Raw genomic sequence first — 72,089 nt, forward strand, 5'->3', positions numbered from 1 at the left:
TAGAAATCTATTTGCATCTGTTTTATGGGTTGCATTTGTTTTTTATGTTGGGATTCCATCATGTTCCTCAGCTCCTCTCTAGATTTATTAATCATGTCTTGCACTAGGGGCACAATTTCTCCTGTTATCTGAGAAACTATTTCTGATTTCATTTTTTCCAGATCCTCTTTTGTTGCCAGTTCAGTGGGTTCAGGTTGTTGAGTATCAGAGTGTTCCATCTCATTTCCCTTTGGGGTTGCTGTAGGTGATCTGGAAGTCTAGTTTTGAGACTTATTTATGTGTTTTCTCATTTCGACTGGGGCGGGGGTGCTGTTGGCACCTGCACAGATTACCTCCTCTGAGCTGGGAGAGGTGGGACTGGGGCTGGGAGCAGCAGTAGTGATGGTGGCCCAAAAGCCCTTTCCTCTGGGCTGGGAGCAGCGGGAGTGATGGTGGCCAGGAAGCCCCTTCCTCTGGACCAGGAGAAGTAGGATGGCGGCTCATAAGCCCCTACCTCTGGGCTGGGAGCTGTGGGAGGGATGGTGGCCTGGAAGCCCCTTCCTCTGGGGCAGGAGCAGTGGGACAGAAGGTGGCCCAAAAGCCCTTTCCTCTGGGCTGGGAGCAGCAGGAGGGATGGTGGCCGGGAAGCCCCTTCCTCTGGACCAGAAGCAGTGGTGTCATGGCTCAGAAACCCCTACCTCTGGGCTGGGAATGGCAGGACTCAGTACCATGGTCTGGTGGTCCAGTGTCCTCTGAGTCTTTGTAGTGTGGAACCAGATGGCTGTACAGGTGAGCGGGGTTGGGGGGTGTCCAGTGGATTGTTGCCAGGGCATGGGCTGATTCGGCATGCTCCGCATGACTTGTGACCTTGGTAGGGCGTGTGCAGACCTGCCTGTCTGCAGCGAGCTGATTTGGCGTGTTCTTTTCCATGTATTCTCAATCTTTAGTAGGCTTTTCCAGGTTTCTTCACCCAAGCCTCAGTACAGTGAATGGCAAAAATAGAAGCTGGAACTTGTCCTGTGGATTATAAGAATTCTCACATTCTATCGATCAGAGCAAGTCTCTGGGTCAGATTCAAGGGGATGGAAAAATAAACTCCTGGATAGAGAAAAGAGCAAAGGCACATTGAAAAGCAGCATTCAGCTAAGGATAGGAGAAACTTGTGGCCACATAATCTCCTAGCTAGAAGAAAGATGACCCATAGTGTTGGACATTGAAATAGTATTTGATCTATTTTTGGAGATCATTATTTTGGGGGGCAAAGGAAGATCATCAACAAGATTTTTCTAGAAAAAATTAACCAAAGAGGCTGCCTTCTACCACCTAGCTGTCATCATCTAGTTTTCATAGTGGCACATGGTTTCCCGTCTACCTATAGCCACGTAACACTCCAAGATACCTGGGCCATCTCCTCTATTGTCATATATATATATGAAAAAAATCACATAATGCCTAAGAGTCTCCAGTTTCATTAATGTGGAATGGAATTTCCAACAGTGATTTCCATAGTGTAGGGCAACAATGGATATCTGAAGGTAGAACAGGTCTGGATATGTAGGTAGACAGCTTGAGGAAATGATTGGTAAGTAATAAGTACTTAATATCACTAGTGCTAATAGTACTAAATTTTAAGTAAAGTATATAGTCTCCTAAGAATAAAGTTATATTATATTGAATGTAGTGGTGCATACCTATAATCCCAGGAAGCTGAGGCAGGAGGATTGTGGATTGTGAGTTCAAGCCTGGCCTGAGCAACTCAGTGACTTAATGAGACCTTATCTCAAAATACAATTTTATTTTTTTCCCATTAAGTTTATTGGTACATTTTAGGTATAAAATACAGTTACATTCATCATTGGGATCTTGTACCTTTACATGATGTAACTTGGTTCTTATTTTTTTCTCCTTCCTCTACCCTCCCTTCACCCCCTCCACCCTTTCCTATTTGCACAGACTTTGTTTCTATTTTTTCTTTTCTCGTAATTTTTCTTTTCCCTTCTTTCCTTTGCCCTATCACTCCTATTTCCGCTACTACTTTAGGCCTTTTTGTCCTATTACACAATATCAATTATACATTTTAAAAAATTACAATATCAAAATTTAGAGGACATTGCTACATATTTTACAGAATTTAAAAGGATGTAGAAAGAATATTACAAAAATCTTTTTTGAAATGCATTTGACAACTTCTAACAAGTACCTTGGAAGACAAATTAATGAAACTAACTTTGAAGGAAATATAAAATTTGAATGGCACCTATTAAAGAAAGTATATTCCTAGCTTGAAAACCTACCTATATGACAACAACAGGCTCATATACATTTTAACTGATAAATTATATCAAACATTTAAAGCAGAAGAAAAAAGGAACACTTCTCCCCTCATTTTAGGAAATCAACATTGTGCTAATCTTAAAACTGGATAAAGATAACAGAAGAAAAAAGTATGAACATAGATAAAAATTTGTTTAACAAAACAAACTATTAGAAGTCAGATCTGGCAGGATGTAGAAAGTGATTTTATTATAGGGATGGCATTGTTGGCTCAGCATTGGAAGATCAATTCCCATAAGTCATCATTTTAACAGAGGAAAGGGAAAAGCCATATGGTCCTGTCAGTACTTGCAGAAAAAGTATTCAACAAAATTCTAAAGCTGTTCATGGTAAAAGCTATCAGGAGACTAAAAGTAGAACAGAAACTTCTCAACAGAAAAGCCATGTACTCCATACTTCCAGCAAAAATGCCTTATATGAATGGAAAAGATACAATGCTTTCTCCCTAAGGTGGGGAACAAGGGCAGATATGCCTACTCTTCATCTGACCATTAAACTTTGAAACATAGCCTGAAACCAAAATAGTCTGGCAATAAAAATAAACAATTAGCATAGCATTGGCAAGGTAGAAGTAAAATCTTTATATGTAGATGAAATGATCATCTACAAAGAAAATACTAAGACTGCACGAGCACAAGGACCTGAGTTCAATCCCCAGTACCGAAAAGAAAAAAAAAATACTAAGCAATCTCCAGGTGCCCCTAGAACTTGTATTTGAATTTAGCAGGATTGGAAAACACAAGGTATATATAAAAAATCAGGTCTATGTATACTTGCTATAAATGAAGAATTGGATACTGAAATTTAAAAGTTATGTAGGAGTACAAAGGACCTAGAAAAGTAAAAAGAAAAAACAAAAAAAAGTGTTGGAATATATTTATTACCTAATTTTAAGACTTCCTCTAAAGCTACAGTAATGAAGGCAGTGTTGGTGTAAGGAAAGACATATAGATCATTGGAATAAAACAGAGAATCTAGAAATAGAACCACACATATATGGTCCACTGAGTTTTGAAAGATTATTTAACATTAACATTTTATAGAACATAAACTCAATTCAAGAGCCAAGGAAAAGATAGTGTTTTCAGAAAATGGTACTAGAACACCTGGTATCTGTACATAAAAAATTAACTTCAACCCTTTATTTCCATACATAAAAGTAACTTGAAAGTATCTATGAACCTAAATATGAAAGACTAAAACTATAAAACTTTAAGAAGAAATTATAAGGGAAAATGTTCAATTTCAGGGTAGGCAAGAATTTAGAGTAGGCAAGAATGTTCTAGGATACAAACAACATGATGTATAAAAGAAAGAAATTGATAAGTGAGATTCCAAAATTTAGAACTTTAAAAGACATCATTGAGAAAATGAAAAGCAGTCCTTAAACATACCATATTTATAATACATATAACCTAAGACCAGAATATATAAAGAACTCTTACAACTCATTAATAGACAACCCAATTAAAAAGTAGACACAAGATGGTACATAGCCAGTACTGCACAAGGAAAGGTGTGCAACACTAGAATCAGAAAAATACTAATCAGTACAATAACAAGATCATATTATACACTCATTAGGGAGATAAAGTTAAAAGTTTTACAAGAACAAATGTCAGCTTAGATGTGAACCAGCTAGTTCTGTCTAATACTGCTAATGTGAATATCAAATGACAAAACCATTTTGGAAAACAATATAGAAATTTCCTGTATTACTGTTAAGAACCAACAGTTCTGTTCTTAAGTTTTTACTTATGAGGAATGAAAACACATATTCTCAATAGATTTGTATATACCAGTTGTCTATCACTTATCTGAAATTCATGAGACCAGAAGTGTTTCAAATTTTGGTTTGAAATGCACTTGATCTGCAAATAGGATAGTTACTCCTGTTTTTTTTTCGGGTTCTTGTTACATAGAGTATTGTTTTCCACCCTTTCACTTTCAGTCAATGAGTTTCTTTTTGAATTAAATGTGTTTCTTGTATGCAGAACATTGTTGGATCTTGCTTTTTGATCCATTCTGCCAGTCTATTTCATTTGACTGGTGAATTGAGGCCATTAACATTGATGGCTATAACTGATATGTATTGACTTATCATTGTCATGACTTTTTCTTTTTGTTGGATTCTCCCCCTTCGTGTTTAATGTCTAGTTGCACCTGACAAATTCATTCTTCTGGGCTTCCTGGGGCTGTGATCCTCATTGTCTTTTCCTAGGGTATTGCCTAAAATTGTTTGGAGTGCTGGTTTGGTATTCATGAATTTCTTAAGGTGCTCTTCACCATTAAAGTATCTTATTTCTCCATTAATTTTGAAAGATAGTTTTGCATGGTACATCCATCTGAGTTGAAGGCTGTTTTCCTTTAGGCCTTGAAATACATAACTTCAACCTCTTCTTGTCTTGAGGGTTTGTGTTGAGAATTCTGCTGTGGGGAAGCTCCCCTGCCACCATTCCATGCTCCTAGGGCAGAGAAGCTGAGGTGGTCCCAGCACCCAGAAGGGAGCTCCTCCACCACCATTCCATGATCCTTGGGCAGAGAAGGTGAGCCACGTGGGCACCAGAAGCACCCCCCCCCCACTGTGGAAATGAGAAGACACATAAACAAGACTCAAAAACAGACTTCCAGATCACCTACAGCAACCCCAAAGGGAAATGAGATGGAACACTCTGATACTCAACCACCTGGACTTCCTGAATTGGCAACAAAAGAGGATCTGGGAAAAATGAAATCAGAAATAATAACTTAGATAACAGCAAAGATTGTGCTCATAGTGCAAGACATGATTAATAAATCTAGAGAGGACACAGATTAAAAAAAAATAGAGGATCTGAGGAACTTGATAGAATCCCAACATAGGAAACAAATGGAATCCATAAAACAGATGCAAACAGATTTCCAGGAGATTAAAAATGCCATCAAAAGTCTGCACAGCAGAATGAACCAATGTGAGGATAGAATTTCACATATAGAAGATAAGATTGCCATTAGTGACCAGGAAAAGAAAAATTGCTTTAAAATTGTAAGGGAACATGAGAAATCAATCCAGCAGCTGCTAGATGATGCAAAGAAGAATAACATAAGACTGATTGGAGTCAATGAAGAAAGAGGAGAGAGTGCACATGACATAAAAAACATGTTCACAGAAGTAATGGCAGAAAACTTCCCAAGCAGGGGAAAAGAACTTGACATACAGATAAGTGAGGCATATAGGACTCCAAATAGCCTTGATCAAAACAAACTACACATAGGCATATAATAGTTAGGATTCCAAAAATCCAGCAGAACAACAAAATTCTCCAAGCAGTGAGAGAAAAGAAACAAATCACACACAAAGGAAAGCCCATCAGAATCACAGCAGACTTCTCAATGCAAACCCTCAAGGCAACAAGAGCTTGGAGTGATGTATTTCAAGCCCTAATGGAAAACAGCCTCCAACCCAGATTGTTGTATCCTGCAAAACTATCTTTCAAAATTGATGGAGAAATAAAATACTTTCATGATAAAGAGCACCTCAGGAACTTCATGAATACCAAACCAGCACTCCAAAAAATTGTAGAAAATATCCTAGGAAAAGACAATGAGGATCGCTACCCCAGGAAGCCCAGCAGAATGAATCCATTGGGCATGACAAATTAAACGCAAAGGGGGAGAATCCAACAAAAAGAAAAAGTCATGACAAGGCTTTTAAAACTTTTAACTTCATCTCCCTAATGAGTGTATAATTCAATCTTGTTATTGTACTGATTAGTATTTTTCTGATTCTAGAGTTGCACACCTTTCCTTGTGCTGTACTGGCTATTTATCATCTTCTTATGTCTACTTTTTAATTGGGTTGTCTATTGATGAGCTGTAAGTGTTCTTTATATATTCTGGTCATAGGTTATATGCATTGTAAATATGGTCAGTTTAAGGACTTTTTCATTTTAATGATGTCATTTAAAGTTCTAAATTTTGATGGAATCTCATTTATTAATTTTTTATCTTTTATACAGCATGTCTTTTGTATCCTAGGTAGTTCTTGCCTACCTTAAATTCATAAATATTTTCCCTTATAATTTCTTCTTAAAGTTTTATACTTTTAGGCTTTCATATTTAGGTTCATAGATCCTTTCAAGTTATTTTCATGTATGGAAATAAAGGATTGAGGTTAATTTTTTATATACGGATACCAGGTGTTCTTGTGCCGTTTGCTGAAAACACTATCTCTTCCTCGGCTCTTGAATTGAGTTTATATTCTATAAAATGCTAATGTTAAATAATCTTTCAAAACTCAGTGGACCATATATGTGTGGTTCTATTTCTAGATTCTCTGTTTTATTCCAATGATCTATATGTCTTTCCTTACACCAACACTGCCTTCATTACTGTAGCTTTAGAAGAAGTCTTAAAATTAGGTATTAAATGTCTTCCAACACTGTTTTTTGGTTTTTGGTTTTTGGTTTTTAACTTTTCTAGGTCCTTTGTACTCCTACATAACTTTTAAATTTCAATATCCAATTCTTCATTTATAGCAAGTATACATAGACCTGAATTTTTATATATACCTTGTGTTTTCTAATCCTGCTAAATTCAAATTCAAATTCTAGGGGCTCCTAGATATTTCTTAGTATTTTCTTTGTAGATGATCATTTCATCTACATATAAAGATTTTGCTTCTACCTTGCCATTCCTATCCTAATTGTGTCATTTTATTGCCAGACTATTTTGGTAGGGCCTAAGTTTCAAAGTTCAATGGACAGATAAAGGGTAAGAATATCTGCCCTTGTTCCCCACCTTAAGGAGAAAGCATTGTATCTTCTCCATTCATATAAGGCATTCTTACTGGAAGTATGGAATACATGTCTTTGATCTGTTGAGAAGGTTGTGTTCTACTTCTAGTATCCTGATAGCTTTTACCATGAACAGTTGTGGAATTTAGTCCAATACTCTTTCTCCAACTAGTGACAGGACCATATGGCTTTTTCCTTTCCTCTGTTAAAATGATGACTTTTGGGGGTGGATCTTCCAATGCTGAACCAACACTGCCAACCCTATAACAAAACCACTTTCTATATCCTGCCAGATCTTACTTCTAATAGTTTGTTTTGTTAAACAAATTTCTATCTATGTTCATACTTTTTTCTTCTATTATCTTCATCCAGTTTTAGGATTAGCACAATGTTGAGTTCCTAAAATGAGGGGAGAAATGTTCCTTTTTTTTTTCTGCTTTAAATGTTTGATATAATTTATCAGTTAAAATGTATATGAGCCTGTTGTTGTCATACAGGTAGGTTTTCAAGCTAGGAATATACTTTCTTTAATAGGTACTATTCAAATTTTATATTTCCTCCAGAGTTAGTTTCATTAATTTGTCTTCCAAGGTACTTGTTAGAAGTTGTCAAATTTATTTCAAAACAAATTTTTGAAATATGCTTTCTATATCCTTTTAAATTCTGTAAAATCTGTGGTAAAGTCTCCTAGGTCTTGATATTTTAATTTTTAAAATGTATAATTGATATTGTATAATAGGAAATAAAGGTCTAAAGGAGCGGGGGAAGTGAGAGAGGTAGGGGAAAGGAAAGAAGGGAAAAAAATATGAGAAAAGGAAAAAAATGGAAACAAGATCTTTGCATATAGGGAAGGGTGGAGGGGATGAAGGGAGGGCAGGGGAATGGGAAAAAATAACGAGAACCAAGATACACATGTAATGGTATAAGATCCCAATGATGTATGTAAATGTATTTTATACCTAAAATGTACCAATAAACTTAATGGGGAAAAAATTTAAAAAAGGAAAAAGGAGAATCCTGCTGTGATTCTGATGGGCTTTCCTTTGTATGTGATTTGATTCTTTTCTCTAACTGCTTGTAGAACTTTGTTCTTCTGTTGAGTTTCTGGAATCTTAACAATTATATGCCTATGTGTAGATGTTTTTTGATCACAGCTAGTTGGAGTCCTATATGCCTTACTTATCTGTACATCAAGTTCTTTTCCCCTGCTTGGGAAGTTTTCCACCATCACTTCAGTGAACAGTTTTTTTTATGTTGTCTGCACTATCTCCTGTTTCTTCATTGACTCCAATCAATCTTATGTTATTCTTTGCATCGTCTAGCAGCTGCTGGATTGATTTCTTGTGTTCCCTTACAATTTTAAAGCAGTTTTTCTTTTCCTGGTTACTAATTGCAATCTTATCTTCTATATCTGAGATTCCGTCCTCACATTGGCTCATTCTGCTGCGTAAACTTTCAATGGAATTTTTCATCTCCTGGAAATCTGTTTGGATCTGTTTTATGGATTCCATTTGTTTTCTATGTTGGGATTCCATCATGTTCCTCAGCTCCTCTATTTTTTTATCTGTGTCCACTCTAGATTTATTAATCATGTCTTGCACTATGGGCACAATCTCTGCTGTTATCTGAGAAATTATTTCTGATTTCATTTTTCCCAGATCCTCTTTTGTTGCCAGTTCAGAGGGTCCAGGTGGTTGAGTAGCAGAATGTTCCATCTCGTTTCCTTTTGGAGTTGCTTTAGGTGATCTGGAAGTCTGTTTTTGAGACCTGTTTATGTATCTTCTCATTTTGACGGGGCAGGGGGCTGTTTGCTGTTGGCACCCATATGGTTCACCTCTTCTGTGCTGGGGGAATGGTGGTACAGCAGCCAGGAATCCTCCTCCTGGGCGCTGGGAGCAGCTCACCTCCTCTGTGCTGTGGCTCAAAATACAATTTTTAAAAAGGGATTGAAGATGTACCCCAGGTTTAGAACACTTCCCTAACATGTACAAAGCCCTGGGTTCCATATCCAGTGCTAAAAAAGTGTGGTAGACTTGAATTAAATAATAGAGAGTCCAAAGAAAGTCTATATTGATTATTTTCTAGTACAATTTTAACAAATTGTAAATGAACCCCACTGAACAGGGATAATTACCAGAGAATCAAAATATGAAAAATTGATGAGTCCGTGCAGGACACCTCTCTCCCTCCAGCCCTCTCCTATTCAAAGGCCCACACTCATTCTACCTACCTTCACCAGTAGCCAGTTTGTTCTTTTTGTGCTCTGGGTCTTTGGGCCTACAGTGTCTTCACCAGTATTCAGAAAGACTTGGTTGTATGGCTAAGTTTCAGAGGCAGACATTCTAGATCTTGCCTTCTGGTAGTGCCCTAGACAAGGGAGTGGTCAAGAAGGCCACATAAGGGCAAGAAATCTCTTCAGTCACACCACTCTTGAAGGCTGTGGAGAGACTGAAAGGCTGCTGCTTTCATAGATGACATGTGAGTGAATGTTCCTAGGGCAAATGGACAGATCCAGCTCTAAGAAACTCCAGAATTTAAAGAGCAGCTGGCTTCTAGGATGATTGTGAAGATTGTAGGAAAACTGTACTAGGTGCCTTTGAATCATTTTTACCAGGTCTGCTCCCTGCTCCTTGCCAGTTCTTTTAGCCTTGGATGGACATCCTATTTTCTGGTGGCCACGTGGTGATTAGAGAGAAGTAAATGAGTCTACCTCTACCAAGAATCTATCCAAGGAGGATCCAGGGCATCCTAGCCTTACTTCATGCCCAAATGCCTACTTCACTGTTAGTTTGCCCAGTTTTAACCATTTCATTTTCCTCCATATAAATTATAATAGGGTATTACAGCTAAAACTGAATTTCTGAAATCCTGATACCTAAGAACTAAGGATATAACACCATCCTGGATCCATCAACAGAGTTTTAGCTCACATCAGTGGAGAGATCACACACTTTTAGCTTCTATTTCTCCCTTTGTACTAAAAAAAAAATACTAATAAAATCAAAGCATGCTAAGAATTCCTTTCTCCTGAAAGGAATCCTTCAGTAGAAGAAAGGATCTGAGTAGTTCCTGGAAAAAGAAAAATATATGGGATCTTTCACATGCATAATCTTAAAAGTGGGAGATAAAGTTGAGACTTAAACTGCAAAGTTGGGAGGCAGAGTCCTGGAGAGCAAGCGGAAGAGAAGTGAGAAGAGGAGCAGAAATGAAGACATAAATTGAAGTTCTTCCCAGGCTCCCCTTAGTCATTTCCTACTTTAGTATACTGAGTGAATGACACTTTACACCAAGATTTGGACTATGGCCCCTGATATTGCAGTCAAGGGCCACATTCAGCATGGAGAGGGGATAACCTGCTAGCTGTCTTCCTCCCTAACCTCCTGCCACCATGGGCCAAGAGCTACACCATGCTGTCATACTGTTCCAGACAGGCTGTGTTGAAATGCAGAACTGTACAACTGAAATGAAACCTCCTACTATATTATTCAACCACAATTGATGATTATTCAACCACAACTGATGATCCTACCTTGGTGTCCAAAGATCAGGAAGGAAGGTAGAAAGGTCACTGAAGGTAACTTACTGCCCACAACAAACACAAACCAAAAATGCCTTAAGAGAAAAAAGAAATTTTAGGAAGCAGAGAGAATAATTTTTAAAAAAATAAAATAAGTTGGTGGCGGCCGCTCCAGGGCTGACAAGATGGCGGCCGGCGGGGCTGTCGCTGCGGTGCCGAGTGCCGGCTTCTGCCCTACGTGCTACACAAGTGGAGCTCCTTCTCTTCTACCTACCTTCCCGAAAACATTTTAGTAGATAAACCAAATGATTAGTCTTCAAGATGGTCTTCAGAGAGCAACTATCCTCCCCAGTACTTGATTCTAAAGCTCGAAAGGCCTGCTATAGTTCAGAATACCACATTTGGAAAATATGAAAAAAATCATGTCTGCAATTTGAAGAAATTTAAAGTCTTTGGTGGAATGAATGAAGAAAATATGACAGAGCTATTGTCTAGTGGTTTAAAGAATGATTATAACAAAGAAACATTCACCTTGAAGCATAAAATTGATGAACAGATGTTCCCTTGTCAATTCATTAAGATAGTTCCACTCTTGTCCCGGGGACCCAGTTTTAACTTTAGCATCTGGTAGGTTGAACTTAGTGGCATTGATGATCCTGATGTAGTACAGCCATGTCTCAACTGGTACAGCAATTACCGTGAACAGGAAGCCATTTGCCTTTGTCTAAAACATTTCAGACAACACAATTATACAGAGGCTTTTGAATCACTGCAAAAGAAAACTAAGATGGCACTGGAACATCCTATGTTAACAGATCTGCATGACAAACTGGTGTTGAAGGGTGATTTTGATGCTTGCAAAGAATTGATTGAGAAAGCTGTAAATGATGGCTTGTTCAATCAGTATATCAGTCAACAGGAATATAAGCCATGATGGAGTCAGATCATTCCCAAAAGCACCAAAGGTGATGGAGAAGATAACTGAGCAGGATTGAGAGGGGGCCACCAGATGGTTATTGATGTTCAAACAAAGACTGTTTATTTGTTTGGTGGCTGGGTTAGAACACAGGATCTTGCTGACTTCTGAGCATACAGTGTGAAGGAGAACCAGCGGACATGTATCTCTAGAGACACTGAAAAAGAGAATGACCCAAGTGCCAGATCATGTCATAAAATGTGCATTGATATTCAATGGAGGCAAATCTACACATTGGGATGTTATTTGGATTCCTCTGTGAGGAACAGCAAATCTCTGAAAAGTGATTTCTACCATTATGACATTGACACAAACATATGGATGTTACTAAGTGAAAATACTGCTGCTGATGGAGGACCATCAGATGTGTATGGATTCAGAAAAACATATGATCTACACCTTTAGTGGTAGAATTTTGACATGTAATGGTAGCATAGATGATAGCAGAGCCAGTGAACCACAATTCAGTGGATTATTCGCTTTCAATTGTCAATGTCAAACCTGGAAACTTCTTCGAGAGGACTCCTGTAATGCTGGGCCTGAGGATATCCAATGTCAGATAGGACACTCAGTGTTATTCCACTCAAAAAATCATTGCTTATATGTATTTGGAGGCCAGAGATAAAAAACCTATTTGAATGATTTCTTAAGTTATGATGTGGACTCTGATTATGTAGACATAATATCAGATGACACCAAGAAAGACTCTGGGATGGTTCCAATAACAGGATTCACACAGAGAGCAACTATAAATCCAGAACTAAATGAAATACATGTCTTATCTGGGCTCAGCAAAGACAAGGAAAAGAGAGAAGAGAATGTCAGAAATTCATTCTGAATTTATGACATTGTAAGGAATAGTTGGTCTTGTGTCTATAAGAATGAACAAGCTGCAAAAGATAATCCAAGTAAAAGTCTACAAGAGGAAGAACCATGTCCAAGATTTCCCCATCAGCTTGTTTATGATGAGTTTCACAAGGTTCATTACTTATTTGGTGGGAATCCAGGAAAATCTTGTTCTCCAAAGATGAGACTTGATGACTTCCGGTCACTGAAACTCTGTCGAACTTCAAAAGATTACTTACTGAGGCACTGCAAGTACCTCATAAGAAAACACAGGTTTGAAGAAAAGGCCCAAATAGATCCTCTTAGTGCTCTAAAATATTTGCAAAATGATCTTTATGTAACTGTGAATCATTCAGACCTGGAAGAGACAAAAGAGTTCCAGCTCCTAGCTTCTGGTCTATTCAAATCTGGTTCAGATTTTACAGCTTTAGACTTTTTGGATGTGGATCACACCTATGCTCAAAGCACTCAGCTCTTTGAAACCTTAGTAAATTTCTTTCCTAACAGCGTGATTCCTCCTAAAGGCAACCTGGTAGACCTCATCACTCTGTAACTGAAGAGTCAATGGGCATACAAGTGGAAAACAGGAATCACTTTCAGTGTTTGGATCAAAACTCTGTTGACTGAAGTGAAGCTGCAGTGATTCAGGACTGCACCAAAGTGTTTGAAGGGATCTTTACCATCACAAGTTTTAACCCTCTTCCTTCGTACCTGACCTCAACCCCATTCTCCTCATCTTATTCCTAAATTAGGATAATAAAGTGAAATTGGTATTCTTTCCATTAAAAAATAAAATAAGTACTCTGAGAGACTCAAGGCAATATTACATAAAGTCACTTAGAAAATAAAACAAACAGAGGAGAAGAAAAAGTACTTTGGAAATACACATCATAATGTTCTGGGTATTTGTGCTTATCTGTTCTTTATGTATTCTTCCCTCAGCCCTTCTCATTTTGTGGAGCTATCTTCTCATCCCAGGAAGCTAATGAGACTCAACAAGTAATTTTTGATTCTTACAGGGAAGACAGTAAAGGGTCAGGGGAATGGGAGTGTGGTAGGCTGAGTAATGGTCCCCAAAGATGCCCATATTCTAAACCTCAAAGCTTGTGAATGTTACCTTACATGGCAAAACACTGTCTTCACTCACTTTCTATTGCTATCACAGAATATCACAGACTAAGTCATTTATAAAGGAAAGAAATTTACTTTGGCTCATGGTTCTTGAAGTTGAAAAATCCAAAAGCATGGCAGCAGCATCTTCTCAGCTTTTGGTGAGGGCCTCATGCTGCTTCATAACATGGCAGAAGGCAAGAGGCTGGGAGCAAGAGAAAGCCCAGAGGGCTAAAGGCACTTTAAAAATAACAAACTCTCACCAGAAGCATTTTATTCCCAGAAGAACAACATTAATCTACCCCCAAGGGCAGAGCCCTTATGACCTAAACATTTCCCATCAGGACTCCCTTCCCCATACTACTGCCTAGAGAACAAACCCTCCCAAACAGAAACTTTTGGGAAACATATTCAAACCATAACAGGTTTTTTGCAGATATAATTAAGTTTAGGATCTTGAGATTGGAAGACTGTCCTAGGTTACCTAGCTGAGCCCAATGCAATCACAAATCCACATAGATGGGAGGCAAGAGGATTGAGGTAGCTGTAGGAGATTGACAGTGGAAACAGGAGGCTGGTATGAAGGAAAGAAAGAAAGGACTGCAAGTCAAAAGAAAACAGGTGACTTCTAGGAACTACAAAAGGTAAGAAAATAGACTTGCTCCTGAAGATTGCAAAGAAAGATCATCCTGCCAGCATCTGGATTTGATTTGAGACATTCAGATCTACAAGAGAATAAATTTGAGGCATTTTAAGCCACTACATTTGTGGTAATTTGTTACAAGAGTAATAAGAAAACAAATACAGAGGTGTTAGTGACATTGAGTAGACAGATACTAGAGATGCTAAGTGTCCTGCAATGCACAAGCAACTGCTTACAGTGAAGAATTATCTGAACCAAAAATTGCAATAGTTCTCTTGTTAAGAAACATGGTAAGCTATTTAGAAATATCTTTTCCTCCTTGTCAATGCTTGGGTCAGGAATGGGCACATGACAAAATTAGACAGATGTAAACAGAGCTTGGCTAGGTTTCTAAGATGTCCTTGGCAATCTCTTATTCGGGAAAGACATTAACAAAGCAGCATGTTTTGTGCAATATGTGCACATACCTCCTCCTGCAGCCACCCTACGACCATGTGGGAAGCAGCCTCGTAACATTACCATTATGAATAACAGAACAAAGACAGAAAGAACTCACATATTCGATGACATGTTCAAATAGGTACATCAACCAATCCTACATTCTGTCCCACCTGTGGATTTACAGTTATTTGGCCTGAAAAAATTTATTGCACAAGCCAATTGAGTTTGACTTTATGTGGTAGAAAATACATTCTAGTTAACAGAAATATTGAAAATAAAATGAAAGACCACTTCCCCAAAGAAAAGGCCACAAAATGGGTGAAATTTTTCAATAATTTAAATTAGAAAAGTTCCAACACATCTAAAATTAGAGGGGTTAAAATAACCAAAAGTGTATGAATATCATGGACTTGTGTTAAACAGTAAAAAGTAAAGAAGTACTGATCCATGTTACAACAGGAGAGAAGCTTGAAAATACTATGCTAAATGAAAGAAATGGGTCAGAAAACACCACATATTGTATGGTTTAGATCTAAATAGTTTAAATCTGAAATATCCCCCAAAGGTCACATGTGTTCAGGGTGCAGCTTTTGGAACATGACTGTACCATGAGACTCTATTCTTATCCCTGGATTAATCCACTGATGAATTCATAGCTGATTGTGCTATTAGGTGGGGTCCAGCTGGAGGAGGCGGGTCACTGAACATATGTCTTTGGAGGCTACATCTCTGCTTCTTGTTCTTCCTCTCTTTCCCCTGCCATACCTCTTTATCATCAGCCAACTATGAACTGAAACCTGTCTGTGAACCAAAATTAAAACCACTCCTCCTTTAAGTTGCAGGTATCAGGTATTTTGACCCAGTGATGGAAAACTTGAATAATACATGGATCTATTTATATTGTAACCAGGAAAGCCAAATCTAGAGAGATAGAAATGAATTAGTGGTTGACTAAGACTGGGAACTAAGACAGGGAGAGTAGGAGTGGTGAAAGAAGGTAGAGAATGATTAATAGGTATCAAGGATTTTTTTTCCAGATGATGAAAATCTTCCAATTGACTGTAATAATGTTTGCACAGTTCTGTGTATATATATTTTAAACATTTCACTATACACTTTAAGTTGTTGAATTACACAGCATGTGACTTACATATCAATAAAGCTATTAAAATTTTAAAATTATAGAAGACAGTATTTTACAAGAACATTGATGGAGCAGAAAATACCAAATATTGAACAGGATGAGAAAAAAATATCTTCATTTCAACAAAGCCTTATAAGATTTACATAATAAGAACAGGTTATCTGCAAAGTATAAGAAAGAGCTGCATCTGACTGTTACAAAAGTACAGAACACGGGCAGAGAAAGGACAAACTTGAATATTATAAAAAGCAATGATTTTGAGTCCAGAATTTTATACTCAACTAAACTATAAAAACTATGAGGGAATGGGGAGTACATATATTTTCAGACATCTAGGACTCAAAGTTTTTTCCCTAAATTTACTTGACAATATAATGCAACAAACAAAAAAAGAGTAAGAACAAACCTGAGTGTGTTGGTCACCTTCTATAACTGTGACCAGTGCTTGCTTTAGTACCACACATACTAAAATGACTATGACAAAATGCTTGAAAAAAAATCAACTTTGAAGAAGGAAAGTTTTGTTTTGCCTAATTTTCTTGTAGGTTCCGGCCCATGGTCACCAGGACCTGACCTGTTGCTTTGGGCCTATGGCAGCACAGTTGATCTTAGCAGGAGCATATGGTGAAGAAAACCAGTTCATTGCATGGAAACCAAGAAAGAAAGAGCTAGGCAGGAAGGAGCCAGGCTCCCAATGTCACCTTCAAGGGCAGGGCTCCAAGGACCTAACTTCCTCCCAATAGGCTGCAGCTCCTCAAAGTTCTATCGACTCCCAACTGTGCCACAGGATGGGGACAAAGCCTTCAGCACCTAGGCCTGCATGAGCCATTCAAGATCAAACTGTAGCAACAGGATTTAACCAACAGAGCATCTAACCTCAGACTAAAATGAAAGGAGATATATATCCAACTTTTAAATTAAGTCACAGGGCTATAAGAAATGCAGGGGGAAAGTAGGCACATTTTTACAAATAGTGTAGTTGAGGAACTGAGTAATCTTGATTATGACAGAAAGGTATGTGGCTCTTTCATCAACACAAAGAGCAAACCTCCTGGAGGCTCTAGAGGAGAAACCTTTCCTTGCCTTTTCCTGCTTCTAGAGGCCATCGGGTCTTGGCTCGTGATCTCTTCTCACATCTTCAAAACCAACAATGGAGCATTGTCATGTCTCTTTGTGATGTTCTAACCTGTTTCCACCTCAGATTGTCTTCTCTGACTGACTCTGACTCTTCCATTTCCCTCTTAGAAAGACCATTGTTGAGCTAGGGGTAGAGTGCTCAGCAGTAGAACACCTACGTAGTATTCACAAAGCCCTGGGTTCAATTCCAGCACCACAAGAGAAAACAAATCAAAAAGACCCCTTGTTTTTATATTAGGGTCACCCAAGTCATTAATAATCAAAGGTAATATGACTCTTTTTTGTCCTATAAATTAAGATTCAGAGATTAAGGAATTAAGACATGAATTTCTTTGGAAAGGGGTGCTATTATTCTTTTACACAGGATAAAAAGGAAGAACCCATGTGACTGTTAGGGATATTCTCCTAAAAGTAGTACTGGTTTGCAAAATTGTTTTCTCCTCCCCAACTATTTTGTTTATAATTGTCAAATAACAGGAATTGGTCCTACACTAAAAAATGTATTTATACACATAATATTATCACCACAGTTTATTGAGGTTAACCTATAGAAAAAATATTGGTTATTCATTATACATTAAGAACATAAAGTGGTGCATGTTGACAATGTGAAATTAGTAGTATGTCTGACGGAAATAAAAAGGGGCTATGTAGAAGCATTCCTTTCCTACCTCTGACAATGGCCAGAGAGAAGACACAATGTAATATGATCGGATTATGAAGGAGATATATTATTTTGCAGTTAAGAAGCCCTGAAATAGAAAAACATGAACTTTTAGAACTAACAGAATTGAAAGAAGCGATGGGAAGAATGAGTTCAGGGCTTCATCTTTTTTCTCAGGAAGTCGCAGACACCATTCAGAACAGGTAGACCAAAAGTAGAATTGTTAGCACCTTATGTGGACCTCTGAAATCAACTCAGAAAAACTAAAAATAGAAACAAATATGATTCATCTGTAGGGCAACGAGCAGTATGGAGAGGTGCTTTGAGTTCCATTGCATACACCTGTGTCTAGCCCCAGATTCCTGCTGGAAATGGAGGGGATTGTGGCCCCAGATGTAGGAATCCAAAGATAGTCCTCACCTATCAGCCCCGGTCAGGCAGTGCTTCAGCAAAATGAAGTCACCCTGCCCTCTCCTCCCAGAGGCAGCCTGTACACTGCTGGCCCAGGGCAGCAGGATTAAGTCCTCGCCCAGAACAATTCAGAACATTTCTGCATGGCATGGCGGGTCCAGCTTCAGGGCCCCTGGAGAGGTCACAGCATCACAGAGTCAGCACACAGCCCAAGCACTCCTTCTGCCTCAGCCTTGCCCCTTCCTTTCCCTCACAGCTGACTCCAGGAGTCTTCCATAGTGAACTTCCTCCTTGCCAATCTCCATCTCAGAGCCAATTTCCTAAAGTGCCCAGCTCGAGATGCACCTGTTGGCCACCAGCTTCTTCTCAGCCATGCCTAAGCTACTCTCAGAAAATTATCTTTATGTCCTTCCAGAAATGAAAGTTCATGTAAAACTTGAGGAAAGATGTAATTTTATTTTGAGAAAAGTACTCTTGTTATGGGCCTGCCAACTTCCCCATCTATGATGGAGAAGTATAGAACAGCAAGGAGCTAAATGACTTTGCACTGTAATAGAAAAGCTGGCCTTCTTGGAGTGAGGTGACCCTATCTCCTCTCAGTGAAGTCTTTCCACCACAGGGCTTGTTAGTGAGAGTTCAACTCAATTTGGAAGGCCACAGCCAAATTAATTAAGAGTACATTGCTATTCTCTGTCCAAATGTATAAACATATAGATATTGTCAGCCGTATCTCATGCTATAGAAAATTTTGTGGGCTTGGTAATCACTTCCAAAGGTTTCTGGTAACATTAAAATCAAATCCAAGTCAAGTATGGTGGTGCATACCTCTAATCCCAGCTACTCAGAGGCAGAGGCTAGAAGATCTCCAGTCTGTGCCCAGACTGGGGAATGTAGCAAGAGCCTGTCTTGAAAATAAACAAATAAAAAAGGCTGCGGATATAGCTCAGTATAGATCACTTGTCTAGCATGCATGAGTCCCCCACCACTGCCATATGACTACATATGAACAAAATTGAATCCAAACTGAATCAAGTCTTACCAGGCACTGAGGAGTCCTGCCTCCACCTGTATTTCTGACTCCTCCAAGATTGATTTTCACCATGTTCATTGCCTTATTGTTATCCTTGGAACTTACCAAGCTGGTTTCTGCCTCAGGACCTTTGTACTAGCGGTTTCCTTTGCTGGTAATATCAAAAATACTCTTCCCTTGGAACTCTGCTTATCACTCAGGTCTCACCCCAAGGACTACATTGGCAATGCAAACCTTAAACCTTGCTGACCACCCAGTATAATGCAATACACTCTTCCTTCTCTATTACTTCACCCAGCTTTATTTTCTTCAGAGCACTTACCATCAACTGGAGCTGTCCTGGGCATTTGTTTACTTATTGGCTATCTGCTTTCCTTGCCTCCCTAGAAGGAAACTTTTGCCATGACATTGCTGTATTTGCAGCATTTAGAGCAGTGTTTGCCCTGGTAGTTGCTCAATAAATATTGAATAACCAACAGTATAATACTATATGAATTTGAATGTTTAGACATTTTACCCCAAATTAGGAAGATGCTCTTTGTAAAGAAATTAGGAGATACATTCAGAATTCTGAAATAGCCCTATGTGTCAACAACTTCACTTAGTGGTATTCAACTTATACTGAGGAGAAAAATGCCTTGGGGATACTAGTGAAAGCTATGGCCGTTCTTCCCAGGAGACAAAGCAGTGCATGTATATATCCAAAGTGTGATGCATGCACGAGCAGCATTTCTTCCCCCAGGTCAAAAAGCCCAATGTTAACGCCCTCTGTAAATGGCACCCAGCTAACAGGTGAGTGTTGCTCACCTATCTGCTGTTTTTCTCCCTCAAAGTTCTACCCCACTTAAGGACGCCTGGCTTGACCATTTCCTCATTGTTTTACTTTCTTCACTAGAATATAGGTTTCATGGGGTCGTCAGTTAGGAGTGCAGCAGTAAATATAATTGAATAAATGATGAACAAATTTTGAATAAATGCATGACTACTCCACAGCAGGCACAATTCTAGGCACTGGCAACTCAGAGTAAGAAAACTTTCTGTCTTAAATCATATAAATGGTGAGCAAAGAAAGCCTATAAATAAATAGGAAAATATATTATTCTGTTTTCAATTGTGATGAGTGATCTAAGAAAAAAAACAGTAAATGGTTTTGAATGTTTAATGCACTTAACAGTGACTTGCAGTAGGAGGGTGCTATGTTCCATAAGTAACCAGGGGAGCCCTCTTTGAGGCAGGCCATTTAAGCTGACATTGAAGAATGTGGCCTTACCAAGATTCCCAGGAAGAGGATCCCAGATGGTGAGAGCAGTAAGTCCAAAGGCTCTGGAGTAGGAGTCTCGCAAGGTCAAGAGTAGAGAGATCATTGTTCCTAGACCTAATAGCATTCCAGTAAGAGTTCAGAAGAGAAGTATAAGAACACTGGCAGGGACTATAACATGTAGTATAAGATCTCTGAGTGTTGGAAGCCATGGATGGTTTTAGATAAGGCACTGATTAATGCTGCTCAATCATCGCCCTGGTTTCCATCTTGAGATTGGACTGGAGGGGCAGAGAAGTCCCAGGAAAGGAGGCAAGAGCAGAGGGGCTGGACGGTGGGCTGGCAGGGAAGGACTCCCTGAACCCTATCCTGTCCACTTGCACGTTGGGCAAGTTGCTTTGTCACTTGAGCTGTTTTCCCATTTTGAAAATAAGCAGGCTCCTGAGACCATCTTTTTACTACAGTTTTACTCTTAATTGACACATAGTAATTGTACATATTTATGGGGTACAGAGTGATATTTCAATACACGTATACAATGTGTAATGATCGGATCAGGGTGATTGTCACATCTATCATCTCAGGCAGTTATCAGTTCTTTGTGTCAGGAACATTCAAAATCCTCTCTGCTAGCTATTTTGAAATATTCAATTCACTGTTGTCAACCATAATTATCCCACTGTGCTACAGAACATTGGCAGTTATGCCTCCTATAGACTGCACTTCATGGGGCCATCTTTGAGGGCCATTTCAGCCCTGACATCCTGTAAACTTATAAATCTCAGTCTTCTCTTGTCATTTGGATTCAGAGGCAAAGCTACAGTCAGTGGTTCTGTCCTGAGACAGCCAGCTCACACGCGGGTGGCAGAGCTCAGGGCCTCCTCATGGTGCTTCACGGCTGGGTGGGCTGGTGGAAGCCATCATACCCTCTCCACTGGCTCCATGACAAGGATGATGCTACCTGGATTCAGCCTTCTTAAATGAACCAGAAGACAGGCACTACCCAGCTTTTAAAACAGCAACTCACTGGGAAACATTTCCTGGTTTTCTTTTCTTTCTTTTGCTCTTTGCTTCACGAAAAGAACACATAGATGCCCCTCAAGGCTTATTCCAGTGTCTCTTCTCAGGAAGATGTGCCTCATCAAGGCCAGTGCTCTTAAGCTGTAACTTACTGGTTTAACCAAAGAGAAAAGGGGTCTGACCTGGCTGCATGTTGAGCCTGGCTCTTTCCCTGCTTCCCTCCTCCTGCCCTCTTTCCCTTTCATCTCCTGAAGTGGTCCTCTCCTGGCTGATGGGAGAGTCCTGCACTGAGCTGGGGGTCACATCCCCACCCCCTCCTGACTTCCTCAGCTCCTCTGCCCCTCAGACACTTGCTTGTGCAGCTGCTCGATATAAATTCCTCACATACATCTCCGGCCAGCCAGTTTATTTTTATAAACAATAAATAGGATGACATTCCGCTGGTGTCCCACTTGGTTCAGCCTCCTTTATAGAGCTGGGGAGACAGTGACAGAAGATTGGTGGGGTTTAGACAGATGGTGGCCCATACGTCATAAATCTCATAAACACAGAGTGGCAGGCTTTTCTCTTTTTCTTTTTTTTTCTAAGAAACACAACAATACAACAACAACTTATGCTCCCACTCCATTTTGTTTCTCTCTCCAAGATCACAAGACATTATCAAGGCCTACAAATCACCACCAGATGATATTAAGCTGCTTCAATAACACTGTGGATCCCTTCCGGTGTGTTATTTTTCTTCATTAGAAACGATAGCCCAAGTGCACCAAATCCTCTTTCCCTCTCCTTAAAATTTATAGATCACAGTCTCTAAACTAATTGTTACTTGCACACTCGGCCGCAAGCTGTTTGTCCATGGAGCAATTACCTCCAAGGCCTTGATTAAGGCACAGGGGGTTGCAGAAAATCCAGGGAAATGAAGCACTCAGGCAGGGAGGGCAGGATGTCCTGATGTCCGTGGGTGGAAGTGAGCAAGAAACTCCCTTATCCATCACCCAGCCCTGTTCAAAGGCCGCCCCTGTGACAGGTGCCCAGGCCCAGGCTGCTGACTTCCTTTATGACACTAGGGCTCAAAGCAGCTTCCAGGCAACACCCTCCTGGAAAGAAGAACATGTGTTCAGATTCTCAGTCTTACCCTCCCAGGTTATGGAACTTCCACCGCTCATGCATTCACTGACTTCCTTCCCTGTGCGGACATGAAGCAAGACATTATTTTGTTCTGGAGAAACCTGGGTTCTGTGTTCCCACTGAATTCAGAAGGTCCTTGGGCTCTTGCACCATCCCACCCCATCCCCAGATCTCCTGTCCTTAGCAGAACAAAATCCAAAGCCTCAGAGTCAGAATTACAGATCCTGCCTGATTGCCGCTTTCTGCACATAAACTCAGGCTCTGAGGCAGCTAGGGACTTGCCTGATGCCACACAGCCAGATCATGCAGAGTGAAGTTCTACTTCTGACCAGAAACATTGATGTCTTGGAAAATTTTGCCATTTGGGGATTGAATTCTCAATCAATATGTCACAGGAGAAATGGCCTCCATTGATCACCCCCCTAACTGTGACTAAGGCACATATGGGAAGCTCTTCTTTTGAGGATTCTCCATGTGCCTAAAGAGGAGAAGTCCATTCTTCCAGTATACGATCATTCTTGGGTAATCTGGCTTCTGATGTCAGTCCACAATTCAGGGACATTCTGAGAGCCCATTATAATCCATCAGCACTCACCATTCCTGACTGTTAGCATCATCAGACAGAAAAAGGATGCTTACCTCTCATGAAGTCTGATGCTGTGAGTGAACATGCTCAAGGAGCAGCTCTTGACCAAGGAAAGAGGGGAACATAACAAAAATGCCCTGGCTTCCTCCTTGATCAAACAGACAGCTCTGAAGTACAGACAGGGTCTCCCAGAACCTTCTGATATGCACAGGCATAACCTATCTTTATACACACTTCAGTGGCCCCCTTATAAACTCTTGGTGTTCAAATCCTTGCCTCATGCTCTGTTTATACCGCAACCAAACCAAGATAGATTATAACCATTTTGCCCCTTGTAAATCGCACTGAGGTTGGGTTATCCCTCCCCAACACAATGCACTTTAAATTCAGGATGCTTTTAAATGCTCCACTGATTTTAAAAGCTAGAAGACATGTCATCTGCTTTGTCCATTGAGCAATTACCTCTGAGATTTTGATTAAGGCACAGAGGGTGCAGAAAGGCCAAGGAATTGAAGAACTTGGGCAGGGAGGGCAGAAGCCCAGAGCAGGAGCTAGGAGCATTGGCCTTAGATGAACCTCTGTTATCAGGAGCTGCAGTCCCCACCAGGCCCAGCTTCCCTCTTTCATGTCAGCTCCTCAGTCCCCATAGGGATTTGAGATTTTGAATGCTAGGTTTTTATACTATCCTGGGTCTTTTCTTAAAAGCTGCAAACAACAACCAAACAATTTCCTTGCATTCCATTTAACTTCTTGCTACAGTCCAATAGAGGGACACACTGAGATTTGGGGAAGTAAGGCTCTGCGCTGCTTTTAATCTTCAGTTTTATAATGATTGTTCTCCACTTTTACAGCAGAAGAGCCTCTCTCTGATCACCCGTTCAACTTTGGTTCGTCCAGCCTAGACAAACCCTCACTATTCTCCCCATTCTGTTTTCAGGCTCAACAGAAAACCAGACCAGAGCTTCTCTTTGCCTTCAGCTCACAGTAGGGTCCCATGTAGCCAACTTTAGTGGTCCTGGCTTTTCCGTTCAGCAGCTGAGCTTTCAAAAGTCATTTCCATCCTTCCTCTACATCACATCTCAACACTATGAATATTCATTGATTTTTCTCTTTGTAGGGTCTTTCAATCAGTTTTTTCCTCTCAATTAAAGAACTATATGATACATTGTTATCTTAATAATCAAGTATGGTAAGAAAACAAATCCAATTATATACTTTTAAAAAGCATATGTGACCTAATGTAGCAGATATAATATCAAATTCTGTCAACTTAGAAAATGAGATGTTTGCCTGAAAAATGGCATCACTTCTCTTCCATGGAATTATATCTTCATCGACATCTTTTTGCTCTAGCTGCACAAGGGCCAATATCTGCTATAAGAAGAGAAAGATCCATTTTGTTGCCAGGGAAAAGTGTTTATATCTCTCTAAACAATTAGACACTGGAAACCCATCTTCCTCACCTCTCTGCTCTTTTACCTGGCCCTTTTTATTTGTTATTTTGAGACAGGGTCTCACAAAGTTGCCTAGACTGGGCTTGAACTTGCAATCCACCTTTCTCAGCCTCCCAGAGTGCTGGGATCACAGGTGTGTGCCTCTGTGCCTGCTCTCCACTCATTTTTCACTTATTGAAAAAGAGAAAACCCCTGAATGTGGGGAACTCTGAAAAGTTTATGCTCTAAGGACAACAAATTCCCAAGCTCCCAGGGCTTCCTGTTCCTCTCTGGGTTTGACCTCATGAGTGAGCAAAGAGGTATTACAACAACCAAGGAACACAAGTTTGTCCCAAATCCTTTTTGCAGCAGGAGCTTTGAGTTGACTAGGGAACTGTTAACCCTTGGAATCCAGGGCAGCCTGGCCAGCTCCTACCAACAAGAAGTGACCAGCAAGAGAGAGAACTGAGGCACTCTGGATATTTTTCAAACCAAGAGTCTATAAAAGGGGGGTTAGGATTCCAAAGCAGGGTTCTAAAGTACAGCACAAAGCCTTGGCAGGCTACAGGTTGGGTGTCACCGAAGCCTGATTGGAAAGGCCTGCTTCAGAAGCCCCTCTGAGCAGGAGAGTGCAGGGCAGACACAGCAGAAGAGGAAACTCAGAGTATCTGACAGGACCAGGGCTAATGCCGTGGCTCACACGTGAGACTTCCTCTTGGGAACAAAGTCAGGGACCACATCAGCATGTCAGGGAGTCTCACCTCAGGCTGGGTCCTGGCTCTCCCCTGATTAAGACCCTCAAAGGCAGGAGAACGTCTAAACTCCTCATCAGAGCTGTTCAAGACCATAGACCACATCATCCACGTGGCACTGCACCTGTCCCTTACTGTGCATAGATGGTGTGACAGCTGGGGTGCACCTGTGTAAGCCGGTGGGGATCAGAAATAGATACCCCATTCATGGTCCCTGCCCTCACAGAGTTCACAGTCCAGTGAGGAGAGGCATGGTAACAAATAATTTGTAGAGAGGCTGGTGGCGGTGTCCAGAGTTCTGAGAGAACAAGAAGGAAGGAGGGATCATTAGTTCACTGGGCAGGGAAAAGGGAAGACTTCAAACAGAGGCTCCTCCATGGGGCCTTTAAGACTGAGGATCAATTCTCAGTGGAAAAAAAGGAGAATTCTGGAAGAGACTTCAAATCTGTCAGAAAGTGTGGCTTGAACATTTGATACAGAAGTTCAAAACTGCCATGGGTATGAGGACTTCAGTGAGAGGGGTGATCACCAGGGATGTCCAGGAGCCTGAGGCAAAGCAGTTCCAGTTGCACTTGGCACTTCCTCCTCAAGAGGAATGAATTGTACTGGAAAATCCAGATGATATCATGGCTTCAGGATCCTTCCTCCATCTCTTGCTTCCTAGATCCTCCTTTTTTTGGCTTTGTTTCTCAGCCAAGTACTCTAGTAGTGGCAAAGATGACCATCAATGCATATAGAAGATCAGCAACCTGCTGGAAAGACAGTGTCTTTTCTCCATTATTTTCTGGGCAGTTCCAAGAGAAGGAGCCTATTGGCCACAACTCTGTCATATGGGCTTTTCTAAACCAGTGTCTGCAGCAGGAAAATGTGGCATTTACATTGGCTAGACCTGGATCATGGGCTGATTCCTCCACTCAGAGATGGGTCAGTTCCCTCTATCCAGTAATGACTTTCAGTTGTAAAAAGTTGGGACCCCAGGACAAATTAGGGTGCTATTGACAAAATGGCAGCCCACATCATGAAAGAAAAAGCAAGCACACTCTCCTAAATGATCTCAAATGGAGCCCCTCCACCTGAGATGAGGTTTCTGCAGAGAACAAATCCTTCCTGCCAACACACTAGCTGCCTTGACTTTGATGTCCCTCGGTTTCCACACTTGCATTAGCCTTTCTGCCAGAGCTGCATACTTGTTTGTTTTGTCTGGATAGATTTTTGTGTTGCTTCTGCAAAGGGAAACAGCTACAACAATAAGGTCCACTGTTTTGTTAGCTTTATTAAGTAGCAGAATGTCTGCGTGGCTCTGGTGAGCTTTTTGCATGTTTCCAGCTATCTCAGAGTAGCCATTTTCCAGCATTTTTTCACCTGAGCCTATTTTCAAACAAAGAAAAGATGGGCTTTGTGGCAATCATCTTGAGCCTGTGTGAATTTGCCCTAGCCGGCTGGGGTGGCTTCCACCTTCTGCATCTCTCAGCAATTAGATTTTGTTTATCAAACAAATATTCTCAGTGGCAACGTCATGGCCTGAGCTTATGAAAATAGATCTTCAAAGCTCACAAAATGACCTGTGTTATTTATGTCTGCCTTTGTTGTAGCTACTTTGGCTGCATAACATTGACTAAGAAAATGTCAGACAAACAACTACAGAGCAGGTATCTCTGTCTCTTCCTTCCCCCTCTCTCCCTTCTCTCTTTCTTCAGCAAAGACTTACAGAGCAATTATGATGCCTCCAGGCTCTGGAAGTAGAGTAGGACTTTAAAATTCTCCTAACATTATATATATCATAATGGGATACTCTTTGTGTAACGATATCTATATATATAAATATAAGAAATACACAAGTGTTCATATATAAATTATAAATACAAATTTAATATTATATCAGGCTTATTATTTGACAGGCACTATTCTAAGAACTTTACACATAAGAACTATCTTAATCTTATAATAATATAATGACAAATACATTTCACACATGAGGAAATTGAGGCAATGAGTCATCAAATGGCTTTCTTAATATCCCATATCAGTTAGTTATTGGAGGAGAAAGGACCTTAACCAGGTTTCAGAATCACTACACTGGACTACTAATCCATCTATGGAATAATCATATGAAAAAGAATTACAAATTTTGGTTAATGCTATGGTGGATATGTTTAAGTATCTTCAAAGGAGCCCATTCTGGTCTGGCCCTGTAGTGAGGGAAGACATCTCTGAGGATGGGATGCATGAACTGAAATTTGAGGATGAGTTGGAAATAAGTTGGTGTTGGGTGAGGAGAGGAGAGAGAAAAAGGCAGGCGGCAGCAGTGGAATAAACCTTCCCCCAGGACCCAAAGGAAGCTTGGTGGGATCTAGGCCAGGGAGCAAATCCAATAGAGACAGGCAAGTAGATTAGGAACAGTAAGGACCTTCTTGCGTTTAAGGGTTATCTATTTGTAGTAGGCAGAATAATGGCTCCCAAAGCACCTATGCCCTGACTTCTAGAACTGGTGATGTTGCTTTACATAGCAAAGGGACTTTGCAGATGTGATTAATTTTACTATGGACCTTGATGTGGGGATAACAAACAAAAGGGCCCAATCTCTGTACATAAGTACTTAAAAGCAGTCACTTTTCCTAGCTGTCATCACAGAAAAATGTGACTACAAAGGAGAATTAAAATGAAGGGTTTTGGAGATAAAGGAATGGGGATGAGCTAAGGAAGGAAGGGGAGCTAAGGAAGGAAGGAAGGGGAGCTAAGGAAGCACACCAAGGAACAAGCATTCTCTTCCAGAGCCTCCAAATATTTATGTAGCCTTCAGGACACCTCAATTGTAGCACTGAGATCAGTCAAACTCTGACTCTGTAACTGGTAGAAGATTACTTTGTGTTGTTTGAAACTATGTATGAGGTCATGAGTTATTACCAGGACTGAGAGTGTAGCTCAGGGGTACAGTGCATGCCTATTTGCATGCATAAGGCCCTGGGTTTCAGCCTCAGTGACACAAAAGTAAAATAAAACAAATGTGCTAACGGCAGCAACAGGGTACTAACAGGTGCCATGAAAAGCTATTTCATCACATTATTTCATCATGATTTAGGGGTTGAGATGTTTAATTTTGTATGTTAACTTGACTAGGCTAAGGGATACCCAGATAGCTGGTAAACTATTATTTCTAGATATGTCTGAGAAGCTATTTCCAGAGCAGATCAGCATTTGGATCAGCAGACTGAGTAAATATCACTGATCCAATGCAGGTGGCATCATCCAACCAAGGTCCCAGAGAGGACAAAAAGGCAAAAGAAGGGGCAATTTACTCTATGTGTTGCAGCTAGGACACCCAACTTCTCTTCAAGGTCATCTGTGCTTGCATTTTTTGGACCTCTGTTTGCATGTACATCAACATTTTTGTCTGTATTTCTATCATCTATATCAGTGGTGAGGAACCTATGGTATGAGTGACACATCAGGCTGTTTGTTATCATTGAATGCTCTAAAAGGTTTGCCATCACTGATCTATATCATTTATATCTACATCTGTATCTATTTATCTAACAAGTTTTGATTTTTTTTTGGTACCGGGGATCGAACTTGGGATTCGGGACCTTGTGCTTGCAAGGCAGGCGGTGGAACCACTGAACTAAATCCCCAGACCATAACAAGATTTTTAATAGAGATTGACTCATATAATTATGGAGGTCAAGAACTTCCCCAACCTTATGCCTATAAGCTATAGACTAAGGATAATCAATAGTGTAATTTAGTTTTAGTCCTAAAGCCTGAAGAACAGAGATGTAGAGTGGTTAGGAAGGGACTGAGTGTATAAATCCTGGTGTGAGTCAGAAGGTACAAACATAAGCCATATCCTACTGAGATGTTACAAAGTTTTCAGTCAAAGTTGGAGAAAGCTAACTGCTATGGTTTGAATGTCCCTTGTGACAGTTAGCTGTTGTATCAACTTGAGTAAGAAATGCCCAACTGATTGGATTAGTGTAGTGCTGAGTGTGGCTGAATGGATTTATTGAAGACAGAAGACTTACCCTGGGTGTGAGTGGCACCAACCTATAGGACTGCAACCTGAGTGGAATGAAAAGGGGACAAAAGAAAGAAGTCTTACTTTGGTTTCTTCAGAGGAGCTCCAATCTTCACTATAGCCTTGGCAAGTCTGTATTCAGCCTCCCATCTCAGACTCCTCAACTTTCCAATGCACATCCTTTGGTTATCAATAGGACTCTGCAATGAGCGCCAGGTCTTCCACCTTTGACTTGGATTGCTCAACACTCCAGCATGTAGGCAGCCCTTTTGGATTTTTCCACACGTGACCCAGCACCAGGGCATTGTAAACCTATGTGTGCACATATATTTATTAAATCTGCTACTCTAGTAACCTCTGGGTTATACATTGCTCAAATGTGCATGTGAGAAAGGATTGGTCCTCAGGGTGATGCTACTTGGAGATACTGAGTTGTACCTTTAAGAAATGGAGCCTAGGGCCGGGAATTTAGCTCAGTGGTTCCACCACCTGCCTTGCAAGCCCAAATTCCCGAGTTCAATCCCCAGTATGAAAAAAGAGAGAGAGAGAGAGAGAGAGAGAGAGAGAGAGAGAGAGAGAGAGAGAGATGGAGCCTAGTGGGAGGACTTCAAGTCACTGGGGGCATGCCCTTGAAGGGAATTGTGCTGTCTACCCTTTTCTCATCATCTCCTTTGCTTCCTGGCTACAAGCTCAGCACCTTTGCTCTGCCACGTACTTCTGCCATGATGTGTGCCCTTGCCACAGTCCCAAAACCATCCACCAACTGATCATGGACTGGAACTTCCTGAATTGTGAAACTTTTCTCTTAATAAGTTATCATCTCAGGTATTTAATTATAGTAATGAAAACTTGATTAACACTATTGAATTTCCTATGCTATAGGGCAATTGTTTGTCCTTACTTCAATCACAAAGCATGTGTAGGAACTCCTTCTGTTGCCATCAGCTGCTAGCACTAAAGTTACATGGTGGCAAAGGTTTCCAGGGGCCTTGATGCTAGCTGAATCTGTGTTCAGTCCTGGATTAATTTGGATGACCTCAGGTGTGTGTGATAGTTAATTGTGATGTTAACTTGAATGGATTAAGAAATGCCTACAAGGGGATTAGTGAAGCACAGTTTCAGGTGTGTCTATAGATGACTGACAAGTAAGCTGCAAATGGAGGAGGGAAGACCCACCCTGAATGTGTGTGACACTGACCAATAGGCCTGCAGACTGGATGGAATAACAAGGGAAAGAAGGAGGAAGTCCTCCCTTTTGCTTCTTCAGGGGAGCTGCAGTCTTCACGGTTTGGACATTCCTCTCCAGGTACTTCAGGCTTCCAGCTCAAACTCCTCAGCATTCCAACACAGGCTCTTCAGGTTTTCAACACAGTCTTGCACAGGACTCTGCAGTGAGCTCCAGGCTTTTGACTTTCAAATGAATCCTCAACTCTTCAATGCAAATGACCATTTTGCATTTTTGCATTCTTCCACCCCTGATTCTGCAGTCAGTCACTGTAAGCCTACTTAGTAAATCCTTTATATATGTGTGTAATTTGTTTTTCTAGTGAACTCTGATATAATGTGGTAATCAGTTTTCCATCACTGTGACAAAATACCTGAAAAAAACAACTTAAAAATGCATGAGTTATTTTGGTTCTATTTCAAAAATTTCGGTCCATGGTTGGCTGGTTCCATTGCTTTTAGGCAATGTTATTCCATAACTTTAGGAATGTTGCATAACCACTCTGAAGCTCAGTTTCTATGTTGGCCGAGATTCTACCAATGTCAACTCCACTGGGTCATTTGTTAAAAGAAAACTCTAAAAGAGGTACTGACGCTGACTAGGGCTAAAAGAAAACAAAAATCTTCTCCATCCTTCCAAGTAGCTGCTTCCACTGCTCCAATTTCTTCTGAGTCAGACAATGCAGTAAACACCTGGAGAAATATAGCCGTGCCCATGAAATGACTTTAAAATGTAAGTGCCAGGCATGAGTCAATTATCAGCAAGATGGAGGTGGCCAAAGCTCTTTCCATAGAAATTCCCTCTAGTGATATTCCTAAAGCATTATGCTTGAGGTCTGCTATTATCCTAGTTATTAGTAGGAGAATAGGAATGAACTATTACTAACAATGGTGTTACTCATGAGCACATAACTGTTGTTCAGAAAGCTCTGTCCAAAGCAAGACAATGGCCTGATACCAGCTAAAAGAAGATCAGAGTAGGACAGCAGTACTACACCCTTCCCATAAATATTGTAGCCATTCCCTTTATATCTACACTTTATTTTTTCTGTTTCTGAAAAACATACATAAACCTGAAGAGACAGTATCCCAAGTATTCTTGGACATTTTTCATTATGCAGATAGATCAATTAGTTGTTAAACTGCAACATAAATATAAGTAAGATCCCTCTGTGTCTTACAATCTGGCTAAGATTGAGTCAGGTTGTGGAATGTCTAGGCCATTCAAAAGTCCTCTGATTTGGGCAGAGGGTCACATCTGGCTCTAGTCTGCTGTTGATTTGGAGAATTTTAGGAATCGTATCATGTCCTACCAGCTTCTAATTGACCAAATCACCTGGAAATAAGAAAGCAAGTGGCCTTACTGATATGGTTCACACAATTCTGCCTCTTGGCACAGAAAACAGAGCAGATCTGAAGATACCTGAGCTCTAACACCAGACATGAGTTGTGCCTGTATTGGAACCCTGTCTTCATTGACTCATATAGAATGAATTTCTCTATAAACGAATTCTGCTCTTTAACATGATGGGTGTGAGATTTTTCTGTATCCCTGGGGTGACTGAGGTCTGTTCATTCACTGTTGTGTAGTAGTTCACTTTGAGGTTTGACTATAATTTAATTCTCATACTCAGACTTTAGACCTTTGCATCATTTCTGGTTTGGGGCTATAAGCTCTGCTCTGAAGGCCCATCTTTGATGGACATGTGTGTTCATTTCTATGCAGTATTTACTCAGGAGTGGGACTGGTAGCTCGTAGAGTATGCATAGATTCAGCTTTGGAAAATATTAACCAGATGTTTTTCAAGTCCATTCTGAAAAAAATAAAAATAGTTATAGGTTAAACTTTTTTATCTTCAACATGAAAATAGTTCGTAGGAAGTCCCATGGGGTGTTAAAAATAAATACTCTTACAGCTGAAATTACTTACCCTATTGAAGAGAAGAATGTCAGCACGAAAACTTGTCCTCTTTTCCACCAACAGCCAGGCATTTGGGGAAGTGCCTTCCTAGTTTGTCACTTAAAATTAAAACATGCCATCTGGGGACATATGGAGGACTACAAGTGTCTCCAATGCCATCTCTGATCCCAGCTCTAGTTTCTAGAACTCATCCCCATTATTTCCAGGTTATGAGTGCTGATTGCACTTTGGAAGGCATTTACTTTTCAGTAGAGTCCTGTAAGCATCAAGATGCGAGGAGGCTACATGGAGCAATGGTAAGGACATCATTCTCAAATCAGACTCATCAAATGTTGAAGCCTGAGTTCTACTGGGTGATTTTCTGTGCATTATTTCACCTCCTGGGTGCTGGTTTCTCCAGCTATAAAATGAACATGATAATAACATCTCATCTTTGAGAGGGTTATGGAAAAGATGGTGTGATATGCAAGAATAGAGATTAGTGCAGGCCAAGCTTAATCTTCAGTAAATATAAGTTCATCATCATCATCATCATCATCATCATCATCATCATCATGATTTCCCTCACTTGCTCACTGTCAGAATAGGTATGCTTCCAGTTGGGTGGCATCTAAGGTGGTCATGGAAGGCTCAGTCTCCCCCTCCTCTTTCTTTCATGCAGCAGCAGAGCCTTCCATCTCCCCACCCCCACCCCTCAAGTGTAGCAGGAGTAGCCAGGCTACAAAAGCTGGAATCATATCACACTGAGCCCACTAATCCTTCTTGCCTTCAGATGTGGTTAGCTGGGAATGGGGGGAAGCAGGGAGGGGGAGCCAAGTTGCAGACACAGGGCAGCAAAGCAGAGCTGTCTGAAGCCTGCAGCCAGGAGCAACCAGGAAACAAATTAGTTCAATCCCAGAATGTAAACCAGCATTGACAGAGATGCATGGAATAGCCATGGAAAGAAAGCCTGCTGCAATTTCTCACCTAGTTAGCCCAAGAATCAATGTCATGGGGAAAAGGCCATGGAGAAGACACTGCATACAGCACTGTATGTAGGTCCTGGAGGCTAGGGACCCCCTTGAGGGTCCCAGACACATCAGGTGCCATAGTCAGCTTTTGGGAAGGGGCAATGCCTTCAGCTGTTTCTAGGGTTATAGTGCCTGGGAGTCCTGTATTGGAGCTCAGTTAGAACTTGAAAATCATTGCAATCAGAGATATTCACACTACAAGTCTGTGAAAATAAATTGAAGAGTGCTGCATTGATGGAGAAACACTAAATAGGTGGGCTGCCAGGTTCATATAGGTCTCTCATCTGTTTCAGATTTAGGCGAACCATTTGAAGTCACCATTCTTGCTGGTCATAAGCAGCTCATTATTGGAAATTTAATTTGGTTTCATGGTAGGTAGATTGGACAAAGTTCTTCTCAAATGATTGGCTCAAAAAAAAAAACAATGGTCAGACAATAGGGTGCAATCCACTCTTCCATCCCTGGCCCTCAAACAGAACCTGGCACATACCAAGAGCTGGACTACTAAAAGAATAAAATAGGTGTAAACTCCTTCATGGATTCTTTTCTTTTATTCATGAACAAACTCACTGGTAGTGTATGGATCAGGAACTGATCTAAGTGCAAGGTTACAGCAATTAAACAGTACTTCATTTAAATTCAGTTAAAGTACTTTAACATCAGACAGGCATTGACCTTCCCCAAAGCCATTTATAGTCCAGTGGGTAAAAGAGACATTAAACAGACAATGTCCTGAGAATATTTTGTAATTGTGATCAATGGTAGGAAGAAAAGAATACAAGCCATCCTTGTACATCCTGAGGATGTATTAAACACAAAGCACCTGGCTGGCTCCTATGCAAGTTAGAGGGGCAGCAAGACGCAGCCCAACTGTGGAAGGAAGAAAACACAGTAGACAGGTTATTACACAGGAAGATTCAGAATATCTCCCTTGAACGGATTACCCTTTCTCATCTGCTGAGCACATGCAGGGCCACGTAACTTGTTTCAGCCAATGAAAAGTGAGCATGGGGCCATCAGTCACTTCGAGGTAAAACACTGGAGGGTGAGTGTCCTGCTTTTTCCCTTTTGCCACAAAATGTTGCTTTATCAGCCAGGGTCCTGTGATGCAGGTGACATGTAGCAGAGTCCAAGGACCCTCAGGATAGTAGTGAAGTCTGAACAAGAAATAAATATTTCTGGCTTTATCTCCTGCACTATTTCAGGGTGTTTGTTTCAGACTGGTTCAATGTAAGCTTAGGCAAGTGAGGAACATAGCAGTCATGTACATGGTACTTGAGTCTAAGATGAAACCATGTTGTTTTCTATAACCTGCTCTGGGGCCATAGGTAAAGTAATTAGCCAATTATGGAGCATGAACAAGTCAACACAGGAAATGGTAACCGCCATGAAATAGGGGCAAGTATGGTGTCCTAAGAGGACAGAGATGGGAGGAGCCAATTTTAGCTCAGGAATGACAGCATCATGAACATTGGCTGACTCATCTAAATGTCTAATTAGTAGTAACTACAGGTATTCCCTGACTTACAATGGTTTTGCCTCCTGTAAAACCATCATAAGCTAAAAATATCTTAAGTTGAAAGTGTATTTAATACATGAACATTCTAGCTTAGCATGCCTTGGTACACCTGACACACCTGTTGTTTCCTGTCCTCATCACAGGGCTGCCTGGGAGCTGAGGCTCACAGCCACTGCTCAACATCTTGAGGGAGCACTGTACCACATACCACTAGTACAGAAAGGATCAAATTTGTAAATTTGAAGTTTGATTTCTACTGAATGAGTATTGCTTTCACACCACCGTAAAGTTGAAAAATCATAAATGAAAGCTGGAGATTGTCTGTACTATTAGGATCACTGTTACAATTCCAGGTTATCTGAGTGGTTTGTGGGGAGTGGCTCATAGACAGCTTATATTGAAGCACATCATACTTTCAAAGCTTTTCTTTATAGTCCATGTGTCATGAATTCTAGCAGCTGTGACCTCACATTCTTAGAACCTCATGAGGAGAGAAGAGAATAAATCCTTCCTGATTCTAGTTTTGTTTAAATCCCAAGAAAGCCTTCCTGTTGGTCTAGCTGGAATCACATGTCATTCTTTGGACCAATCACCATGGTCTCTGGATGAAATCTGGCTGAATGACCCAGCCAAAATTGTGCCCTCTCTTCCTGCCTAGAAAGGCAGCATCTATTATAGGAAGAACAGAAGTCAGGATAATTGTGAATCAGGCAGCCTCCCCATTTTTGGAAGTTTTATGCAGTTACTTGCTGAGCACTTAATGTATGAAAGACACTGTGTTTGGTGTTGAGGAAAGATATAGAAAATATATAAGCAAACAGGAAAAGGGGAGTTGAAACTGAAGTAAGAAAAAGGTCTAACTTAGATTGAATCTAGGCCCACTGAATGTCACTCTCTTGTGATAACCCCCAGGAGAATATGTTCCTCCTCCCAGAAAGCTCTGGTGCCTGCCCTGCAGCTGGTTACCACCTCCCCCTTAACCTCAAAGGAGTTAGAAGTGTGTGCAGCTCACTCCTGAGCCTGAGGGCCAAGTTGGATGAGGATGAATGGAGCTCTGTGAGGTGTCTTGTAGCCCTCTTTGCTCCTCTCTGCTCCCGTGTGCTGTGTTCTTGAAGTTTCTATCCCTCCTGTGTTCCTGAGGCTGGCAGCTGCTGCTTCCCTGCCTCTTCCCTGAATGCTGTGGGGAAACAGAAATGAAACCACTGGGGTCTAGGATGTGTGACCCAACTGTCCATAGACAAAGGTCTCATGCAGTAGGCACTGCAGCTATAGTGCACTGGGTCTGATCAGAGCTCTGTAGCTCACGTGCTGGGTACCTGGTAACCTGGAGCATCTGGAATGTGCTGGGCAATCTGTGACTTAAACAAATCAAAGCCTCCTCCTCCTTCATCTCAAGAAATCTGGCTGTAGTGGCTCAGCCACAAAAGCACCAGAAGCTCAAAGACCTTTTGGGCATCTCGCTCACTGTTGTGCTGGGCACTGCACTTGTCAGCTCGGAAAGTGATGAACTGGAGGATAGAGGATGAAGGAGACACCTGTCTTTTACAGAGAGCAAATTCTTCCCAGAAACACCCCACAGACTTAGATCACATTGGCCAGATCATGAGAAACTGAAAACAGTCATTTTGCTTCTCCAGTCTACACAGAGGAAGACAGATTAATAGAGCATTGGGAAAACTGTAGGCCAGCCAATTAACAACATGACTGTTCTGGGAAGTTCCCTCTGTATTAGTTTCCATATATTATTAGCTTGATAGGGCTTCACACCCATGCACAATCAACCCTTGGTTCTAAGAACACCTTTGGACAACAAAATCAGTAGATGCTCCCTTGTATAAAACAGTATATTACTTGGATGCAACTACATATATCCTTTTGTATACTTTAGATCATCCTTAGATTACTTATAATACTTAATGCTGTATAAACAGTTGTTGTATTTTAGGGAATAACAGCAAGAAAAACAAAGTCTATACATGTTCAATATAGATGCATGTTCCCCCAAATATTTTCATTCTATGGCCGGTTGAATCCACAGATTTGGAATACATGGATATGGAAAGCTGACTCTACTGCAAACTGAGTGGCTGGAAAATCAGAAATGTCTAGCCTCGCAATGCAGGAGGTGACAAGTCTGAGACTGGTGTCAGCAGGGCTGGTTTAGTCTGAGGGCTGAGAGGGAGAGTCTGTCCCAGCCTCTCTCCCAGCTCCCAGCAGTTTGCTGGCTGGCTTTGGCATCTCTTTGACTTGTAAAAGCATCCTCCTCCCTTCATTTTCATCTGCATTGTCTCTGCATGTGTCTCTGCCCCCAAATTGCCCCTTATAAAGGACACCAGTCATACTGGATTAGCGCCATCCCTGTCCACTCACAACAATCTTGTTTTAACTTGATTACCTCTGGGCAGAACTACTTGCAACTAAGGTCACATTGTAGTGTACTGGGGGCTAGGACTTCAGTGTGTGAAGTTCAGGGGGACACAGTTCAACCACAAAACCCCACTTTCATCAACTATAACATGAGTATAACAAGAGTTCTTACCCCACATCATGGTTGCGAAACTCAACTGGGATACAACTGTCCCCTGAAGTTCATGTGCTACAGGCTCAGTGCCCAGAGTGACAGTGTTGAGGGTGGAATCTTTAAGAGGTAAGTAGGTCACAAAGCTCTGCCCTCATGAATGGATAAGTGCTGTCTCCTAGCAGTGGGTCAGGTTAAGAGAGTGAACTCGGCCCCTCCCTGCCTTCTTTCCTGGTTCTGCATGAAGCTCATTCCCTTTCTCCCTTCAGTTATGGCCCAGCCAGGGGCCCCTCACCAAGATACTATTGCCATGTCATTGGATCCTCCAGCCATAAGAATCATGAGCCAAGGAAATCTCTTTATAAGTTATCAGGTATTGTGTTATAGCAACAGAGTATGGACTGAGACACAAGATGATCCATGTCCAGAAATACCAGAGCCTGACCAGAGCAAGGCTTTAAGATACATCTGCTTGGGTGGCAGCTCCCATAGCACCACACCTTATGGGTAAAGCCTGGGTCAGGGCTTATACAAGAATGGTCAGGCCAAGGAGGAGTGACACCCATTGGTACCCAGCCACTCAGCTTGGCCAGTGTGCCAGAGATGATGGTTTCAGATTCAGCCCAGAACCTGTGGGACAGATATGACCCAGGAACCTACTGTTGGCCCTCTTGTTCAAAATCATCCTTTTCAAGGCTAGGGCAGGACCCACCTAGTCAGGAGGCATTTTGTCTACAATTCAGGGTGGCCCCACACTCTTGGCAGTCATTGTGGGCATCCATTTCCAGGAAGCAATCTTTATCACCACCAAGGACAGGTGGAGGCAGGATCCTAGCCTGGCAAGGCATCTCTCCTCTGCTGTGCAGCAATGGAGTCCACCCCTCTTCTACGGTCACTTCTTCCCACCAGAGCAGGCTCCAAGGGGCTGCTCTATCATTTGAGTGTTTTGAGTAAATTACAAGGCTCTTATCAGTGTTAGGGGGTGGGTATTGTTCTGCCAGGACATCTCCCTTTGTCCGAAAAACAATAACTTGTTGTAAGTAGTACTTTTTTAAGTTTACCAAGCAGACAGACTAATTGTATCTTTTAATCTGGGTCAAACTGCTCTTGCTTATTACAAATTGGCTCCGAATCCTAAAGAGAGAGGGGAAAATGTGAGGAACATTTGCAAATAATTTAGAGGCAGAATTACCTTCAGACAAACATTATGTCACGTTGGGGAGAAATGTGCATCCAGGCTTGACCCAACTGGGCTTGGGTTGAGCCCAAGCAAAAATGAGGGGGAGAGGATGAGCCCCTTACAGGTGCTGACTGCTTGGGTAGATGTTGAGTCAAGGAAACTCCCTCAGGCAGCTGAGCACTGATCAGAAGCAGCAGGTTGGACAATTGCTCCCAAAGAGTCAGCCGGAATCCAGGCACCCCATAAATTTGGCAAGAGGATCTTTGTAGATTTGTCTAAGGATCTTATCCTGGGTTATTTAGGTGGACCCTAAACACAGTCCCAAGTAGTCTTCCAGGAGAGAGGCAGGGGGAGGCTCAACGTGGATCAGAGAGGACAAGACAGAGATGGACACAAGCCCAAGAATGCCAGCAGCCACACAAAACTGGGAGAGATTCGCCACCTGCTGCACAAGTGGCAAGGACCTGAGTTCGATTCCTGGTACCAAGAAAAAGGAAAAGAAAACTGGGAGAGATAAGGGACAACTTCTTACTAGTATGCATACCTTGATTTTGCAACTTCTAGACTGTAGAAGAATAAATTTCTATTGTTTTAAGCAACCAAATACAGTAAAACCTTGGTGTGTGAACGTAATTCATTCTGGAGACATGCTTATAAACCAAAGCACTTGTCTCTCAAAGCAAGTTGACCAATGAGAAATAATCCAAACTCAGATAATTTGTCCCACAACCCAAAAAATTCATAAAAAGGATTATAATGCTATAACACAAAAATAATAAAGAAAATGAAAAATAAATGAACCTGCACTTACCTTGGAAAATTTTCATGGCTGGTGTGAGGGAGACAAGAAAGAAGAAGGTTATTGTATGGGATGACTTTCAGTATTACTAAACGAATCCCTGCTATCTATTGGCTCAATGGAACTTTCTTTAACAAGGAACCTATCCAATAACACTTCCTTTTGCCTCCTTTTGAGGATTTTATGGAAATGTGATGTCGCATTGTTGTTAAACATTCATTGCTTGCACTGCTACAGCCTTATTCCAGTGGTGCTTTTCTACAAAATTTTACACTGTTTCCCACATTTTACACAACCTTCTAATCTGATTTGAAGTGAAGGATTCCTCTGCCTTTTGCTCTTCCTCCTTGGCAGATGAGATCTCCTCCTCTACAACCTCTTGTTGTTGGAAGACAATCACCTACAATCCCGAAGTAAAAGACAGAGAGGAAGAATCATTGGCTCAGCTGTGATCACATGACAGCCGGCATCACATACCACGCATATTGTAAGATTTTGTTTGTTTATCAAGTTAAAATTTATTAGAAATGTTTGCACAGCTTGCAGAACACTCATAGAACATGTTACTCACAATCCAAGGTTTTACTGTATAGGGAAATTCGTCACAGGAAACTTGGGATACTAATGCACCAGGGACTCCTGTCAATGGCCCTGCTCCACCCAAAAAGGACCTTTCAAGAATGCAGAGTCCCCAAGTGACATGGAAATTGTCATAGTCATGTTGCCTCAGGGTCCAACTGTTATGTCACTACTTTTTAGCTGTAAACTTTGACAAATGGCCTAACCTCTCTGAACCTGTTTCTTTATCAAAAAAAAAATAAAGATAACTATACCACCACCTGAAATTGCTTGGAGATGAAATGAGAGAGCACACATCAGCCAGAGCCTGGCATGTCATATCCTGGCCATCAGTGGACATTATCTTTTTTTTCTTTAAACGTTTACTGTTATACTGCTCCTGAATTTCCAGGGCTCTTCTGGGAGCATTTGGAAAGCTTCCTGGGGCACTTTAAACTGTACTCATAGCCTCGGCAAACCCAGCCCTTGCCAGGCAGCACCACCTGCGAGTGTCATGGGCTCATGTCATTCAGGGTTAATTTCTCTGAAGTCCAAAACAGCTTGCAGAAAAAGTTGATGACAATCTCAAGCGAACTAGAGCCCAAGCCAGGAAGGTGACACAACAGTGGAAGCGAGAGAGATACTATTTCTCCCAGTTCACTAAAAAGAAGGAAAGTTATTATGACAAAAGCAGTAAGAAATTACCCACATGCAGGCAGTTGTGGTAATTCTCCTTATGTTGGCAATGTTGGCATTTACATTATCTAAGGTATGTTTTCAAGGGTACTCCTGGGTCACACTGCCTTCTAAATGCCTTTGCTAGCAGAACAATAAATTCCACCATTCGACATTTTTCCCTTTGCTGAGTTCAAGCACGGATCTTCTGAAAGCCAAATGTCACTAAGAAGTTAATTCCAGCCAGCTTACAACTTAAAACTTTCAGTGATTTCCTGATGCTTCAGAAGAAAGTATAACATCATCTTCATCTTGTTCTTATACTCTTCTTCTAGTTGTTCAGATGTTCTATGATCTCTCCTGCCTCAGGACTTGGAATGAGTTACACTATCTGCTTAGAAAGCTCCTTCTCTCATTAACACCTGAGTTCCTGGGGCAGGGGAAGAGAATCTTCTGCTTATTTCTGATCCTCTGGACTAAATTCTGTGCCCAGTGTACATTTATGCTATTATTTATGAATGAATGAGTGAGTGAATGAATGAATGAAACTAGTCTCAAAATGATGACACTGAGAGCACAGTAAGCTTTTGTTTACAGAAGAATAGCAAATAAATGCCAACATTAGAAAACAGAGAGACTACTGAGGCTGTGCAGTAGCACTGGGTTTGGTTAAATGTATGAGGAAAGGCTTAAGCTAGATAGGAATTCCCAAGGGGGGGCTGCTCAAGGCTGGTACAGTGCTCCATGGTTTTCAGAAACCCAGCTACTATATTTGTTTTCCACCAATATTTGACTAGCTTCTACCCCAAGTGGCCTCAAAGTCCAAAAAGATTGCTAAGGCTCCAGCTATTGAATCTACATTCCAGGTTAGTCAAAGGAACAAAAGCTTAAATGATGTTACTGAGGTGAATAAGCCAATTTTAAGGAGCTGTCAAGGAAGCTGCAACCAATAACTTCTACTCGTGTCACATTGGTCATGCTTGCTGAGAAATACAATGCTTTAGCTAGACTAATTGCCAGAAAATAATATTATTGGTAATGAAAAGGGGAGAAGGGATATTGTGGAGGAAAGCAGCCTCAGCCACAGGGACTAAGGCCTTGGATGAGGAATCCAGGAAGGGGCTTCAGGTATTCACTGGACTCCTTCATGGAGAAGGTAGTTAGAGCATGCTGACCTCCCAAGGGTGGACACTAGACAGGGAAGGGACAAGTGGGACCTGGCCTCACTCTCACGATTCTCACCTTCACATGTGAAGCACAAGCTGATCGGACGTGGAGACCAGAGCAGGGGCTGGCGAGCAGCTCCGATGAGGAGCATCTCACTGCCCCAGGTATTGGGAGAGATCATTTTCCCTTGAGGGGGACCTTGGAAGGATGCAGGGGATTTTCCCAGGTAAGAAAAGTTGTGGTAGAGAACACATTTCCAGTGGAAAGAAGAGCTCAGGCAGAGACCCGGTGGTGATCGAAAAATGAGTGACCGCAGACTTGAGAACTGGATCCTGTGGTTTGGGAGTGGCTTGGCCCCCAAGGGCTCCCGTATTGGCAGCTTGGTCCCCAGGTTGTCAACGAGAAAGACATGGGACTTTTCAGAGGTGGGGCCTGGTGGGGGCTATTTATGTCACCTGGGGCCTGCTCTCCACAGGGATTAAGGTTTCGTGGGCACTGAGTTCATTCTATTGAGAAAGTTGTTATTAAAAAACACCTCTGCCCACACTCTAACTTCCTGTCTTACCATGTGACCTCTTTCTCTCTCAAATGCATCTGCCCCAGTGCCGTCTGCCATAAGGTGATGCATGGGGTTGGTGGGTGGCACAGGTGACTCACCAGAGCTAGTACCATGCTGTTTGGACTTTGCACCTCCAAAAGTTCAACAAACTTCTTTATATTCAGTCTCAGGTATTTTGATACAGTACCATAAAACTGTCCAATACACTGGGCAATGAGAAATAACCTAGGAAATCAGTACCAGGTCCCTCATGACCTATCCCTGCACACCCTCCCAGGTTTCTTGCACTTATTACAGCCCAAGAACATAGACCTTTTACTGCCTCCTCCATAAGTCTGGTGTTTCCCATTTTAGGATCTTGGCTCAACTACCCCCAACCCTCCCTCAGCCTGGAGGCTCCTCTCTTCCTCTCTTCACTGGATAATTTCTCATCTTTCCAGGGTCAAACTAAACATAACTTCCCATCTTCTCTAAAGGCCACCATCTTCTCCAAAGTATGTCCACTCTCTTATTTCCATTGAGCACACCTCCCTCTCTTCTTCATGACATATATTACAATTTGCAATTGCAGTTTTTACTTGTGAGATTACCTAATTAAAGTCTATCTCCTCATTAAATCATGAGAGCCTAGAACCAACTCTCTTTGGTCCATTTGGCAAAGCCTAACCCAAAGGGCATCCAATGGAAATTCTCTGGATTAATTGGTATGTGTGCATGCTTGTGTGTGTGTGTGTGTGTGTGTGTGTGTGTGTGTGTGTTAGAGCTAAAGACTAATGGGGGGTAATGTACAATTAAGATAAAAACATTAAATTAATCAATTGTGCTCTTATACACTTTAATTCTGAAAGTTAATTTGTTGTTTCCTGAAAGTTGTCTGCTGTGGTCAGAAGTGTTATAACACAGGGAAGGACATGGTGAGCTGTGGCTTCCCAGCTGAAAATGGAAGAAAAGGGCAGAATTCATGCACACTGATGAAATGCAAACAGCACTCAGCAAAGGTCTGCAGCCAGGCACCACTTCTTCCTTACACTGTTACTCCCAGGCAGAACCCACAATGGTGTTGTGCAGATATAAGTCATTCATTTGTAGACAGCCCCTTTCCTGTGAACCGTCCTCAGTCTGCTGTTTACTAGGCAAACCTGGATCTCTGGGATTCCACCCTGGCAATTTTTGATTCTGTACTCAACTCAGCTGGCTGAGGTTTGCTCTGGCTGCTCTGAGAAGGAAGTTTTTTGGGAAAATGAACCCAAATCATGCAGCAGGTCTAATTACCACAGAAACAGGTATCCTATACCTACATAAAGATACATATTAATGCAAACAAAATAATAATGCAAAGCACTGTTTACTATGCATTGAAGCAGGGGCCTCCCAAGGCTGTCCTTTCCATGGAAGGTTGGTGGCCTTGTTATTTCCTGTGCATGTTTGAAGGTAACACAAGTACCTTCCCATTAGATTAGCATGGAAGAAAGTGAGGGAAAGGAGAGAAAATGAGGAAAGGAGGGACTCACAGCTGTCAAGTGTGCAGGGTGCAGGTCACTGAGCTAAGTGCTCTACACACATTTCTTAATTTTCCAGCCACCATGTGTGATAATGGTAGCTATTATTTCCATTGTATTGATGAGCAAAATGGAAGATCAGAGGGGCAAAGCCACCTACTCAAAATTGTAAGACCACATGTGGTAGGTGTCAAATCCAGATTGTGTCTGGCTGTGGTATACACTTTTCTCCATCCCAGCCAGACCTTTGCCAAATCTTGTTGCTCTGGATGTCATTCAGGCAGAAGGGCCTTCCATCAATTAATGCAAGTATAAAATGTGTGTGTGTGTGTGTGTGTGTGTGTGTGTGTGTAATTTTAAATCTCTCTGAAATGCCATGTCAATCATAATAGACACCTCATTTCCAAGGAGATCAGAGGGAAAATATATTAGGAGCTTGTCAAATCTGTGCTGGTTAGATACTGGAGCAATGGGTACATCCTTACCTTCCTGGTTCAAGTCTAAGTTAGTAAAGTCATTCAGAGAAGCAGGTTGTTGATGTCCTGAAAGGTTGAAGCTGCACATGTCCCAGGGCCCAACATGTCTCACCCACCTGTATATGCTGGAGAACTTTTTGTATATTTGCCTAAGGAGACATGTGCAAGAATATTTGTTGTGATAGTGCTTAAAATGGAAAACAATGGAAACAAGCTGTATTTATCATCTTTCCATTGCTGAGACAAAATACCTGTCATATACAATACAATTTAAGGGAGGTGTGGTTTATTTTGGCACATGGTTTCAGTCTATGGTCAGCTGGCTCTAAGGCAGGAACATCATGGTGGGAGGGCATGGTGGAAGAAAGCTGCTCGACTCAGGGTGACCATGAAGCAGAGTGACAAGGAAAGAGCTAGAGAGGACAGGACCAGGGACAAGATATTCCCCTCAAAGGCACACCCTCTGTGGTCTACTACCTCCAATTGTGTTTCCCTCTTAAGGACCCATTCAGTTAATGAATTCAGTATGTTAATACATTGATGGGATTAGCACCCTCCTGATCCTATCACTGCTGTAGGCCCTATCTCTGAATTTTGCTGCCCTGGGGACCAAACCCTCAATATATGAGTCTTTTGGAGGACACTTCATATTTAGACCATAAGACAAACTAAGTGCATAACTAGCAATAGGAAAATAGATAAATAAAGGGTGGATGGTCATCACTCTATGAAAGACTGGATGACAATTAACTGAACTTGAACTCTAGAACTCATGGTGACAGTGTAGAGAACTATCAAAACAGTATTGGAAAAATGTAGCTGCCAGAGACTACCAACAGTATTAGGACATTCTCTTTTTTAAATTATAAAGGATATAGACATATACAAAAATTATAAAATTAAATAATATATGTGGTAAAGCTTAGAACTGAGGTTCCCACTGGGAGAGGGGGGGTGGATAGGAAAGAGCTAAGATTGTATTTGCCATGTTTTCTTTCTTAAGCTGAATATAGGGTACCCCATGTTTGTGAAAACATTTTCTATGGCTTTTTTATGCCTGTAATATTTCAAAATATACAATTTTAGGAGAAGGGAAGCAGAGGTGAATAATTTATTTTCTCTAAGAAATGTCAGTGGGGTGAGTGGGGATGAGGGAGTCAGGCTCTGCAGGAGCTGAGAAAAAGCTTCTGGCTTCCCATCACTTGGCCAGAGGCACCCTATCATAGTAGATGGCCCAGCCAGGCTCCCAGGCCTCTCCACCAATGCCTGTAAGCAGTCAACACATCGAACCTCCCAGGATGCCACCCTCAGCCTGGGGTGAGGTGGAGTGAGCTCCCTAGGAAGCCACGCTTCCTCCAGGTGAAGGATGGGATCGCTCCATCTCTGTCACCTCCACAGAGAAGGAAATGCTGTGGAGAGACAGATTAGATCATCTATTATCAAGTAGGCAAAAGACAGACTGGGGAGGCACCTGCCGCTCGCCAGATGTTCTATCAATTATCATCAGAGTCATGGGGAAGGGAGTCCTTGCTTCCTCCTCCCTAACCTCCCAGTCCAGCCTCTCCACAGAAAAATTAGACAAGAGACAGGATCATGGACTACATCCTCCACAACTGTCCTGCTGATGAGATCAGGCTGGGGCCCCGGGGAGCCAAAGTGTACATTGTTCCTAGGCTATGAAAATGCCTAAGAAGAGAGGATAATCCTCCACCCAGGCCAGTGCCAAACAAAACATGATAAATGCCTCACCTGGAGCTCTTTAACAAAAGCCTAGAAACCAATATTACAGTTACCATTGCCATCATCATTACCAAATGTTTCTTCTAAGCTGGGAACTTTGCAAATAATTGTACCCACTTGTTTTCATTGACTCCTGTCAGCATGTTTACGATAAAAGTATTCTTAATGTTCTCAAGGGAACCTGAAGCAGAAAGATAAGTAATCAACTAAGACTTATCAAAATGAACTCCCATAATCATACCATCTCCTTTGCCTCGACAGTGGCCTGTCAATGACAGACTCACTCAGCCATCAAGTGGCACAATCCCATTGCTCACTTGGGGCAGGGACAGCGTGCTAGCACCCAGCAGGCAAGGCCTAGAGGCCGTCAAAGTGTAATCTCAAGAACCTCTAGGATGAGAACTGGAAAGAGTTAGAAAGCTTTCCTTAAGACTCCAAAGGCTCTTCGTGTCTTTGTGAATCTTTGGAGTCAAAGAAGGCTGTGGCTGTCAAGAGATAGCAGAGGTAGCCAACAACCTAACTGTATTCCCTCAGGGGGAGCCCAGCCTAGTGGTCCCTGGGACCTCTGCTCCTCAGACACCTCTACTTACTGGCCCTTGGGGAAGAAGCAACTCAAAGTTACCAGCCCCACCTCTGTCACCACACACTCAGAGTCAGCTATGTTCCAAATCTCCATATCACCATCTCCTCTGGGAATACCGCCTGACACCTCCCCTGTTCTGTTTTAGTGAGGCCGAGGGCCCCTCCTGGATGGACGCTTGGTAGAGTATCCTGAGGCAATTCTCATGCACTAGTGTATTTGGCCCATAAGGCCTCAAGTTGTAGAAGGTTCTGATGGTGGGTGGAATATCTGACTTACAGGAGAAGCAGGAGGAGGTGGAGAGAGAAGGTACCAGTTTTCCTAACTGAGAACAGAATTATACCCTGGAAACGATTCTTATTCTTCCCTGTTACCCTTGGGGCCATTGACGAGCAATGAGCTCACCCAGGGAAGAATGACCCTTAAATCCTTATAAACTGAGGATCTACCTCAGCTCTACTCTCTGCTGGTCCCTCCTGCTCCCTAAATGTATCCCATTCTCAGCCAGGCTCATTTTCAAAGTTGTGTCCACTTGTTCTGACCACTATATGTCCAGGGAAATCACAGGTTCTAAGCTCTAGGAAGGTGTGTTAGACAGCTGAAGCTGCCATAGCAAATAACACACTCAGGTGACTTAAACAACTAAAATTTATTCCTCACAATTATGGAGGCTGGAAGTCCAAGATCAAGGTGTGAGCAAGACTAGTTTCTTCTGAAGTCCTTGGCTTGTAGCTGGCCATCTTATCCCTGTGTCTTTCTTCTGTATGTGTGTGGGTGTGTGGGCTCTAATTTTCCTCTTCTTCTAAGGATACCAGTCAGAGTGTATTAGGGCTACCTCAACACTTTTGCTTTAACTTAATTACTTCTTTATGGGCTGCTAGAGTTTGGCTCTTGAATGTCTCCCAAAAGCCCATGAGTTAAAGATTTGGTCCCCAGCTTGGCACTATTAGGAAATAGTGGAAACTTTAAGAGTTGGGGCCCAATGGAGTCCTTAGAGCATTGGAAATGTGCCCTTGAAAGGGACTGTGGGACCCTAGTCCTTCCTCTTTCTTTCACACTGGCCATGTGGTGACTGCCATGTGGCCATGTGGCTCTGCCATACATTTCCACCATGATGTGTTGACTCTCCAAGGCCCAAAACAATAGAGCCAATTGATCATGGACTACAACCTCCAAACTTATGAACCAAAATAAACCTTTTTTTTAATAAGCTGATTATCTCTGGTATTTGTCATAGTGATTATAAGAAGACCAATGCACATGTTCTATCTCCAGCTACAGTCTCATTCTGAAGTACTGGGGGTTATTAGTGCTTCAGCCTATGAACTCAGGAGAGGGCACAATTCAGCCCATGACAGGAGGGAAAGAGCTTGTAGAGAAATGTAGTGAGTTTATATGTTGGTTCTTTCATCCATTGGGATCTTCTGCCTGAATTAACATTCCCTCTCCTTCCTCTCTTTATTCCCCCAGGAAGCTCTAAATCTTTACATATTAGAGACTTTTGCATTCATTCAAACTCTATTTTCTCCTTACAGCTGAACATAGAACAAATGTAAAGCATCAGCCTAAGTGAAGAAGATGAGCTTGGAAAATACTGTCACCATGTCCAATATCGGCACATGTTTCCTTCCTCTCACTTGGGCTCAACTGTGCTAATTAATGAGTTGAGTGAATAGCAGCCATTAGTCACTGGTAGACTCTTCTCTGAAACTCTGTTTGACTTTTTTGAATTGTCACTTGAGACAGGGTGAAAGGGAGCCACACCAAATCTTCTGGAATTCCAAATGGACAGAGAGAGATCATACCAGGCACCATCATCACCCATCAAACTGAATATGTTAGATTTGCAAACCCCAGGATGGGGCTGGAAGGAATGTGGAGAGGAGAGTAGGTAGCAGAGCTGAGAGAGCCCATGGACTACAAACCCAGCTTGGTTCATCACAACTGGAAAGACTGCAGAGGCCAGCCCCTCACTCCCACTGAGCCCCAGGTTCCTAGATGGTCTCTAGGAGGGAATGTTTGGAGGTGATCTCCACTGCCCTAAGGGAAGAATAAAGCCAAGAACATCCTTCTGACTGGTACAATGGTGACCTACCTTCAGCCAACACAGTCCATAAACACAAGATGGCATTAGCAGGTGGCACTGGGGAACTGTTTGCTTGATACAAGAAGTTGTTTTTTAAAGCATTTACCAAATTCCCATGGACAGTGGCAAGATGCATTTTTCCCTAACTCCTATTTGGGTCAAAACCTCTCTTTCTTGGCCAATAATGAGGCAGGTGATGGCTAGAAGGAGACCTTGAAATTAGGGTCCAGAAATGGGCTCATTTGACCCACAGACTGTCTTTTGGAAAATGGTGACTCCAGGAAGGAGAGTTTAGAGGATGCCCAGGCTTCCCCAGGTGACAATCTGAAACCAGCCTGTCCATCTGTCCCAGACTCTTCCCATCCTCCACATGACTGCCCAGCTCCTCCCATGTGCCATGGACAAAGCCAACTTAGCCTGGAGTTATCTTTGAGTAGACTAGAAAAGTACCCTCTACCCGGACAACACTCGGGCTCCCCTCACTCCCCGTCATCATTTGATAAGCTTGGGACACCTCCTTGCATTCAGCACAGTACCCTCCCACCCACCAGAGGATGCTGCCCAAGCTAGAGCAGGGTTGTGCAGTCTTGGAACAGAGCCTGCGTACACAGAAATCACTGTGCATCAGATATGATTCTTCACTCCAAGCTCCCTGAGGGTGGATGTGTTAGTCAGCTTTTCATTACAATCATAAACACCTGAGATAATTCACTTGTAAAGAGAGGGCTGGGGATTTAGCTCATTGTTTCTGCCACCTGCCTCAAAAGCTGAAGGACTTGAGTTCAATCCCCCGGTACCTAAAAAAAAAAAGAAAAGAAAAGAATTTATCAAAGACATTTGGGCCGGGGATTTAGCTCAGTGGTTCCACCTCTTGCCCCATAAGCACAAGGACCGGAGGAGTTTGATCCCTGGTGTTACCCCCCCCCCCCCCCGCAAAAGAGAAAGTTTTATTTTCACTCAGAGTTTGGAAGTTTCTGTCTATGATCAAGCAGGCCAATTGCTTTTAGGTTTTTCTAGTGGAAGGGCAGCGCACCATAGTGGGAGTGCATGGCAGAGCAAAGCTGCTCATCCCATGGCCAGGATGCAAAAGAGAAAAAGATGAAGAGACTGGGGACCCACAATATGCTTTGAAGACATGGCCCCTAGTGTCCTGAAGATTTCCCACTAGGCCTCAGTCCTGAACATTCCACTGCCTCCCAATAGTGCCAAGCTGAGGAGTGAGCCTTTATCACATGGGCCCCTGGGAGAAGTTTAAGATCCAAATGATAGCAGGAAGGACTGCACCTCCCTTAAAACTACTGCCTAACACAGAGACTGGTCTTGAGCCATGGTAGTGGACAGAAGTGCGGGTCCCAGCCAGAAGGAACTGTGATATTAGCAACCATTAGAAACCAGGATTTTGCTTTCTAGGGTGTAGATTAAGAGCTACTTAACCCATAGTGGGCTCTCATTTTATACTTTATCATCTCAAAACCAGGGAATTATGCTGTGGGCAAAAAGCAATCTCAAAAGGTCATGTACTGTATGATTCCATTTCCATAGCGTTCTTGAACTAACACAACACATAGGTGGTTTCATGCTCTTTTAACACAAAGCTGTCACATTTCAGGCAATGATTCCTCAAACCAGCTGTTCAGTGCTTTGCACATGACCATGTCTAAACTCATCGCTTGCTATGCCATAGCCTAACCCGGCATCAGATCCCAAAGTAGGCGCTAACTGTTGGTTTGTGGAATGAATTAATGAATGAATAAACAGATCACAAGTCCAGTCAAAGAAATCAAATGGAAGGCCAGGAATTGCAGGCATCCAGAATAAAGATTTAGATGGAAGCCCCCAAAATACACAAAATAAATCCAAAAATGAGATCCACTGGTAGAATCATATTGATTTCCTGTCAGGAATGGCATGATTTCAAAGGGCTAAGGTTACCTAGGTGTACGTAAGAGCAATGGTCTGCATCTGGCTGGAAGATGCATAATGGCCAGAGGGAGGTCTTAAAACTGGGGTGCAGAAATCAGCCCATTTGCCCAATAGACTCTGTCCTTTGGAAATTGTGACTCTGCTCAGGGAATTCAGAAAGTGCCCTGGCTCCCTCCAGGTTCCAATCTGGAGCTGTCCCTGTCCCCAGACTCCTCCCATTTTCCCTATGTGCACTGCTTCTCCAGGCTTCCCACCACCACACCACTCCACACCAGCTGTGCTCTCTTCTCCTTATTGTCAGTGCCTTCCTGTCTTGGGAATGTGTCTAAAGTATTGACCCTGTCCGGATCAAATAAATCCAGCTTCTGGGAGGTGGATGTGCATAAGCTCTTCAGGAGCAATTTGGAGATGACTGAACAGAGACCAGCCGTTCCAGCTCACCCAGAAGCAGGAGCTCCCGACAGGCTGGCTTTTCCCTCTGTGTCAGGAGCCTGCTGTTCAAAGACCAGCAATCTATAACTTGGGAGATGTGGAGTGTGAAATCTACATTAAGAAAATGAAGATGAAAACATATGACCTTGAACCATAAACAGAAGCACTAAATTAGAGAGAGGTCAGGGGGCAGGAAATCAAAAGGGGAGGGGTTTGTTCTGGGGGAGAGGAGGACTTTGCTAAGCTATGACAGTCAGCAGCTCTCTGTGGAAACAGACAGACCCAGGTTACAGACCAGATTTGCAATGTCCTTCTTAATGGACCTTGAGCAAGTTATGTCTCTTCTCCCCAAACACCCAAAACCCGAGTGCCCAGATATAAGAGGTAGGACTTTCATCTCTGTGACGATCCCCTAGGCAAGGAATGTGGAATGGAGTATTTCACTTGGAAAAAAAGATGCAGAACTGTTCTGAAGCTGCTAAGGGTATGTGCTGAGATTTGGTGGGGCATCTAGAAGCCCTCCTGAGATTTGTATCACCTAAGAACTAAAATAAATAGGGAAAGGTCCTCTGGAGATGACATTTACCCCAAGGTCAGGACCCAGGTTCAGTGTTTTGCAAATGTTTGATGAACAAATGGGAGAATGAAAAAGGCAATGGAGCCAGAATGTGGTGGCACATGCTTGTAATCCCAGCATTCTGGGAGGCTGAGACAGGAGGATCAGAAGTTCAAGCCCAGCCTAGGAAACTTAGCAAGAACCTGTCTCAAAATAAAATATAAAAATAAAAAAGGAGGATGGGGATGTAACTCTGCAAAGCCCTGGTTTAATCCCCAGTCCCCAGTCCCACACACAGGAAAAAAATACATAGGCAGAGTAAAGAGGCGAATTCAGAATAGCAGAACATACTGTCTTTTCTCTGAGTGGGACCCCAGCTGAACTCCTGAGAATACAGGAAGTCTCAGCTGCTGACTTATGTGTTTACTTAATGAACATATGGCACCTAATATGTGTCAGGCATTGTACTCATACTTTACCTTAAAAATTTTTAATATTCATTACAACCAGAGAGGTGGGTATTATTATCTCTCATTTCTCAGCCCAAACCAAAGCACAGAGACGTTTCCTATTGCCCAGGATCACTGTTATGGTGTAAATCTGGGCTGCTCCCCCCGAAGCCTCATATGTTTGGATGGCGACTAGATCATAGGGTTGATATACTCATGAGTGCATTAGTCCACGGATGAGTTCATAGCTGACTTGCTATTAGGAGGTGAGGCCGGGTTGGAGGTAGGCTACTGGGAGCATGGCCTGGAAGGAGGCATCTCCCCCCACCCGAGCTCCTCCCTTCTCTTTCTGCTTCCTGGCCACCTTGGAGTGAGCAGCTTTCTCCCCTCCATCACGCTGTTTCTGCAACTGATCCTGCCAACAATGGACTGAAACTACTGATATTGGGAACCAAAATAAACCTCTCCTCCTTTAAGTTATGAATGTTGGGTATTGTGGCTTAGGTATAGAGAAAGTGACTAGGAGTCACCTAGCTACAAAGTAGTAAAGCCAGGCTTTGAATACAGGCATATGGATTCTGGGAACCCAGTTGGCTTCTCTAGTAAAGAGAAGGAAAATACTCCCAGGGGCCCTGGCACTAGTCACTAGACTAGCCGTCTGCACAGTCAGCTTAGGCAGGCAGCCCTCAGAGGGTCTCCGGAGCGCAAAGCTTCCCACAGCCACTGCCTGGATTCAAAGAACTCAGGTTCCCTGAACATTCTAGGACTTCTTCTAGTCTGGACCTCAGTTCTTATGACCTGACCTGTGATGTGTCCTTATCTCTATGGTGACACTGTCCACCCCAGGTCCTGGCTCCTCTCCAGGACCTCCAGCAAGAGAGGCAAAGAGGTATGTCCTTGTGCCGAATATAGCCAGTCAATAGTGGCTGCCTACAATAGTGAGTGAAAAAAGACTTGGGGTCACACTTGGACTCATAAGGAAAGATGCACTGGTCAGTAACTGATGTCCCTATGAACACAGGACACAGTTAGTGATCCCTCACCTAGCATCTCACTCAACCCCAAAGCTATGCCCTCTTGGCCAAGCTAGACTGGATGCTTCTCTGTAGTCATCTCCAGGCTGTCCCACTCTTGTATCAGTCAGGACTCTTCTGCTTGCAAATGACAGAATTCAGCTTGATCTGGACATAAAGAAAATGGAAAATAGCTGGATTCTTAAGGTCAGAATTCTTGATATCTCCACCTTCCAGGTAGGTTTTCTTAGGTAGCAACTTTATTCTCATCAGATATCAAATTGGGAGGGCAATAGTGGCTAACTTGTTCTTTATCTACAGTTTCAGCAAAAGTCCCAAAGCTGAGTCCCATTGGCTTGGTTGGATCACATGACCATCCCTAAACCAGTGACCATGTTCCAGTGGTCCATGCCTGGGTTCCATGACTGACCCTATAATGGGATGAGGATCTGGGAGTGGAGGTGGATTCCATTCACAGCCCAGGAACCTGGAAAAGAAGAAAGCTTGTTGACCAAAGGAATATGTGGTGCTTTTCTCAGAAGATGCAAGTACAGATTCTAGTCTAACAAAGACATTGGTGCTCACCATGACCCTCCCAGCACTCAGTCCCATTCAGTGGAGACATTTAGTATCTATATCTGCCTCACTCTCTGTGTGGCCCATTCTAACAGGGCCCTCTGGAAGGTCAACGTAGTCCCCCAAGAGAAGGAAACCGTTGCCTCTGCTCTTGAAGGGAACCAGATCCTGGTCATTCGTGTGCCTTTCTCCCTTTTCTTTGCATGAACATCAAACAGCTATGCCAGAGCTGCCCTCTGCCCAGCACTTGCCGAGGGAAAAAAGGCCAGGGGCTAAAAGCTAGTCAACTGGATCTGATATCCCTGAGAGAAGACAGCAGAGGGGGAAGGGAAGTCCCAGAACTGCTTTGGTTAACACCACTCAGTATCCACTTCCCCTCACCCACCAACACTTCCTGATTTCCTGCCAGCAATTAGGTTCCAGGTGGGAGGAAGGCGAGGAGTGAGACCATACTGTGGCACATCTTAAATGCTCCATGAAGGCACTTAGGGCAGTGTCATTGAGCCAGGAAGCCCTTATGGGGCGTTTCTGGGAAAAGTGTTTACAGGATGGATTAGAGCAGAGAGTTCCATAAACTATGCCAACAAGTCAATCTTGATGTCTCTTCCCTGTGTTTATTTCCATAGACTTTAGTTTGGAGGAGGTGCATTCTTCACTGGCTCTGTGGATCATGCACGTGGAAGGGAGTTCTGCTCCTTGAGATTATTTTTAATTATGGAAAATTTTTCAGATATAATCAAAAGTTTAGGGAATGGTCCAACAAGCCCCCGTGCCCATTCCTTGGCTTCAACAATGATTAACTCAGGTCCAATTCTGTTTCATCTCTAGCCCCACCCATCTCCTCTCCACCCTGGATTACTTTGAAGCTAATCCAGATCTCATTTATCTCTAAGATGCTCAGATTGTGGGGCCTTACAAGATCTGGAGAGCCCATTCTCCATGAGAAGAAAGGCATTTGATCTGTTGTTACTACATCATTGAACAAAGGAGAGCCTTGCCCTTCCTCCTCCACAAACATGGCTCCACTCTCCTGACTCATATTATACTTTGCATCTTTATAGACACAAAATTGCACTCTGGTTATGATTGTCTGGAAATGCTCAGCAGGAATGGCTGCAATGTTACCTTCCTGGGCACCTTTACTGCCCTCCTCCCACCATTTTGCAAACCCCCATCCCAGCCCACTCTCTCTCTCTGTAGCCTTATTCTCTTGCTCCTCATCTTCTTGTACATGGTTTCTGAAATCCCTCTCCCCAATTCCCCAGCATTCTAATACACACAAATGGTGTGGGGAACCTTCAGAGCCTGAAAACTTCTTTCCATTTCATAATCCCAATACAACAGTCCCTCTTCTGGTGCACCATACCTGCCTACAAGTTGCTGCAGATGCATGGATCAAAGAAAGATATGGCATTTAACATAAACATGGGCTGACCTCGTGCTTTCAACCCATGTTATCTCTACCTCAGCAAAACTCCTTGAAGAACTAATACATGCAAAAGAAAGTTGGAGAGAAAAAAATAACGAAAATTATTATTATTACTGGACAAGCCAGAAAAAGATAGCAAGGTTCTTCTAAAGTTACAACACCATCTTTAGCAGCTGCAGGGCACATTAAAGCCAGGGGCTGGGGGAGGGAAGATAGGGTATATTTCAAAGCTGACTGCTGCAGGAACAAAAAGTGAAGGGGGTGTTGTGTGGAATACGCCAAGTGTTTGAAGTGGACAAGATTTCTAGCATGTTGCCTTGATGCCTGTACATACTTAATAACAGATGTTTGGTCTCTCTAGGCAGATAATTGTCCTGCTGGAAGGTTGACTTGACCTGCCCAAGCGGTCCAGCTTCGAGCGCCGCAGCAATAACAAACGATCGGAGCTTCTCTCTTTTTTACTAGAGTAATGCTCAGCCACGCTTCCTTTTAAGCACATAATTACTCGGCGGCAACTGAAGCCCATACATCCCTCTCTCCTAATGGTCATGGAGCCATTCAGCCATAATTTATGGGGACAGGGTTCAAAGTTTTAATAATATTTGGATAATATCATTGCCCACACGTCGGTGGCGTCGTGATGGATAGAAGGAGCGCAGGCTTATTTCGATTCCATGCATGACAGTGTGCACGTTAACGACTGGGTGCCCGGCGTGGCCTTTATGGAAGCTGCCACCAGGCCATCAGCTCATGAATTATAGATCTGGGCATGAAGGATTATAAACAGCAGAGGGGATCGCATAGGGATGTTGTGCATGAGGAACTGTCCTGTTAGTGCCTCTTCCTTATGCAGATAAATGAATTGCAGGGAATACCAAAATGGTGTAAATAAACCCTTAGTGGATAATGTATTAGCACATCAACATAAAAAACTCAATGCTGGGGCCTGCTTGGAGATATTTATGTTTATACTCTCTGCTCAAGTGGCTTTCTGGTTTTTTGGCTTCTTACCGCTTACCTCATAATTCCCACATCCTAACAGCACCTCTGGGCACGTTTCTCCAATGCTCTGCAGAGCCTGTTGACATTTGTACACAAATTTGCCCAAAGAATTCTTTTGGAGCAGGCAAGTGGGTAAAGGAAAGTCATTAAATTCAAAGTAGACTTAACATTGCTTGGGAACATTGTGGGGTGGCTTCCAAACAGAGACTACATTCTGGCAAGAGCCAGTGGAAGAAAAAGAGGCAACTATCTCCCCCACAAGTAGAAAGAAGAGACATGATCTCAGCCATAAGCCAAGTAGGAAAGAGCCTTGGAGATGGTCAAGTCCAACTCATACTACCCAGGAGGACAGGTGGCAACACTGAGGTTCAGAAAGAAGAAGGGACTTCCCCTAAAGTGTAAGACTTTGTCACCAATCCAAGATTCTTGCCTCTTGGGGCTGCCCCAGCTGCCTTATCTGGCTTGGATTTTTCTCACCCAAAAATGTAAACACTGAACACCAAGCCCAGATGATAGTGTTAAAACTAAAACAATGTGTGCCAACTCCTGTTAATCTAGCCTGACTCACCCTGAACTTTGACAAGGTTCACGTGCTGTGTGCAATCTTTGAACTTACACACTCGATATCCATTTAATCTGAAGGATTTATTTGGAAAGAACAGCAATTATAGCTGCACCTCAGAATACATAGGAAGTGGTGCATTTAAATCTTTTTCAATAGCTTGCTGGAGTTCTGCATCGCTCCCACACACTCAGGTCCCTATCTTCAGCTGCCACTTGCCTTGAGTCTTCATGCAGACCCAGGAGTGGCTTGGGGAAGATCTCAGCCTTGAGTGGATGGGGCTTATTTCTTTCCTGGGGTGGGGGGTGGGGGGGCGGCTTCCGCTTTCCAAAGCATCTAAGGTTGTGCTTTCTCTCTTTATCTTGCCAGGAAAAAGGACATTGCTGAAGGGCTGTGACATTTATCCAGCCCTAATATTTTTTAAAATTGTCATACAAAAAGTTAACATTTTGGTTCACAGTGTTATGAATTTTAGCATAGGCATAGAATCATGCAATCACTAACTACTTCAATCAGGACATAGAACAATTCCATCACCCCAAAATCTCCCTTTAAAAAGTCAAACTTTCCCTGGACCACTCAAACCCTCAACAGCTACTTTTGTGTCCCCCAAAAGTTCATGTGTTACAATTTTAATTGAATGGCATTTGGAAGTGGAGCCCTTGGGAGGCAATTAGGATTAAATTCATGAGTGGGGTACCCTTGACAGCATTAGTGGCTTTTTAAGCAGAAAGAGGAAGAGGAAGAGGAAGAGGTGGAGGACAGGGATGAGGACAAGGAGGAGAAGGAGGAGGGAGGCCTGAGCTATCCCACTTGCTTTGTAATGCTCTGCACCATGTTATGACCATGTCATGAGCACAGCACCATGCTCTTGGACTTCTTAGGTCGGCTACAGGACCAAGAGGCAAATAAACTGCTATTCTTTACAAAGTACCCTGTCTCAGGTTTTGTTATAGCAGGAAAAAACAGACTGAGATAATAAGCCAGTGGTCATCTATTAGCATTGTGACACTTTTCACAGGAAGGAATCAAGTACAGAAAGGTTACCGAACTTGCTCTCAAATTACAGAGCAAGCAAGTCAGGAATCACCTATAAGATGAGAATGGGTTCAGCCATGTGTTTCATGATAGGATAACATGATCATAAATGTCTCTGGTAGGCAGATGAGAAATTTAAAACCCAGGGAGGTGACTGATAACATTCCCCCCCATAGAGTAGACTGGATTGGGGTCAATAGCTGACATGACCAGAAGGAAAACAAGGACAGAGGGACAAAATCCCCAGTGACCACATGCCCCTGAGGACCACTCACAAAAATTGAAACACTTCACACCCATATCCTCAAGAGAAAGTAGAGAAAGACAACACTTGATGTGGATATAGCAGCTGACAAATAGGAAACATCCTGGCCTCCACTCATCCTGCCAAATCTCTGAGACTGGGAGGCAGACCAGACCTAAGAAATCAGAGGTTATTGCCATGATTCCAGGAGCTGCCAATCCCAGGCTCCAGAAGGACAGGCATCAGCCACCTTCTCTAGACTCCTTCAAAACTTGGAAAGCTGATTTGGAACCTTAACTGCCAAATATAGCTACGGAATTCCAGGAGTCATTCCACTCAGTATTGTACATGTGAAGAAACTGAGGCTTAGAAAGACAGCAGACTTTCCCAAAGGCATTTGGTAAACTGGTGGCAGAGCCAAGGTTATAATCCAAGTTCCTTCCTCCTCTCATCTGTAGATTCATTCTCTCAACAAATATCAAACCCAACTAGTGTAAAACACTTCTCTAGAAGCTGGAGGCAAATCACAATCAAGACATAGTCCTTGGGGGGCGGTTCAGTGGTAGAGTGCTTCCTCAGCATGAGCAAGGACCTAGGTTCTATCTCTGGCCCTGAAAAAGCAGACAGTCCTTTGAAGTTCTAGTCCTGGCAGGGAGGAAGACATTAAACAATCACAGCAAATAGATTATTTAAAACTGTAAAGATTAATTGTGTTGGGACTCCCATATAGTGTGCTTCCAACCAACCCTATCTGCTTCCATTTCCTAAAGGAACAAAGGTCAGATGTCTTCTACTGGTAGGAGTTCCATGTGTTATGGCTTATATCTAGATGTCTCCCTAAAGCCTAACATGCTGATAGGTGGGGCTTTTCGGAGGTGGCTGGATCTAGAGTGTGTGAATATAGATTATGGGTGTGTGATACTGGATTAGCCCACTGATTGGATTAGCATGGTTGTGGGTGTGGATAAATGGACTTACTGAAGGTAAAAGACCCACCCTGGGTATGAGTGGCACCAACCAAGAGGCCTATAGAATAGAGAGGAAAAGGAAGGCTCACTACTTATGTTTCCTGCCTGCCATACCACAGACTATTTCTCCTCTGAGATGGCCCTCTGCCATACTGTACTACCTTGGAATCAGCTGATTATGGACTGAAACCTTCACAAACTATGAGCTAAAATAAACCTTTCCTCCTTTATCTTATGGGTGTTAAGTATTTTATTCCAGTAACTAAGACACCATGGATCTCTGAATCCAGTTGGCATTTCCATGTAGGTCTATCAGAGATGTTGAATGCTGGCTTCCTAGGTACTTTTAAATTTTTTGACTTTGGGGGTTCAACTTAGGGCCTCTTGTATGTTAGACAAATGCTCTACCTCTGAGCTACAACTCAAGTTCCACTAAACATCTTTTGATAAGGTAAAGCTGAATGAATTGGTCTCTGCAGTGATGGAGAACACCACCTCCACAGGGCTTTGGTAAGAGGGAAAGGCAAGGTCTTCTTTACAAAGTATTAAACCTGTACTCAGGTTTAACAAGGGCTTCGAGGTGGCAGGTGGGAGAGTTGGTGAGAATTGGGTAAAGACCATGTTGTGATAGTGGAGAATTGGTGGAAATAGCAAGGTGCAGATATTGGAGGCAGTGTTTCAAAGAGTCTTGGGATATAAAGTGTTGGATGCTTTCTAGGGAAGAGTTGATGAATCTTTCAGGATAGTTCCACAATAAGCAAAAATTAATTGACAGGTCAGCATATTTGCTGGAATAGTAAAGTTATGCTAGTGGATAACTTTGGAATAAAGGTATGTCACTGAAAACAGTGAGCCATGTGTGTAGATGGCTTTGGTTCTCATAGAATTAATACCTGTTCATTCTAAGTCAGCCAATCAAAGAAATAATGGTAATAATAATATCCACCAATCTGTGACAATCAGTGTGTCTTAATGAGATGTGAGAAGTATTTTACAGCTTCCAACTCCAGAGACCAAGATCCTTAGCCTGAGTTCTCTACCTTGAAGCTGGAGACTAGGATTCTCAGGTTGCTATCCCTGTCTCTACTCTATTGCTACCCAATTAAAAGAAGGGAAGGTAAAATTTACCCATGATCCCACCACTGATGACCAGTTCTAGACTTTCAGTGATTATCTTTTTTAGTCTTTTAAAAAATATATGTATAGGGGCTGGGGATTTATCTCAGTGGTTCTGCCTCCTGTCTCGCAAGTGCAAGGAACTGAGTTTGATCCCCGGTACAAAAAATAAATAAATAAATATATATATAAAAAATATATATATAAATATATATAAGTATATATATATAAATATATATATAAATATATATATATGGATGTATAGATGTATATATAACTTTAGTAACAATACAATTATTTTTATTCAACTGTCCCTAGCTTTTTCCACCAGTCATATTTTCCTTCCTTGAGGATCATTTTCATCGTTTTCTGGAAAGCACTGCAAAACTCCTTCAGAAATCAGCCCTCCTCCATTGAGCCCATGCCGGTCCACTGGGGCTTACCACTCACCCTACTCTGCCCCTGTCTAGAGGTGATCATGTGATCTAGTTCTGGCTAATTAGCTTGGATCTGAGTCAAAGCAGTTGATTCTAAGATGAATATTTGATGTAAGCCAGCCTGATGAGAGTCTTCCTGGAATTTTTCTCAAGCTTCTGAAGGGAAATGCCCACTTTTCTTCAGAATACCTAGGTAGAAAGATTCAATAAGCTTAAAGTTGTAAGTGGTCATCTTCGCTATGAACTGGGAAGAGTGTGTCTGAAAATGAAGCCCACAGAGAGCAAGGCAGAACCAACATAAAATATCCTAATAAGTTGTCTGAGCTTCCAGATCCAGCTACGCCTGAACTGTTCAGGTATAAAAGTCACCAAATTCTTTTTATGAGGTAAGCCAGTATGAGCCACATTCTAAACTCCACAGGCTTTTTCTAGTTGTTCTAACTCCTTGAATTTCACATCTAAGGCTGGACTCTTAAGATATAGTCTTGGAACCATCAGCAACTCACATTTCCATCACCACTCCCCCATCTAACTCCTTCAGAAGAAGTTTACACAGTTCAAATCTTTTGTTTGCATAAACTGCTTATTCTACTTGGAATGTTCTCCTTTTGCCGAAGTCCTCCTGGAGAAATCTACCTCAGACTGGAAGATTCAAGTTGGAGGTCTTCTCTGTAAAAACCGCTGGTCACTAACAACCTCCTTCTTATCCACCACCATCACCATCACCTCTACCATCACTTCTGCTCATCATTTCCACCAACACCATCACCACTTCCAATACCACCATCACCATCACTACCATCACCACCACTCCACCATTCCTCTTTCACCATGTCTGCCAACACTACCATCACATCAGCATCACCATTACCACCACCATCCACTGTCACTGCCACCACCTCCAATACCACCATTACCACTTTTGCTACCGCTTCTACCATTTCTACTCCACCACCACCAGTACTGAGGTGATTGTGCCTTCTCTGTGTCATTTCAGACAGGCAATCACAGTGCTCTTCTAGGGCTATGCGTTCACTAAACTGTGGATTCTTTAAAGCAGGAAGCTTCTGATAAACTCTGAACTCCATCAGCTTGCAATTGACCTGGCTCAGAGCAAGCACTCAGGCAAGCTACATTCACTGAATGACAGAACATGAAATTGCCCTGAAGCCTAGAGCTCTGTGCTGGAGGCTGTAGCCAGGCTCTCAGCTCTCTCCCCACCCCTTCAGAAGCCCTGGATGCATTTGGCCCTCATCTCTAAGGCTTGTGCAAGGATAATCCTTGGCCTGTGTCACCACTTAAGCATTGGCCGAAGATAAGGTAATTCCTATTGCCCAAGTTCTGGGTAAAAGCAACAATAACAGTAACAATAATAGCTACTGCTTTGTGCCAGTCATTGTGCCTGAGAACGAGCCAGTCTGACAGGATCCAGTACACTGGGAATTTCTTAGAGGCAGGTCCTGGCTCTGATTCAAAGTCAGATACCCTATTCTTGCCAAACAGATCAGAAATCAGCCAATATTTGTTAAATAAAATAACCTGTATTTCCATACATAGATTGAACATCCCTAATCATGATAGTCAAAATGCTCCAAAATCGAAAATATTTTGAGCACGAACAAGATGCCACATGTGGAAAATTCCACCCCTGGGCTCATGTCAAGGGTTGAAGTCAAAATGAAAGTGTACTAAAAATACTGTATGTGGAATGTGTATATGAAACATAAATGAATTTCATCTTTAGACTTGGGTCACATCCTCAGAATGTCTCATCCTATAAATGTAAATATTCCAAAATTAAAAACAAAAAATCTGATCCCAAGCATTTCAGATAAGGGATACTCAATCCACATTTACTTTTTAACCTTAGAATTAAATCCCCTGGTATAGTAACTCTCACATCTCAGAATTCAGAGATCACCTGGAAGCCTTGATAAAACCCAATCTGTGGGACCTTCGGCTGGAGTTTCAGATTCAACACATCCCTAGGTGATAAGAACCTTGCTGGACCCCAGGGGCCCGATTTTATGGAGAGCTGCCCTCCTTCGTGGAAGGTGAACAGGATCAATGGCTTGGGAAGCTGGGGAAGTCTCTACCCCACTTTATCCCATCCTTTCCTGCATCAAGGCCAAGGTGGGAGCCCTCTTCAGAAGGCTGGGGCTGGGGACTCCTTCTTAGGAAGGGTCGGATCCCCAGGGGCCTCCTGTTTAGCCAACAAGCAGAAGGAACCAAATCCCCAACCCAACCTGCTTTTTTGGGTAAACACATTGCAGGGCCGCCTGTGTAAACAGGCATTGTCTCCTGGCGGATTAGGAATGAGCAGGGGCTGGAGTTTTGTGGGTTTTTTTTTTCTTTCCTTTTTTTTTTAAGTTCTGAGAAAAGCCATTAAGGGATTAACACCCCGATTTATGAAAATGGAGGATGATAAAGGAACAATGGGGTGACAGCATTGTGTAAACGACATTGATTCATTTCAGAGACAGGGCTGTTAACTGGGAGAAATGGAGAAATAAATGGAACAATGAGGAGATGCTTTTACCAGCTTGTCATTAATTAGCCGAGAGTACAATTGTTTTATTGTCCTTTTTGAAAAATACAAAATTGGTAGGAAAATAGAAGCACTGAGCAAATCGATTATTCTGTGTCACGGGCTGACATCTGCTTTTCCTTTTCTCCTGAAGCTTGTCTCCGGAAGTGGCTTCCAAAGGGATGGAAAAGAAACTTTCCCCTACCCGAAGGATGGTGTGGGGTGTAGGAAGGACACCCCCTTGCCCTGGCCACCGGAAACCCCAGTCTTCTTAGCAGTGGAGGACAGCCTCAAAGCTGGAGAAGGACACCCTTGGTTTTCTGGTTTTCTCCTGTGAGGGACCAAGGGGCTGGGAAGCTCAATGAGCAGGCTGCCCTGGGAGGGGCCTGGCAGCAGGCAGGAAGGAACAAGGGGCTTGCGGAAGAGGGAGGAGCTCCTAGGACTAGCGGGGCACAACACACCCCCTCACCCCCACACCCGATTAATGGCTCTGGACGCAGCTGTCTGGGCCTGGCCGAAGTTCTCTCTCCACCCATTTATCTCCACCAAGGGGCTGCAGCACATGAACCCTCCTGCATCAGGGTGCACGTAATGGAGAGACTTCCCCAGGCAAGCAAGCGGGCTCAGATCAGGCCAGGTGTTCTACCGCAATGACTTTCCCCGGACCCTTACCTGGGGGAAGGACATGTTTCTAGATCCGGGGCCATTCAAATGAGGCTTCCCTGGGCCCAGGAGGGCTCCTGTTAGGATGAGTTAGAGAGGGGCAGCGTGCCCTGGGTTTGGGGATGTGGACACTCACAGGGCACAGCGTGCCTAAGGGGAATTCTGATGGACTAAGGCCTGCACATGCAGTGGAGATTTTCCGCACCCAGTCTCCCCGGCGAGGTGCAGCAGGGAGAGGATCAGACGCCTGAATGCGAGTCCCGTTCACCCCTCCAGCTGTAAGGGCCATTTGTAACTCTGAGAAGCCATGTTTGGATTTAACCCATCAGATATGAAAGAGTTTGCTAACTGGGCTCTTTTAAGACTCAAATGATCCCACAAAGAGTTAATAGCACTTATAAAGAAAAGGAGCTCACAGAAACAGTTTGCCTGGCAAGGAAACTGTAAACAGCTTTCCCATTGTTCTTGCCTTCTGTGACTATTGGTCATTGTTTGGCCTTTAATCTGGAAACACTGTAGATATAAATATCGCTATCTTTATAGCACTGTATCTTTACAGCCCAAGATAAAACAATGTATCTTTATATCTCCAATCTTAATATTGATATAAAGGTGCCTTTATTCAGAAACATTCTATATGTTTATCTCCATATAAATGTTGACGACCAAAGGATTTTACGCATTCATCCCACACATGCAGTGTCTCCTAGGTACCAGGCACTGCTCTGGTGCTAGGCACACAGCAGCAGACAAAAGAGAACCCCACCCCCACCTCCCATTCCCTTTCCCCAAAGAATTTACATTGCTGGGTGAAAAAACAGGAAATATGTGGTTATAGACTAGGTCATGGAGAAAAATGAAGCAGGTGTAGGGGGCAGATGTGGGAGGAGGCAGTCAGGCAAGACCTCACTGACCAGGTGACAGACGAGCAGAGACCTGAGCTGGTGGCCATGCTGGGTTAAGGGTGACCAGGCAGAGGTAAAACCTGTGCAAAGGCCCAGGGTTTCAGAAAGAACCAATGAGGCTGGAGCAGTGAGCAAAGTCCAAGTAAGGCCTGAGAAGGGAGGGTGGGTGGGCAGGGTTTGGGGAGGCCCTGGGGGTTGGGCCCTCTCCTTCACAAATGTGGGGTTCCTGGAGGTTGTAGTGAACTTTGATGTAGGAGTTAAAATCCATGTACAGAATGGATCAAAGTCTAGGTATACACTTCCTGTCAGCTAGACCAAAATCACAGATGCCTGTAGTGTCATCAGGTGACAAAGGTAGTAAGTCATAGAGAATGGTGGGGAGTGTGGCAGATGGGGAGCTGCCAGCTGGCCTAAGGGACGGACAAGAGGGCAGGACGAGTATAGTTCACTATCCCTAAAGCAAGGGTGACAGACACAGAAAGACAAGAGCCAGGTGTTCTCTCTGATATGTGGAAATTAAAAGAAGTCAACTTGGATGTAGAAGAGTGGTTACTGGAGTTTGGAGGAGCTTGAGGGGGCAGGAGGATAAAGGCGGCTGGATTTGATGAGCAAATTCTAATTACCCCAAACCTCAGTAATACATATGATTCATACATGTAAATCACAACACTTTTTTTTTTTAAATCAAGGCTGGATTTTCCAGGGGACTTTCCTTATTTTAAACTGTGTACAGAGGTTGCCCACTGGCCTGCAATTTTGCTTCTCATGGTTTCGGATAGCCACTGTTAACCATGGACCAAAAGTAGTAAATGGAACGTTCCACAAATAAAAAACAAAATATAAGTTTTGTATAACTTTTATTACAGAAAATTGCTGTAGTTGTTCTATTTTATTATTATTGTTAACCCCTCCCTGTGCCTAATTTTTTGCACTAAACTTTATCATAGGTATGCATGTGTAGGAGAAAACATATTATGCATGGGGTTCAGTACTATCTAGAGTTTCAGGCACCCACTGGGGGTCTTGGAATGTATCCCCCATGGATAAGGGGGATGACTCTGTACACTGAAGACCAGATTCACAGAAAGCCTATCAGATCTTAGCCCCTGAATTTCTTAGAGAAAAACTCATATAACACATCTTGTTGCCCTTTATTATCTGGCTGCCAGGAAACTTAAAGATAAATTTAATCTTAAAACATTCTGCACAAAATTTTTGGTAAAACAGTTTTTTCTCTTCCAGTTTGCACATTTTAAAATGATTTTTAAAGTCCAGTTAAAGATTATGATTTCATCATAAGAAACTTGTAATTATATTGAAGGAAAATAAATTATAGCAAAATGAAACTGTACGAGAAGAGCTACTATAGCACACTCCTTTGTAAGCCTGTGTCTGGAAAAAAAAAAAAAAGCCAGCTGCCTGCTGCTGTGATTCCCTAGAAAGGCACTTTGGAAGTCAGGCAAACCTTTAGCTCAGGAAGAGGAATCCACTTGCTCCCTGTGTGTAATTCTGGTTAAAAGTGGCTGCCAGAAACACTTGCTTTATTCACAGTACTGTTGTCCCTCAGGATCCTTGGGGGATTGGTCCCAGGATCCCAGAATGCTAAAATCTGCACGTGCTAAAATGGCATAATATTTGCATATAGCCTGCACATTGCTCCTGCACACTTTAAATCATTTCTAGATGACTTGTAATATCGAACACAATGCAAATGCTATGTAATTAGTTAGTTTATCCTATTGTTTAGGGAATAATAGCAAGAAAAAAAATCTGTATGTTCAGTAAAGACACATTTTGCTTTTCCAATATTTCTGACCCATGGTTGACTAAAGCTACAGATCCAGAACCCATGGTTAGATGGTTAGAGAGGTTTGTATATACAACTGTATAAGCACTCTACCAATATCATCGTTTGGATCTTATAGTTCTACTCACTTGCCTTGCTCTGTGACTCAGCCCCTCCTCCCAGCATCCCACTCTGCAGCCCCTACTCTCCTCACATACCAGGCACTATCTCTTGAACACTACACTGTCTTACTGTCTCTAGCTGTTGCTCTGAGTCCTGCTCCATCCTGGGTCTCCCACTGGCTAACTGAGTCCGAAGCCTGGAAATAGCTCATCTCACTGGGCTCTGATGCTCCCAGTGTGGCCATGGCCACTGCCCAAAGGAGACCCCAAAGGGCAGGAAGACTCAGAGTGAGGTCTAGCAGAGCAGAGGCTGAGACTGCAGGCGACAAAGGTCCTTGGCGTCGTCCCCAGCTCTGCTCTGTAGAGTCTTCACCAGAATGTTTCCAAGAAGCCAACTGACAAGTGGTTGAACCATCAGCACATGGTCTTAGCCAGGAAGCACCTGGAGCATTGGGCACATCATGGTCACTGTGTGTCCCTAGCCCTGGCACAGCTCTTGGCCCATAGGAGCACTCAGGACAGGTTTGACATGTGAAAAAAGACCACTCACTCAGGATCCCAGTCTTGGTTCTTCTAGGAAACATCTCTGACAGCCACTTTGACTCTGTAGCCCACTGCTTCTCCCATTAGTGTAAAGAGATTAAAACCACTTTCACTGAGTTGTTGCAAAAGTGTATATTTTACGTATGATAAAAGTAAAATAGAAGAAAGCTTATGATTGGCCTTGAAGGATGTCTCTTAAACTTTGTATTAGTCACCAGACACCCCTCCTCATGGGGTAGAAGCCCACCTTTCACTGCCTTAGGCCAACATGACAAGACAGAGCAATAAGAAACCCATGGAGACTACAGAGGTGCCAGGGTTAGAAATCCTGGCTGCATTGGTATCTCAACCTTGGGATTGAAGAGGTTGCTCAGCGTTGGCTTTGAACTCAGGTGCCCTGGGTACAAAGTTGGCTCTGCTATGTCAATGCCACAGGCCCTTGGATGAGTCAGTTAACTCTGTAGACTTCAGTTGCTCCCTCCATTGTGTTAATATAGGGGAAACTATACCGAACTACTTACAGAACTGCTGGGAAGATTAGGTGAGGTGGTATATGTGAGTTATAACAAAGCCCAGCGAGTGTATAAGAAGACTGTAGGAGTCTTAGCTTTTATGAGTATGATTCAGTGCATAGTTATTCTTTTGGTTACTCAGCTTGTTAATTTTCCCCCTATTTGGGAAAAATTATCTACGTTGGGGGTCTTAGAAGGGACATTGTCCATTTCTCTTACCAGAGGATAAAAATGGCAGTGCTGGGGCTCAAAAGTGAGACCCTAAAGTATACTACTTTGGACTCCAAACCAGAACCCCTGGGGAGCAGCCAATGCAGCCAAAGGTCTCCTCTGAAGCTCCCTGACCCACAGAAAGGTCAGAGCCACCCCAGAGGACACAACTGCCTTCAACCCTCCAAGTAAAATCCCAATAGGCCAGGAAGAATAAGCTCATGTCACAGAGGAAGAGATTGAAAATCAGACACCACACTCAAGCCAGGCATAGTGGTACAGGCCTATAATCCCACCACTAGAGAGGCTGAGGCAGGAGGCTTGCTGTGAGTTTAAGGCCAGCCTGGGCTACATAGTGAGCTCAAGTCCAGCCTGAACTACACAGTGAGACCCTGTCTCCAAAAAAAAAGTAAAAAATAAAGAAATAAAACACCACACCCAGAGCCCAGAGGAATTTTGTCCCAAGCAATGGCCTATTCTCTGGCCTCATCCTCTCACTGAAAAACCAGATACTCTCCTTCTAAAACTGCCCAAGCTCCCACTTTCCTCTCCCCCTTGAAGAGACTAGTAGCCCTCCACCATCTTGTCTTTGTTTGAGTTGCATGTTTTGCATGGCTCCTAGATATATGTTCACATTCATACATTTGAACAACTTTTCTCCTGTTAACCTCTCTACAGTCAGATGGTTTCCACAGACTCAAATGCTAGGAGGTTCATATCCACTTTCCCAAGATCCCTTGCAACTGGGGCAGAGGCAAGTGCCCTTTGTTCTACCAATCAGAAATATCCACCCAGTGTTATTATTGGATCCTTATGATACAAAATGAGTAGGATTGGGAAGCATTTGTGGGGCAGTGTTGGGCAATGCAGCAAGACTGAATCCTGGGGGCAGTAGTGGGTGGCAGGGTCTAGAAGGGCAGCTGGGGAGGGGCCACCCTAGCAATATTAGTGATACATCTGGAGCACAGGAGCAATCATGCTCTTCAGATCTTCCTGTGAGGCAATGGGCATCCCCTGGCTATGTGGCCGCTGGCTAGTGCTCAGCTTTCCCAGTGATTCAGCATCCATCCTTGAGTTAATACCCCACCCACTTCCATCAACCAGAGTTTATTTCCATTACTTGTAGCTAAGATGCCTTCCTGGAACAATAATGCATAGCAGAAACATTTATCAGAGTTTGAGGATCTGGATTTTAATTCTTTCATATTATGAACATTAAAAAGAAGCCTCTTTTACCATGATAGAGCCAGGGTCGTGTGCATGGGTGTCAGGACTCTGCAGCTGGCATCAATGGGTGGATGCCCCTCCCCTTACCAAGATGCCAACAGACAACTGGTAAGGCAGCTACTAAAGGCCTAGTGTGTCTGCTTCACCCACTGCTCACCACACTGGGGTGCTGTGGGACCCCCAGGAAAGAGTGAGAAGCAAGAGGTAGAGTATAAGAAGAAAGCAGGACATTCCTGGCAGCAATGTGCTGCCTTCATTCCACTCAAACACAGTGGAGTGGGAAGGCACAGAAAGTCTGGCAAGAACAGTCTAGCCCGTCCCAGAGAAAGGTCACCAGAAGGAGAGGAGGCCAGAGCCAATGCAGAGGACTTGTCAGGTATTGTTGGCAAGTGAAGATCACACAGCTGGTCTCTGGCTAAACCCTTTTTCTGCAATATCCAGGGAACATGAGCACAGCCTGAAAGCAGCACACCTGCTGGGGTCATCAGTCAGTCACCCTTCCTTCAGAGGTCACAGAACCAATTGGGGGAACCAGCCCTGGCAAAGAGATCAGGGCCGAGGTGGGCATCAGAATCACCTAGAGGAGCTGTCAAATGCAGACTCCAGGGCCCCACTGCAAAGTTTCTGGTTCACTTCTAGCAAATGCCCTGGAGATGCTCATACTTTGAGAAGCACTGGCTTATGATAAACTATCCAGTCTCTCCATCTGTAAAATGGGACTGGTGGCCCTATCTCCCAAGAGGGGCTTCAGAGTCACTTGCATTCATGGACAAGAATGTGCTGCATACCCAACCTTACCATCAAAATGCAAGTTGCTCAGAATCATGCAAATGAAAGCTTCCCAGCATTAGGTTGGTATGTGGGTAAATAATCACAATTGATCACACTCCTGTGATGTACCCAACACTGTAGAGAATGCAAGAGACCTATGAAGATGATCACTGTCACCTTGCAGCAATGGCTGTCTCCCTCTGCAATCACATTCTCTACTCAACACAACCCTTTGGCTGTGTTGTCCCATTTTAAAGGAGGAAACTTTGGCTCCAAACTCTGAAGTGACTTCCCAGGGGCCACTGAGAGTGGCCACTTTCTTGATGCCTGGGCACTCCCCACCATGCTGCCTTCCTCTTCCTCTTCCTCTCGGGGCGGCCTTCTCACTCTGAGAGGCTGACTGCATGGCAACCTTGTCCTTTGTGACCCTGCCACTCTGGCTGGAGCTATTGGATCTCAGCTTGATCCCTGACCTAAGTTGGTCCAATTAGCCTCTCCCTCCTGGGAATTTAGAACTGCTGTTGAGAGACAGTGCCTGAGTCTCCTGTGTAGACCAGAGGAAGCCAGCGGAGAGGAGTGTTTGAGAAGGGAGAGGAATGAAGCCTGCACAAAGAAGCAACAGATACAAGAACCAGAATGTTCTGTCCTGTTTCCAGTAACTTGCTTGGGTCTATTATATCCCTGTCCTTGGATTCCACCAAATAAATAAATATATATATACATGTATATATATAATATTTCATCTAAAAACAAGTAATATGTATTATATATTGACATTTTTAAAAATTAAAATAAAGTAAAAATAAAATAATTTTTAAAATAAAAAAGTAAATTTTTTGCTTTGTCCTGGCTTGTGCTATAAATGAAAGAATACTTACCTCATGTGATCATATATAATAAATATGACACATGTCACTGAAAGATGCTAAGATAATTCTGGCTCTAGATAGGGCTGATTTTGTGGCTGAAATAGTATGATCAAAGACTCAGCCCCACCTCATCCATCCCTTCCCAGTCCTCCCTCCCTCTCTCCTATTTTATGATATAAAATTCATTCTGAGGAACCAGAGTACTTTTTCAGCTCTAAGCTGTAACAAAATGACTACAGCAATTCCAGACCTCACACTTTAACCCATGTTAGCCAAGGGAAGAGAGAATCCCTTCCAAATGGCCTTGCAAAAGTCTTGGGATTCACTCTTATTGGCCTAAACTAGGTCACATGCACATCCTTCAACCAATAATTGTGGACAAGCAGATCAGACTGAACCAATAAGGACTCTCTCCTGGAGCAGAGGCTGGAGTCTATCACCCTCACTCCATATGAATGAATACAGGAGAAAGAACCATTGCCCCAAAGGACAATCAGGGATTTTGGGTGGAAGTAGGAGACAAGAGACAGATATCTCAAAAACAACCAACATGTCCCCACTATGTCTGGTATCTTAAATAAATGTTTCCTTTTTGCTTAATCTTTCTTGATTTAATTTAAAACTTTTAACCAAAGAGCCTGCTAAGTAGGTATAAGTGATCATCACCCTTTACTTTCACTGATTTATTTCTAAAACATTTCTGGGAAGCCCTTAAGATAATCCTTTTTTATTTTATTTTATTTTTCCTTTTCTCATATTTATTCCTTTCCTTTCTTTCCTTTCCCCAACCCCTCCCACTTCCTTTTTGATACTGTTAAGTGAAATAAGACACACATCTGCAAATACCGAATAGTTTCTCTGGTGTGAGAAACTGAAAGTGTAAATGAGGATCAAAATGTATAATAGATAATGTGAAATAGGGAAAATAGGATAATCCTTTTTAAATAGTGAAAAGGGAAGGAAAGACAAATCTTGCTCACTGGGCAATGGAGAGTTTAGTCAGATTTGGCCAAGATCTTTGTCTCTACAAAAATTTAACAGAAATTAGTTATGGGGACCAATAATAGGCTGTAAATAAGATTCAAAAATAGGACAAAAATAGGACTAAATAAAATTGTGAGAATCAATAAAAATATTTAAAATATAAATTCTATGATTCATAATGCTTAATTTATAATCTGTTCCAATAAAGATTTTGTTGCCTGACTCATACTGAAAGAATCTTAACTTGAAGAATTGTGACTCCAAAGAAGACTGTTTTGTTTTATTGGTTTCCTTTTATTCATATAATATTCTTATAAATATTTGCAGAAGGAAAACTTTCAAAATCTTAATGAGAACAGTGAATACCATTTCAGAACCATTACAAATGATGAGCCACAAGTAATGCTGTATAATTCGTGGGATGGGTGGAATCGCCTGGGAAGAAAATGGAAGAGGCAATGGCCAAGTACCATTTTAGGAAATGCAGAATCACCAATATGCACAATGGCTTGGAGGAT

General features: G+C 42.5%; 1 long non-coding RNA gene and 1 pseudogene across 1 annotated transcript; both read left to right on the forward strand.

Moving 5' to 3' along the window:
* The first annotated feature begins 10,826 nt into the window (after positions 1–10,826).
* On the forward strand, positions 10,827–12,980 carry LOC101706243 (muskelin pseudogene; annotated as a pseudogene).
* Positions 12,981–37,530: 24,550 nt separating this feature from the next.
* LOC110349933 (uncharacterized) lies at positions 37,531–40,273 on the forward strand. Its single transcript, XR_015449344.1, has 3 exons — positions 37,531–37,761; positions 38,871–39,102; positions 39,722–40,273. It is a non-coding gene; the product is annotated as an uncharacterized LOC110349933 (long non-coding RNA).
* The last annotated feature ends 31,816 nt before the right edge of the window (positions 40,274–72,089 follow it).

The sequence above is a fragment of the Heterocephalus glaber genome, unplaced genomic scaffold, assembly GCF_053883595.1.
Source record: "Heterocephalus glaber isolate CG9 unplaced genomic scaffold, H.glaber_assembly_v1.0 deba00000071, whole genome shotgun sequence".
Lineage (NCBI taxonomy): Eukaryota > Metazoa > Chordata > Mammalia > Rodentia > Bathyergidae > Heterocephalus > Heterocephalus glaber.